Raw genomic sequence first — 72,089 nt, 5'->3', positions numbered from 1 at the left:
ATCATCAGCAAAGAGTAAATGGGTAACAGGGGGGCAATGTCTGTTGATGGAAACAGGGTGGAGAGTCCCTTTGCTCACCGCCTCTTGGATCAGGTGAGACAATCTTTCCATGGCAATAACAAAAAGGAAGGGGCTCATAGGATCCCCTTGACGAATACCCCTGGATGGAGAGAACTCATCCGACATATCCCCATTGATCATAACCTGGAAAACAGGAGAGGAGATACACTTTCCAATCAAATTCCTCCAGTTCTCCGGGATACCAGCTTTGGCTAAACTATCCAGAAGAAAGCTCCAGTTCAACCTATCATAGGCTTTCTCCAGATCCAGCTTGAGAGCCACGATCCCTTTCTTGCCTTTCTTAATCTTCGTAGAATGGACAACCTCCTGGGCAATAACAACGTTATCCATCAATTGTCTTCCAGGAACAAAGCTCCCTTGATTTTGGCTGATAATATCCGGAAGGATCTTCCGGATTCTATTAGCCACAATCTTAGTAATAGCTTTATACAAGACATTACAAAGACTGATGGGTCTCATCTGGAGAAAGGAAGAAGGCTTGGCAACCTTAGGAATCAAGACAAGGAGGGTTTTATTAACCAAACTGATATCGTTCGAACCACCAAAGACACCTAACACAAAGCTGTATATACCCTCTTTAACAGTGTCCCAGTGTTTATGATAGAAACTAGCGGGGATACCATCAATACCAGGAGCCTTAGTGGAACTGATGCTGGAGAAGGCCAGATCAATCTCTTTAAGCTCAATGGGATGGAAAGCATTATTAATAGCATCCTCCCCCAAACGAGGAAAGGAAATGCCAGAGTGGGCACTCTCTAGGTCCACAGCTTCCTCTCTGAACAAGTCCTTGTAGAAATCAAGGGCAAGGCGCCGAATGTCCTCCTCCTCAAAAATCCACTCACCACTGGCGTCTTTAATAGCCTCGATCCTATTTCGCTGTCTCCTAATGATCGTTGAGAGGTGGAAAAACCTGGTATTCCGATCCCCATCTTGAATCCAAGCCTTCCTAGATTTCTGGAACCACAGAAGCTCTTCCTGTCTAAGCACAGCTTCCAACTCGTTCTGAAGAGCTCTTAGGTGACCATTCAGGCTATGATCAAAACGAACCTCCAAGCAACGCTGAACACCTTCCATTCTCCTCAAGAGTTTGTTCTTCCTCCTGATAATATGACCAAAAGTATTTTTATTCCAAACAGCCACATTCCTCCTGAATTCCTCAATAGCGAGGAGAACATCAGAGTGGGGATGCCAATTGCTTTTAACGAAATCCTTAAACTCGGGGTGAGACTCCCAAGCCACCAGATACCTAAAAGGTCTATTACCTTTCAGCCGATTTCCTTTGACCAAATTAATGAGGATAGGGCAATGGTCTGAGTGACGGAAAGGGAGATTAAGTACCTTGACCTCAAAAAACCTATAAATCGCTGCAACATTAGCGTACACCTTATCCAACCTAACAAACACACTATTCCTTTTCCAGGTAAATTTGTGGCCAGCAGCACCCAGGTCCGAAAGCCCGCACATATCCATACTTTGCTTATGATTAAGACACTGGTTCACATAATGATTACCCCCTCCTCTCTGATTACTCAAGAGGGCAATGTCATTAAAATCCCCGGAAACCAACCACGCCTCCACCATGTTAGAGCTAAAAGAATGAAGGATCTCCCACAGCCTTCTTCGGTTAGTCGAAACAGGATCAGCATAGACGAAGGTAATAAAGAAGGGTTTATTACCCGGGTAACACACCTTACTATGGATGAATTGACTGTCCATAGTAACAATATCAATATTGACTTGACCTGGCTTCCAAAAGAGCCAAATCCCCCCTGCCCGGCCAGTAGCCTCCGACCTGACGCAATTCCAATTCTTAAACTTTCTAACCACCTCATCTGCTTTGGCTCCACTAACCTTGGTCTCAAGAAGGACAAAGCAGGAAGGGTTAAACTGTTTAATGAGATCATTGACATGAATGCGGGTAGCCTTGCTCGCCGCACCTCTAACAATCCAAACGAAGAAGTCCATCAGAGGGGGAGACTACAGACGCAGGCCCAAACCCTAGATCAGGTATTTGTTTGGGGCTCCGGAGAGCCTAGAGGCGGTCCCAGAAGGACCCCTTTTATCCAAAGAATTCAAACCATGAAGGTTCTTTTTAGGTTTCCCTTTGGGATTCTTCATGTTTAACTTACTCACTCCTATAGTCTTACCAATAGGAGCATCAACAGGAGGATGTAGAGTACTCGCCTCCCTACTCAAACCCTTCCCAGCTGACAGGATAGACTGGGGAATCTCTTTGCCTTTAGCAGAAGCATTAGAGACAAAGAGAGGATTAATAGAATTACCCAGACTAGAGGCATGCTCTACCGACTCCAGACCAGGCATGCTTAAATCAATCTGCTTATCAGAAGGATCCGAGTCTTGATCTTCCTCCATAGACAAAACACCGAACCTTGACCCGGAACCCGAAGCTGAGTCCACTCTAGTCTCAATCCCCTTCTTAATATCCGGGGGTCTGACCTTGATCTCAGGAGCAATCTGGAGAGTAGTCATCTTCGTACTGATATCTGGTGAATGATTAGCATTAACATTAGCCCGTGGCTTCCTTCTCACTGGCCTCTTGGCAAGCATCCATGGGCCAAAGCTCCTTACTTCCCCTTGACTCTTCTCAGCTTCGCCTATGATAGGTTGCACCAACTCCTCGACGTCCTTCCTCCTCTTAGGACAACCCTCAAGGGTATGGCCAAACATACCACATTCATAGCAGATGTTGTATATACCTTCATACTCAATATGATAGACCTTGTTTTGAGTACAGAACTGAGAAAGAAGAGGCTTAGCGAGATCAATATCGATACAGACCCTGGCAAACTTGCCTCTCACTGCCCCAATGGTAGTCTTATCAACATGGTGGACTTTCCCAACAAGGCTACCAATCTTGTTCAGGAACCTATCACTATAGTATTCAAGAGGTAGGCCCGGGAACCTAACCCAAGTAAGGATCCTGTTAACAGAGCAATCATGGGGATCAAAATTTGGGACCCAAGGTCTCAGAGCCAACACATGATTGGAGATAATATACGGACCACCATTCACAACAGCATTGAAATCCTCAGCCCTTGTGAATTTAATGACATAATAGTCATTTTCAAGGTCTGTGATAGTAACCTTTCCTTTCTTTGCCCATTGAGCCTGGATCCTCTGGGCAAAATAATTGAAACTGATCATTTTCCCCAACACAGTGACGATTAACGCCAATTTCCACTTCGATCTCATGACCCGCTTGTCATCTGAGGACAGCCGGATCCTAGGACACAGCGGGTTATCAGGCTCTCCATCCTCAGAATCGGAATCAGAGAGAAAATCCCCGGAATCATTCTCAAAAGCATCCACCTCCATCATGGGATCCTCCTCTGACACCCCTAGCAACTTATCCCTCCAAGAGGGGCCTCCCAAATCCACGGAAACTTTCGCTTGAGCGGCTTGCGTAGTCTGTGCGGCTTGCGCGGCCAGCACGGCCTGCACGGCCCGCGCGGCCAACGAAAGTCGCACGGCATGCTCATCCTGCTAGGGAGAGACGGCCGATACTCCCTGTGGCCCAAGCACCGGAAGCGGCCCTCTAACTCCGGAATCATACGCGCGTCCCTCCGCGAAAAACGAGTCCAAGGCCGCGGCCGCGGCACCAACACCTTCCAGCCCCCGATCGGCCGCCGCATCCCTAGAAGCCCCCAACGGCACCGACGCACCCCTAGCACCCCCCGTCGAAACCGCCGAATCTGCCTCCCCACCATCCACCCACTCCGATCTACTCCTATCCCTCGACCGATCCCTCCGAATCCCACTGCTCCGCCTCCTCCCCCGAGGAGATCCCTCGGATCTCCCATCATCCGTCGCCGCCCACGCCTCATCGATCCCGGAGCCATTGCCCCGCCCGCGCCCCGCCACCACCAGATCCGACACAAGCCAGCCGCCTGCCTTCACCGACCCATCCCCCTTAACCTTCACGATCGCCTTGGTCATCGCCGAGAGAGAGAGAGAGAGAGATTTACTTTTCTTAAATTCTACTATTAGTTATAGTTAATTTAGTTATAACTAATTGAGAGAGAGAGATAGAGAGAGAAAATTGAGTTATAAAATTGATCCCGTGTTTTAGAGAGAGAAGAGAGATCTGAAAGAGAGGAGATAGATCTAAAAGAGAGAAATAGATCTGAGAGAGAGAAGATAGATCTCAAAATTCTCCATCTTCATAAAAATTCTTCACCATGACAACAGATCTGAGAGAGAGAAGCCAGATCTGAAAAAGAGAAGATAGATCTAAAAGAGAGAGAAAGATCTAAAAGAGAAGAGATAGATCTCAAAACTCTCAATCTTCATAAAAATTCTTCACCATGACAACAGATCTGAGAGAGAGAAGACAGATCTGAAAAAGAAAAGATAGATCTAAAAGAGAGGGAAAGATATAAAAGAGAAGAGATAGATCTCAAAACTCTCAATCTTCATAAAAATTCTTCACCATGACAACAGATCTGAGAGAGAGAAGACATATTTTATTGGTTTATGATGTGTACTATCCGTTCTGTCTGCTACTTTTTGTTAATACGTTCTTAATGAACTTGTAATTTTGTTATTCATTTTATATTGAATAAAAATTTTAACAAAAAATCAAATACGATAAAGGAGTTTTGTCGAAAATAGAATCAAATTTTTTTTCATATACTATAAAATTAAATAGGTCTGTGAATTTAATTGTAAAATATTAATATTAAACTCAACTATATATGCTAATATCAATTGTTAAATTGATGTTAGATTTACATTAAGTTTTAAGATCATATATTTGAATGTAAGATTATTTTAAAGGAATTTATGTTTTTTAGGTAATTAAAATTTATACTTCTATCATAAAGAACTAAAATTTCAAAAGGTTAATTAATAAATATTTTCAAAGTTAATAATATATTTATAGTATTTGATAAAATATTATATATCTCGCGCCAACTAGTGTATATATAAAAGTAGGGACAAAATGTATTTTTATATTTTGACACATCAAATTAACTGTGATGTGTAAATAATTAAAAAAAAATATCATAATTTTTTTATAATAATTTTTTACTCTCTATGCTGAAAATTGAAAAGTTTACACATAAATTCTATAGGTTGGAAACTGAAAAGGTTGCGCTGATTTGATGGTGTTTAGACATTTATATGTGTACAATATATATTATCAAAAGATATTTATGTTCCTTATATATTTTTATCTCTCTCACACCAGTTCGATGTTGATAAAATTCTCTAGATAGGAAAGATGCACACTATTCCCACTCATCAGTTCAAGTGTTGATAAGTTCTCTACTCAATGGACTAAAAATAATTGGAAGAAAATTTGAATCCAAAACCGCTACCATTTAAATTCTTTATTAATTAATAATATTTATTTGTAAATTTATTTACATTAATTAATGAATATTTATTAGTATTTAAGACATTTAAAATTATAATTACAATCTTACAAAATATATGATTTATTAGCCTTTTTATTATCATATTACAATAATATGAATTATTATTTATTATTATTAAATAATATTATGATTTGTTCAAAAAAAAGTAAATATTATCGTAAAAAAATTACAAAATTAATATAATATTCAAATTATCAATCATAAAATTTATTAAATAATATTATACATCACATACAACTGAAGATGGGGTGGGGTTAGCTTCCCTGAGCTAATCCCAGACTAGGTTTTTTGGGTTTTTGTTTTTGTTTTTTCTTTTTCTATTCCTACTAAAAAAATACAACACATACAACGCACGAGCCTTCGACTAGTGGAAATGAGAGGAAATTGATAAAAATGGCAATTAAAAATTAATCTTTAGGGGTTTTAAAATGTAAATGATAGTTAAAAGTTCAATTCATTTAGGATTAAACAATATTAATGTGATATTTTTACATTTCATTACTCTCATTTACCTCCATTAACTTTCTCTAAAATGAAGGTTTACTTATTTGATGTCATGGAGTATTTATATGAGTTGGAGGTAGGTGGAATGCCAATATTACCCCTTCTCTGGATGAGGGTATGAAGTCGGGGGTATGCTTGTTGGTCGTAGTGGAAGACCTATATGTTTGGGCTACGAGGCCAAAATGGATGGGATGTTCCAACCTGCTCTTGATGGGCATAGGTCTTTTTAGGGAAAGAGTTTAAGGGTTTACTAGGCCTAAGCCCAAATACTTCATCAAAAGTCTTCCCCATTAAGTCGGTGCGCGACACTTTGTATGACTTATTGGTTTGTGTGATAAGTAACTTTGTTAAAGATCATGATTTCGACGGTTATTAGGGGAATGCTCTCTAAAATGGTGTCATAAGGCTTATGGCACATGTATTTTGATGTAGTGGTTCATTAAATGCTCAAGTATGCTCGTTATTTTTTAGGCGTCAACCATTTTCGCCAAGTGGCAGGACTATACCATTAATAATGGACATTTATTATTAGCGTCGTTTGATCTTATGCAGCTTATTATGAATAGGATCTCGCTCTTTTTTATTTGAACATTTTGTATTTCGATTTCTTAGTGTGCTTTAAATTTATTTAAGTTCATAACTTTTTGTGAGGATTGTGTTGCCAAAAATTCTCTCGAAGGTTTTATGAATTTTTCGGCCATCATTTCTGACCACTACGACGATTGTGAGGTCAGTCTACTCCGCATTCTTCTATATTTCATATGCTACTTCTACGGGGGATTTAGGGTTTTCTTGGTGTTGTTGGGGTCTCATCTCCTTATTTTTGGGTTCTCATCTCCTTATTTAGACTTCTTCTAGAGTCTTTACTGATATTATGCCTATCGGGTGAAGGAAAATAGGCTAACGTATAGCAGCGGAAATATAAAAATTTAAACCTATTTCCATTAACCCCAAGATCCGTTAATCGTTATTTCATATAAAGAGAGATAAAAGAAATACCTTTCAGAAGTTCTATCTACTGTTGCAAACGAAGTGCCCACAACTCTTACTTCGAGTTCCCGAGCACAAAACAAAACAATGAAAGATCAAGTTAGAATCAACTGTTTAAAACAACCAAAGTAGATTGTCTCTAATTAATCAACACAAGATCAATGATAAAGAGAAAGAGATGAAAATCAATTGAACGGAAGGAAGCGGTGGAAAATCTCGTCCTCGAGCTAGGGGTCGAAATTCTCTCTCTTGATTGCTAGGGTTAGATTTCGAAAATCCATATATGGGATATTTATAATCTCTTGTATCTAATCCTAAGTTAGATAGAATTAGGTTATTGAAATAAGAATTTAATTCGGAATAGAATTCTTAATTATTATCCATTAATATATCTAAATATAAAGATAATAATAATAAGGGAAAAGTACAAAAATAAACCTTATGGTTTGACCCATTTTCGAAGTGCACCCCTGTGGTTTAAAAGTTTGCAAGTCGGTGCCTTGAACTTCATTCCGTTAGCAAAGAGGGGTAAAATTGACTAACGGTGTTAAAAGTCAAAGGGAAAATAGTTAATTTGGTCCTTATATTTAATAATTTTATAAATTAAGCATCCTTATTATCTAACTATCACAAACAAACCCCAAAATAAAAAATAAAAATTCAATTATACCATCTTCTCCATTACTCTTTAATTTTTTTCTTTCTCTCTCTAAAATCAAGTTTCTCTCTATAATCAAATTCACCTACATTAGTACCTGAATCCCACCTATAATCAGCATCAACAAACAATTAAAGAAGAACAAATTAACTTGATTGTCGACGATTAGTACGATTATTGTAGCTTCAAATCACAAATGGTTTTATTTGGCTCTCTTCTCTCCCACCTTCCGTTACTTGAAAGAAAGAAAGAGAACAGACGACACGTCGTTCACAAGAGAAATGACAATTTAACAACCGTGCCAACTCTGAAGGAAGTGTCGAGTCAACTCGGCAGGATCCTTTGTGTTATTTGGAAAGCAACAATCATCATCTAACCGATTTTCAATTAAAATCTCACCCTCTCATTCAATTCAACAATATTTCAATGCTAAAAGCAATACAGATTCTGAGTTCATCATCTGGCTTCGTAGCTTATCGATGGAAATCGCATCCCACTAACGGATTTATATTAGTCTCTTCCACTTCCAAACAACCCTCAGCACCTCCTCTGCTACTCTCTCTTTTTTCCACTTCCAAATCTACTCCTTCTAGACCAATTTCTACTCACTCTATTCGCTCTAACCCAAAGATGGATGGTGCTTCTTCTTCATCAGTTGGACTTCAGTCAGCCGTGAGTTTCTTCTCTCTTCAGGTTCTTTACATTTTTTTCTGGGTTTTTCATGCAATTCCATCCATTTATTTCTTCTTTCAAATTTTCGGACTTCGTCGATGTTACCAGGGACAACTTTTCCTTATTTGTTATGATCAGAGCTCTATGGCAACTCAATGATAATTTCAATTGTCAATTTTTAGAGGAAATTGAATTGGGGCTTATAATGGTTATCCATGTTCAATTATCTTCCGCTATATATCTACCTCTGTATGGCCTTTTATGTATTTCTATCTTGTTTAATGATTATATTGTTTTCACCTACATTAGTACGATGGTCGACGATTGTTTGTTGATGCTGATTATAGGTGGGATTCAGGTACGTAGGTGAATTTGATTATAGTGAGAAACTTGATTTTAGAGAGAGAAAAATTAAAAAGATGAGAGAGAAAGAAAAAAATTAAAGAGTAATGGAGAAGATGGTATAATTGAATTTTTATTTTTTATTTTGGGGTTTGTTTGTGATAGTTAGATAATAAGGATGATTAATTTATAAAATTATTAAATATAAGGACCAAATTAACTATTTTTCCTTTGACTTTTAACACCGTTAGTCAATTTTACCCCTCTTTGCTAACGGAATGAAGTTCAAGGCACCGACTTGCAAACTTTTAAACCACAGGGGTGCACTTCGAAAATGGGCCAAACCACAAAGTTTATTTTTGTACTTTTCCCTAATAATAACCTTATTGGATAATAGTAGGAGTAATATAATCTAATTAAAACTCTTAATTTATTTATCCTTTAATTAATTTAATTCATAATCCTAATCTAATTAGGATTGATAAAATCAAACTAATTATTTATGTATTAATATACATAAATCGCCCCCCCTTAGTAATTGGGCCTTATTGGGCCCAATTGGGCTTCCGTCATTTAATTAACATTTGTCTCTCTTTTGGGTTTCAAGTCTTATGTGCGACCCATTAGGTTCTTATCGCTCTAGCCGTATGCAACTATTAAATTAATTTTCAAAGAATTATATTTAATCTTTTGCATAACGGAATGATGTACAAAGTATGTGATTAGCAAGTATGTAATCATTCCCCCAGAGCTATAAGAAGACATGTTGATTCTGTCGTTGACCTTTCCGTATTAGTTACGGTATAATTCGATCCTTTATCAACTACGTCCTTGAACTGAATCTTATGACTATGGATAATGTCAAGTCACATATAGTGAGACGTTCGTTTTACTTGTTCTGACTGAGCCAACTCCAATTAGATAGGTTAAGAGAAATCTCATTTCATTCTTAAGCTATCACCTTGCAAGGATTTAGAGTCAAGTCTTCCACAAGCGATCCATGGACATATCTCACATTTATCGGGAGTGATAAATGCTCAATCCAATGTATAAGGATCCTGCAATTACTTCCTGTGATACCCAACATCTACTGTTCACACCCCAGAGTCATCTCTGTTAAGGATCATGTTACAACAGGATCAAAGCGCCACATTTCGTAATCCATAATTACCAATTAACATTCCTTTGAGTATGAGGATAATTTATACCTATTAATACCAATGAGATGAACAGGTGACAAGGATGATCTACCCATCCTGTTATCTCAAGTCGGGTCCCCAATCCTAATGAACTTCTTTTCATCGGATCCATGTAACTGTCCAGATATCTGTATATATGAAGCTTGTGAGATCAGCTTTCTGTCGGGACAGAAGACATTGTTACATTGCAAGTCTCAATAGTGATATGTCAATCTTGAACATATTACTTGACTTGGGGTGGTTTTAAGTTTATTAGTTTATTATAAAGTTTCGTCTCACTTCATGCTTGTATGAACACTTTATAATCACTTTAAACAAACTTACAGATTTCCTTTTATTAGACTTTATTTAGTTCTTAAAAGGGATTGTCTTTATATAGTTATAAAACATATATCTCATTAAAGCAAATGATATAAAGAACAATTCATTTACATTAAGTTTGTATCCTAGAACAATTGTCTTATAGGACACTAAACCCCAACATACTCCCACTTGGACTAAAGCCAATTGTTTTACAACTTATCCCAGTAGAAGTTAGATGACGATCATGTACTCTCTGGGTTAAGGGCTTTGTCAATGGATCTCCAACGTTGTCCTCTGTAGGTACTCTTTCTATTCTCACATCTCCTCTTGCCACAATTTCTCTTACAATGTGGTATCGTTTTAGGCAATGCTTGGATGCATTATGAGACTGTGGTTCCTTTGCTTGCGCAATGGCTCCATTGTTATCACAGTATAGTGTAATGGGATTTACAATGTCAGGAACCACACCAAGTTTAGTAATGAACTTCCTAATCCAAACCGCTTCCTTTGCTGCTTCCGCAGCAGCGATATACTCTGACTCGGTCGTAAAGAAAGCTACGCTTCCTTGCTTGGAACTCTTCCAGCTGACCGCGCCCCCATTCAAGATAAACAGGTAGCCTGATTGGGACTTAAAATCATTCTCATATGTGAGATGACTCACATCTGAAAATCCTTCTATTTTCAGATCCCCTTCTCCGTACACTAAGAACATATCTTTAGTTCTTCTCAAGTACTTAAGAATGCTTTTGACGGTAATCCAGTGCTCGTCTCCCGGATTTCCTTGGTAACGACTCGTTATACTTAACGGGAACGCTACGTCAGGTCTAGTGCATAGCATAGCATACATAATCGAATCGATTGCACTGGCATACATGACTACAACCATGCGCTTCTTATCATCATCGGTTTTAGGACATTGATGATTGTTTAACTTTACTCCATGTATCATGGGTAAGTTACCTCATTTTGATTCAAGCATGCTAAACCGCTTTAGCACCTTTTCGATGTATGTAGCCTGTGAAAGACCAAGCAGTCTTCTTGATCTATCTATGTAGATCTTTATACCAAGTATATAAGCTGCTTCACCAAGGTCTTTCATTGAGAAGTTACCAGATAACCATACTTTTACCGACTGTAGTAGAGCTACGTCATTTCCCATTAATAATATATCGTCCACATATAATATCAGAAATGCTACAGCTCCCACTTGCTTTCTTGTAAATGCAAGCTTCTTCGCAATTTTGTTCGAAACCAAATTGTTTTATGGTTTCGTCAAAACGCTTGTTCCATCTTCTTGATGCTTGCTGGAGTCCATAAATGGATCTCTGAAGTTTGCAAACCTTGTTTGCATCCTTTGATATGAAACCTTCAGGTTGCATCATATATACATCCTCAAGCAGGTTTCCATTTAGGAAATATGTTTTCACATCCATTTGCCAAATCTCATAATCGTAGTGAGCGACAATAGCAAGAATTATTCTGATTGATTTGGACATAGCCACAGGAGAGAAAGTTTCATCATAATCAATTCCTTGCTTCTGACGATATCCTTTCGCTACTAACCTAGCTCTGTAGGTGCTAACCTTTCCATCCATATCAGTCTTCCTTTTGAAGATCCACCTGCACCCAATGGGTTTTATCCCTTCGGGTGGATCAACCAAAGTCCACACTTGGTTGGTGTACATGGAATCCATCTCAGAATCCATGGACTTAAGCCATGCTTTAGAATCTGGACTGTTAAGAGCCTCTTCGTAGTTTTTGGGTTCGTCGTCTAACACGGGAACCTCATCATCATCTCCCACTAGAAAACCATATCTAATAGGGAGTTCACGAACTCTTTGTGATCTACGAAGGTGTGGCACTTGAGTCTCATCTAATGGGACTACATCGGGTTCCTCAACCGCTTCTGTTGTTTCAGTCGGTGTTTCTTGTTCTTGAACTTCATCAAGTTCAATCATGCTTCCCTTTTCATTTTCTTCGAGAAACTCTTTCTCTAAGAAGGTTGTGTGCTTGGATACTATTACTTTCTGATCATCTGGATGATAGAAGTAATATCCCATAGTTTCCTTAGGGTATCCAATGAAGAAACATTTATCAGATTTAGAATCTAGTTTGTCGGACGCAATGCGTTTGACAAATGCTGAACAACCCCATACTCTCATGAATGAGAACACGAGTTTCCTACCAACGAACAATTCATATAGTGTGGAATTAGGGGATTTAGTTGGTACTCGATTTAGGGTGAAGATGGCGGTTTCTAAGGCATAGCCCCAGAATGTCTTTGGAAGTAATACTATGCTCATCATGGATCGTACCATATCTAGTAAGGTATGGTTCCTCCTTTCCGATACACCATTGTGTTGTGGTGTATAGGGAGGTGTCCATTGTGAGCATATCCCACATTCAGTTAGATAATTCAGAAAATCATCTGAAAGATATTCACCACTCGATCGGATCGAAGTGTCTTTATTTTCTTTCCTAATTGATTTTCTACTTTATTCTTGAAGCATTTGAATTTCTCAAAAGCTTCGGACTTGTGTTTCATCAAGTAGATATAACCATATCAGATATGGTCGTCTATGAAGCTTATGAAGTATCTGAATCCTCCTCTTGCTTGGACTGACATATGACCGCATACATCTGAATGAATGAGTCCTAGAGTGTCTAATACACGCTCACCTTTATTGTTAAAGGGTGTCTTTGTCATTTTACCTTTTAAACATGCTTCACATATTTCCAATGATTCAAGATCAATTGAATTTATAAGCCCATCTTGATGTAGCTTAAGCATGTGTCTTTTGTTTATATGGCCTAAACGACAATGCCACAAGTAAGTTGAATTATCTAGCTTATGTCTTTTGGTATCAATTGCGAAAACAGAAATTTTGTCATCTAACACATAAATCCCATTTTGTGATATTCCTGGAAAATAGAAAATCGAATCTCTATAAAAGTCGCAATGTTTATCTTTTATTGAAATATGAAAACCATCGTCAACAAGACGGCTAATAGAAATAATGTTACGAGACATTCGAGGAACGTACAAACAATTCCTTAATTCTATTACAAGCCCAGAGGGCAAATTTAAAACATAATCTCCAATTGCGAAGGCGGCAACTCTTGCTCCATTTCCTACTCGCAAGTTTATGCTTCCTTTCTTCAGTTCCCTAGTCCGATTTAGTTCCTGCATATTTGTACAAATATGAGATCCGCATCTGGTATCAAGTACCCAAGATTCAGACTGTGAAACTGTATTTATTTCAATATTCAACATACCAGATGTTGAAGCACTGCCTTTTCCCTTATTGAGGGAGGCTAGGTACTCCTTGCAGTTCCTTCTCCAATGCCCGTCTTTACCACAGAAGTGGCACTCTCCTTTGGGCTTCTTCACTTCCTTTCCCTTAGCTTTATTGGGCATGGCTCCCTTGCCTTTCTTGGGATATTTAGGATTGGGAAAATTCCCCTTCCTCTTTTTTGATCCCTCTATGACAAGAGCCGGTATTTCCCTGTCTTTCTTCATATTGGGCTCAACTGACTTGAGCATATTTGCAAGCTCTTCAAGAGAGGTTTGCAAGTCATTCATCTGGCAGTTCACGATGAACTGTGAATAACTCTCTAGGAGGGATTGAAGAATTAAGTCTATGCTTAGTTCGTTATCCATCGCGAATCTAATACTTGAAAGTTTGGTAATATAGCCAATCATCTTGACACAATGTGTCATCACAGATGTGCCCTCTTGCATCCTGCAATGATATAGCAACTTGGATATCTTGTAGCGTTCGCACCTGGTCTGTTTCCCAAACAGCTCCTGAAGGTGCATGATGATGGAATAAGCATCCATTTCCTCATGTTGCCTTTGTAATTCCAGAATCATCGATGCAAGTATGATGCATCCCGCATGATCATCATTAGCTTTGTGCTTCTGGTAAGCATCAATTTCTTCGATGGGAGCATCATTAGCAGGGATAGGGAGTATCGATGTATCAAGTACATACCCTATCTTATCGAACTTCAAAACAATTTTGAGGTTACGAAACCAGTCGGTGAAGTTTGAACCGTTCAACTTGTTATTAGTAAGAATGTTTTGCAGATTGGTTTTAGTCATGATTTTAAGAGTGTTTAATTAAACCTAAGAGTGAGAACGAGTAAATGTATGTTATTCATTTGCTTTAAAGTATATCAATCTAAAATTATAGGCCTTTTAGTTTATTTTAAACTGCTCCCACTATTTTGCCAAATTAATAGCCCTCCATATTAATTCGAAGAATTTCACAAATCCTTTAGTGAGCTAGGATCCTAACTCCTGAGATTTCGCCTTGAGTTTACTCAACAAGCTAGTCTCATTCGTTAGGTAGATTCATGTAATCAATCACATCTTTAATGTGATTCCTAGGTTATTGGGTTACTAACCACATTAGTAATTAATATGCTATTCATATTAATCCTAACCGTATTGCCCATTAGTTTATGAAAACATGAGTTTACTCATCCAATTATCATAATCTAATTTAAGTATTACCCCATATTCATGAAAAATGATTTTCGGTAATTTAGGTGTTACCATAAGACCCCGAGCTTGAGTTTACTCAACAACCCAAAGGCCCTCAGTACTGCCAGCTGAATTATAATATTAGGGAAGGACAACCGATTTTAATAACTTACTTATTTACTTAACTTTTAACGAGGGATTTTATTTTAGGTCTCATAATCTAACTTAGTCTTGATTGCTTTAGCATACATCAGGCACATACATTGGCGTTATGGACATATCATCTAAATTATTCCGTCGAGCCAGAGACGGAATAAAAGGCCAAACCTAAGGAAATACTAACTATTACATATTTCTCTTTAGGTCCTCCGTCTTCTCCATGGCGTCTTGAAATTACATATTAATTTCTATACTACTAAAGAAAACTTCAATTAAATTAAAGGGATTTAGATAAGAGGAGAAATTACAATAGATAGTAGAAAGACAGGACTCGCAGACCCTATTTCAAAAATACCAAAAGACTAAAAGATGGTCCAAATATGTCCATAACTCCAAACATGCATAGACTCAATTAAATAAATTTAATTGGTTGATTACATAAGTATTTTATGTAATATTTAGGTTAATCACATTAACTTATCAAATTAACTTTCATCCAATTTTACTTCTAACAGTTTCATATCTTCTATACAAAACTTTTTTTTTTTGGTAGAATCTTCTATACAAAACTTTAATTATGCACGTCTCAATTATTTTGATTTCAATTCATTTAATATTTTGATTTACAAATAGGTAAAACAAACTTTTAAATAAATTTTCATTCGATAATCAAAACAGAAAACTATTAATTTCTGAAACATATATATATATTTAAAACTGATTTTAAACGATTTAAAATCAAGTGGGTCTCGGGCCGGGCCCGAGGTTGGGCTGCTGCCGTTTGGCAGCAGCCCTAGGCGTCTGATCCGCCGCTACCTTGCGGCATCGGTGGCCAGGCGCCGCGTGCGGTTGCTGCTGCGCAGTAGCAACCGCGCGACCCGAGCTGCTATAATTTTTTTTAATTATGAATATATATATATATATATATATATATATCAGTTTTAAAACGATTTTCAGAAACTAGAAAAAACTATTATAGATTTTCCGTTTTATCTTTCAGAATAAATAAAACTGATTTTATCAATCTAACCATAAAACTAACAGATTTTGTTATAATGATTATCAACCAAAATTATTAGGAACATGTGTATAATTTATTTTAATTAACAATTAGTTAAAACTTATTTATCTTTTAGAACTAATTAATCAAAACAGTTTTGTTTAATTAACCTAACTATAAATATTTATTCAACCTGATTGAAAAACTTCTAAATTTTCATATATGAAATAACGGATTTAACGCAGGCTCTGATACCACTGAAGGAAAATAGGCTAACATATAGCAGCGGAAATATAAAATTTTTAACCTATTTCCATTAACCCCAAGATCCGTTAATCGTTATTTCATATAAAAATGGATAAAAGAAATACCTTTCAGAAGTTCTATCTACCATTGCAAACGAAGTGCCCACAACTCTTACTTCGAGTTCCCGAGCACAAAACAAAACAATGAAAGATCAAATTAGAATCAACCATTTAAAACAACCAAAGTAGATTGTCTCTAATTAATCAACACAAGATCAAGGATAAAGAGAAAGAAATGAAAATCAATTGAACGGAAGGAAGCGGTGGAAAATCTCGTCCTCGAGCTAGAGGTCGAAATTCTCTCTCTTGATTGCTAGGGTTAGATTTCGAAAATCCCTATATGGGGTATTTATAATCTCTTGTATCTAATCCTAAGTTAGATAGAATTAGGTTATTGAAATAAGAATTTAATTCGGAATAGAATTCTTAATTATTATCCATTAATATATATAAATATAAATATAATAATAACCTTGGATAATAATAGGAGTAATATAATCTAATTAAAACTCCTAATTTATTTATCCTTTAATTAATTTAATTCATAATCCTAATCTAATTAGGATTGATAAAATCAAACTAATTATTTATGTATTAATATACATAAATCGCCCCTAGTAATTGGGCCTTATTGGGCCCAATTGGGCTTCCGTCAATTAATTAACATTTGTCTCTCTTTTGGATTCCAAGTCTTATGTGTGACCCATTAGGTTCTTATCGCTTCTAGCCGTATACAACCATTAAATTAATTTTCAAAGAATTATATTTAATCTTTTGCATAACAGAATGATGTACAAAGTATGTGATTAGCAAGTATGTAATCATTCCCCCAGAGCTATAAGAAGACATGTTGATTCAGTCGTTGACCTTTCCGTATTAGTTACGGTATAATTCGATCCTTTATCAACCACGTCATTGAACTGAATCTCATGACTATGGATAATGTCAAGTCACATATAGCGAGACGTTCGTTTTACTTGTTCTGGCCAAGTCAACTCCAATTAGATAGGTTAAGAGAAATCTCATTTCAATCTTAAGCTACCACCTTGCAAGGATTTAGAGTCAAGTCTTCCACAAGCGATCCATGGACATATCTCCCATTTATCGGGAGTGATTAATGCTCAATCCAATGTATAAGGATCCCGCAATTACTTCCTGTGATACCCAACGTCTGCTGTTCACACCCCAGAGTCATCTCTGTTAAGGATCGTGTTACAACAGGATCAAAGCGTCACATTCTGTAATCCAGAATTACCAATTAACATTCCTTTGAGTCTGAGGATTATTTATACCTATTAATACTAATGAGATGAACAGGTGACAAGGATGAATCTACCCATCCTGTTATCTCAAGTCGGGTCCCCAATCCTAATGAACTTCTTTTCATCGGATCCATGTAACTGTCCAGATATCTGTATATATGAAGCTTGTGAGATCAGCTTTCTGTCGGGACAGAAGACATTGTTACATGCAAGTCTCAACAATGATATGTCAATCCTGAACATATTACCTGACTTGGGGTGGTTTTAAGTTTATTAGTTTATTATAAAGTTTCGTCTCACTTTATGCTTGTATGAACACTTTATAATCACTTTAAACAAACTTACAGATTTCCTTTTATTAGACTTTATTTAGTTCTTAAAAGGGATTGCCTTTATATAGTTATAAAACATACATATCATTAAAACAAATGATATAAAGAACACTTCATTTACATTAAGTTTGTATCCTAGAACAATTGTCTTATAGGACACTAAACCCCAACATCGAGGAATTATCAACCTCGTCATGTCTTCAGACTGGGGGAAAAGTGGGTGTACATACACCACAAATTGTGAGACGGACTAGAAATGAGAATAAATAAGACCCTAACACCCCCACCAATTTTAATCCATCTAGTGCAAAAAGATGAAAAATGCTAGGAAGAAGGCTTTACTAAAGGAACTAAAACTGTTACTGATGATTCCTAAGCCGGGTGATGGTATCATGCGTGGAAATCATTGTGTGGTGGCAGTGACCATTCTAGAAGTTTATAGGACCACCAATTATGATCCCTATGTGGTCTATAAATATTTGTTTGAGAGGACGTGTCTTGGTGGCCTGGCCAGAATAGCAAATTCCATGGTAGGAGATATTTGACCCTTTTAAAAGACCAATTACTTTTAAGTTGAATAGGGTAGATGGTGTTTATAACATCACCATTGATAGATAATTGGGTGCGATCATGGTATATCAAATTGGGAGACCATTAGATCTTGTTGCGATGTCGATGGATGAGAGGAGGAATGATCAATGCCTTTAAAATTAGATGGTGATCTATGAGGACCAGTTGGATGTGGGGATGCAATTACCCCTCATTCCTTTCTTTGTGGAAGTGTTTAAGGAGTTCAACTTAGCCATTCGGTAGAAAAGTGTAAATGGTTGGAGAATAATGGTGGGGATGTACAAATAAGTCCCTAGTTATAAGCTTCAAAATAGGCCATTATACAGAGTCGACTTTTAACCATTCAAAATGTCTATTTGACTAATACTCAAATCAGAATTACCACTTATTCTAGAATAGGGACAACGTAAACCCCGTTATACCTATTCCTTCGCGTCGGGAGGCTAAAAGAGGAATAGCCTATGGAAGTACACGGTGGGGTGAGGTTTGATCACAGGAGTTCTAACTAACTTGGAGGCTATCAAATTAATAATGACCAAGTCTCCTCCTATCGAAAGTATAAATACATCGTGTATTTGGAGGGGTATTATATCGGAACCTTCGTTGCATTGGATTGCTACTAATATGGGATTTCCTTTGGATTATAATTTTATGGGTTGAGTTTTTTTTTTATGTTACAGGTGTGATGGCATCACAATCTTATTTTAAGTGGTCGATTGACCTTGATCATTTAGAGTTTAACTTTGACTTCGAGCTATTGGCAAATGCATATCAATAGGTGGAGTTTCCCTCATTGGATATGTTTTTTTACCATTTCTCACTGTCTAACCAAGTGGAGTATGGTTTTGACACTAAATTATGCTAAGGGCATTATACAAGTCTCCCTGAGTAATGCATGTCCTACCTTTAAATCTGTTGGGGAGAATGCCCAATATAGGTCAAAATTCCATCCATACACTATGAAGGCCGGTACTCTGGAGAAAATGTCAACATATAAACTAGTTAGTACATCTTCAAGTACGTAATAGGATGTTGTGGGGGGTGGAAAGGTGTGGAGGATAATGCCCTAACTAGAGGTGTTACCGAACTAATTGAGATCAAGGAGGGTGAAAGGGAGCTTGTTGACGGGGAGCCTGCCTCTAAAACATTGAAGAATGATTTCTAGTGGGGAAAGATATTGAAGTTGATCAATCGTCAACTCTATACATTATTGATGATGAACATGGGAAGTTCATGAAGGATATGGAGTGGAGGGCGAAAGAGTATATGCGCCATGCAAGGAAGATGGAGCCATATGAAGATATGCCGAATGACATATTGGGGAGGCAATGCTTCCCTAACAACTGTGAAGGGGGGAGAACGCGTATATAGATGTTGCGCCTGCATAATATCTTGAGTCATTCCATCACAGTCAGTAGGGCGGTAAGTGCTCTATATGTTTTGTCATTTACTGTTTGTTAAGTAGGTTACTAAATTGCACTAATGCTCTTATGTTTTACATAAGCCCTTATAGAATTGAGTGTGGCCTTACAACAGTAAAGGGGGGACAAGAAATACCTTAAGAATGCTTTGACAACTGCAGAGTCTCGAAAGAGGGAAACTCTCATACTAAAGAGGTATGTCGAGGGGTTGCCAATAGAGAAAGTAGATTTTCCTTCACAAACTAAAGTTGAACAATGATAAAGAGGATGCAGATGCAATGAAAAATGTAGTTAATGATGGGAAGACTAAAATGGAGGTTAATATTGCACAAAGAATAAATGACTTGGTGAAAGCCATAGAGGCGGGTCACGACTTTAAGTGACAGGTTAACAAACTGATTAAGCAGAGTTGTCTCTATAAGCTTGAGATAGACACATCCGTGGCAAAGTAGTCATAAATATTCCTTGAAGCCGGAAATAAGGAAGATGTTGTCGATTCTAAGTTACAATGCCTTGAAGGTGAGGTGGGAAGGTTGAACCAAGATTGGAGTGGGTTCAATGATGTTTTTGCAAAGTGAGAGTTATTTGTTGGCTTATTAGCAATGCATACTTTTACAACACCTGGATGAGACATCTCGCCCAACTTGAAGGCTCATTGGAACTATCTCGCCCAATTCGCGACATCTGGTGACCCAGATGGGCGAGCCTGCCTGTAACACCAACAAATCGACCAAAATACTAACGAGTGCTGCAACTTGAGGGATATGTATTAAATGATGATAGATCCGGTTGCAAATCCATATTCTAACTCGGGGGGTGGGGGGATAAGAGTTGAACTGGTTGTGTTTAATTGTTTTTGTAATGGTTTTCGCAATCGTGTCGTGGGCACAAATTATCCCTCTTGTAATAGTCTTCCTTTGTTTTTTAAGGAACGTTTGTTCGTTATGTCTTTATTCATACGACAATTATTTTTGTTGGGGTGTGCACCTTTATGGCGGCGCACCTATGCTGGTACCATTTGGTGTGCAAAATTTGGTTTTTGGGCCAATAATGTTTATGAAGTGGCCTTCACGTGTTGATACCTTAAATTATGCAAATTTTTGAGATGAATTACCTATGTTTGAGGAATTTTTACCAGGTGTTTTCACTAGTTGGTGTGCATACATTGGTTTTTCGAGTCAACTACGTTTGCGAAGTGTCCACTAGGTGTTGATACCTTAAGGTATGTGGGTTTTTTAGATGAATTACCAACGTTTAAAGTATTTGCACTGGATGTTGTCACCAATCGTTGTGTAGGATTTTAAGAATGAAAATTTGTAGGGCGCATATGTCGGTTCTCGTTACCTAATCACCCTTATTTCCAATAACGGGCTGACTTAGCTATTTTTGCCAATAGTCATATTTCTTAATGATTACTTGTAGTTATAAGGTTTCCACGTATCTAATAGCAGTTTCTAGTGCTTATAGAAAATCCGTTGTGCATCAATGCTATATATAAGTAAATGTAAGAAATGTACAATTGTGAAGAATAAGAATCATTTTTATTGATAATATTGCCTAACGGTTTGTACATTACAAGTATTATCTAGTGGTGCTCATTCTAGGGTGGACAACTTATAGGCTCCGTGTAATAGAGTTTTCGAGATAATGTTGGTGCCTTCCCAGTTATGCCCTAACTTTCCTTTATTGAGTGGTGACTGAAAAGCCATTGTGTTTCTCAACTCCAACTGTTTGACTTGAAACTGTCAGACACATACGTGTTGGTTATAGTATCGGGCAACCTTTTATTTAAAAAAAGTGACCACAAAAAATAGCAAGGCCTGAATTCCTCGATGCTTTTGGTGGCGTCTCTAAGTGATAATTTATTAATGGAGTCTTCATACTTCTCTACCCATAAAGAATAAAGAGTGACTTCATCTAGGGGCTTTGACTTTGCGCCATAAATAAGGAAGAAATGTGTCTTCCTCGTGTCTGTGTGGGATCCGATATGACTAGAGGATCAATAAGAGGTGATCGACACAACTATTTCCTTTATATAAAGCGTGCTTTGATGTCGCACAATTGTGCGTGATCTTTGTTAACTCATTGCTCCATTGGCGTGATACCATAGTGGATCGTAATTGGGTTCCCTATTGCTCGTAAAAATTATGAATAAAGGCACATTCAAATTGTTTGTAATTGTTAGTGAGGAAGGAATGTGGGACGCCAAATCGATTCAGGATGCAACCCTATAAGAAGGATATGAGCTGGCCGTAAAGATGATACTCAAGGCTTCTACCTTTACCCATTTAATGAAGTAGTCGATGGCTACCGCCATGTATTTTCGTTGTTCGAATGTTGGAGGGAAGGGACCTAGATCCACACCCTATAGTGTGTCATTTGCCCAGTAGATCCTCTCAATATGACTGATCATTAGTTTCAAATCATTATAGACGGTAACCTTTCCGGAGGCTAGTAAGTGTAGCAGATACTTCTAGAGATTTGCTTGTTTCTTTTCTAGTCATAATGTGAGCATAACGTGGGTAAATCATTTTAAGAATTTTGGACCTTCCTGTTCTAATACCATAATAATTTATTTGAATACTAAAGAGAGCAAACCATATGTTTTCTTATATATGATTATATAGCAGTTTGCACAGATTAGTTATAGTCCGAATTTGTTGACAATTTAGTTGAAAGTTTGACTATTTATTTCTCTTTTAATTGTTGTTAATATATTTTTTTTTAATGACTAATATAATAATAACATGTACAAACTCAAAAACTAATAAACTATTTACTTTAAATATAATTAATAGTTTTCTTAATAAAATTAATATTTATAAAAATATATTTTTAAATAACACTGATATAAGATACCATTAATTATATATATATATTCATTTTTATGAGAAAGAAGAAAAATTTCACTTCCCTTTTTGTTTAAAATGAAATAAATCAAGCGACACGCAAGCGGTTGAGGAGGAGGGAGGAATTTGGTAGGAATTTCAATTCAATGTGTTTTCCATGCAAATAAAAATCGAATAAAAAAAAAGCAAAATCAAAACCAAAACGCCGCCGCTTTGACTATTGTAACAAATAAGCTTCCAAAAACCCCCCATAAAAAATGCTACTAATATACTAGTAAGATTTCGATACAAACTAAGCTCTCCCTCCTTCCCTCCTTCAGAGCTTCCGCCCAATAAAACGGCGATTTCTCCAACTTCTCTTCTTTGTGCTTCTCTTCAATCACCATTAATAAACAGATTCTCCTTTGTTCTAATCTAACATAGCTCTTTGAAATTCTCTCTATCTCCATTTTCAATTTTGTTCTTCAATGGCTCAAGTTGTGGCTACTCGATCTATTCACAATTCGCCGCTATGTCCTACCTCTGGATCTTTACTAGACCGAGTCGATAAACTTAAGCCTTCGAGTTTTTCTTCCAGGATTCTCACACTTGAGGAGAGCAAGAGGAAGAAGAATAGTCTTACTATTGTTCGTAGAAGCACTCAAATTGCGGCTGCTCAGAGATCTACAAGTGCCGGGCCTCAAGTTATTCCTGTTTCTCCTGAGGATGTGCCACTGGTCTGTACTTCTCTGCTCTGGCAATACTTTGTTTTTTATTTTTTATTTTTGAAAATGCCTGATTACTAGACCAGCTTAGATCTCGATTTCTTTTGATTTTAGCCAGTTGGTAACCGAGGAAGTAATGTGCTTAGCTTGCTTTCGTCTAATGGTTCTTGTCGATGCGATAATTTAGTTTGTAGTGTTATTTAATTAGTCAATTGGCAATGGAAAAGATTGAAAGAGTGATTAGGCCAAGCTTGAAGTTATTTCCGTTACTGCTTAGTATTTGTGTGTATTTGACAATTTGCTTGATGCTTGTAATTTATCCCTCACTGCTTTACTCGTTCAATTTATGACATTTTTTGAGTTACTTGTGAAATGATTGTGTCAATGTCACACTCAGACCAGCCATGACCACAAAGTGTCCCCCCTCCCATATTATGCTAGTTTGGCAATTAAGAAAAATGCGCATTTCTTTTTTCAGAGAGACGAGCAAGTTCTGCATTTACAACAATCAGGCGACACATCAGTGGGTATGTGGTCCAAGCCTGTAGTTAGACGCAAAACAAAGATTGTTTGCACCATTGGTCCTTCAACCAACACAAAAGAAATGATATGGAAATTAGCAGAGGCTGGAATGAATGTTGCTCGAATGAATATGTCCCATGGAGATCATGCATCTCATCAGAAAGTTATTGACTTAGTTAAAGAATATAATGCACAGTCAAAAGACAATGTTATAGCAATCATGCTTGATACCAAGGTAAGGTCACCTCTTGTTGATTTTTTGCTTCGTAAATCATACTTAAAGTGCTATATTGTCTGATCTACTAGGCATTTTCACTTTTATTGGGACTGTTTCTGACATTTGAAATCTCATTTCTTTTTAATGGAGTTACCATGTGCACTTCTCCTATATACTTGCCACATGCTTTTGTCTGGGCAGCTGTTTATGGTTTCCATATTATCCTTTTATAACAATGGAGTCCCATAAGCAAATGAATTAATGAAGAACTCTCTATTTTCTAATGCCATAATGGTAGTAAACTGTCTAGTAAATAAAGGTGGCACACAGAATGAATTCTCTGTGATGCATTTTTTAGTGGAAATCTCCGAATTATCCTACAATTGCAAACACGCATGTATTATTAGATACATAAGCACATAAGTGTAATGTGCCTTTTATATGTGATTGCCTTATACTTCTGTTTTTTGACTTTTTTCTGTTACCAGGGCCCTGAAGTTAGGAGTGGTGACTTGCCTCAACCAATCATGTTAGCACCTGGACAGGAATTTACTTTCACAATACGCAGGGGGGTTGGTACCAGTGATTGCGTTAGCGTTAACTATGATGATTTTGTTAACGATGTGGAGGCTGGTGACATGCTTCTTGTTGATGGTATGCAACACAGTGTTTTCTATTATAGTAATTTTTCTACATTTGCATAATGGGCAATGGTTGAAGGATGGACTAGCTGGATTTTCACAATTCCCTGTGGCCTATGTATTTCTGAGCAAATGAAGAGTCTCTGGGCTGTGTGTATCTATATATGTATGTATGTATTTGGCATTAATCTACTTGCAAGAGAAAGCTACTTTTCTCTCTATCCCATCTTGAGTTTGTGAGTTTTTGCTAGTCTTAGTGTCTTAAATGTATAGAAGAGGAAGGTTTTCTTTTTCTTTTTCTGAAAAAAGGTTGATTTCCTTTTTCTTTCCTTTTTTCCCTCTTTTCTTTTGCAATTTTTTTTGAACAAGGACGAAGGTTTCTTGTAGTGTGTGTGTATATATTTTAATTCTCGATCTATGGTGTAGGTGGTATGATGTCACTACAGGTGAAATCTAAGACAGAAGAATCAGTATTATGCGAAGTTATTGATGGAGGAGAACTCAAGTCTAGGCGTCATCTAAATGTTAGAGGAAAAAGTGCAACTTTGCCTTCTATCACTGGTTGGGCCTTAAATTCCTTTTTACACCATTCAGTTATACTCTAAAGCTTACCCATATATAATATATTTCCTTTGTTTGGCTCTAAGATGGTTGGTTTCTTTGTTGACAATGTTTTCCTGCAGAAAAGGATTGGGATGACATAAAATTTGGAGTAGACAACGGAGTTGACTTCTATGCAGTTTCCTTTGTTAAAGATGCACAAGTTGTTCATGAATTGAAGAATTATCTCCAAAGTAACATTTGTTCAGCACCTTCACATACAAAATTAAAATATCTCTTATTTGCAATAAACTTGCTAAGTTTAAAGTTCTTGATGTTTTTCCTTCTGTTCATGGATTATTGCAGGCTGTGGTGCAGATATACATGTAATTGTAAAAATTGAAAGTGCAGATTCTATCCCAAATTTGCATTCCATCATCACAGCATCAGATGGGGTAATAAACCAAAACTTTGCATAACATTTTTGGGGTGTTGATAAATTGGATGGAGCTCTTGGAATTTGGATGTAGTTATGATTTACCCGCTAATCTAGAATTTAACGAAGCAATTTAAAAAGAAAATGTTGAGCTTGATGATGAATGCAATATAATGATATTACCATTTCCAATCTCTTGATTTGGAGAATAATTCATGTTATTGGTAACTGGCAGCCCTTTTATCTTCTATTTGCGTGCTTCCATCAGCCCTTTTAATATGGTTTTGTTTGTCAAATTTGATGTGGTTTAATGTGTTAATGCATCTGACTGCAAGGATATATGAGTTATTGGTTGTGCATTTTACATCTATAACTTGTTTGGTTTGGAAAATCAATTTAGTGTTGGTTGATATAACAGGAATTCTGAGATCAGAGTTGGTATAATAATAGTCTAATCATCCATAATTTATCTGCTGACGGTAAAATGTTATTCTCTTATTTAGGCAATGGTTGCAAGAGGAGACCTTGGTGCAGAGCTCCCTATTGAGGAAGTTCCTCTTTTGCAGGTAAATTTGTTTGTTAGAGTGATGACAGGATGGCACCATTGTTTGTGGCAATTGTACTATTATGAACTTATGAAGCCCCATAATTTCTATTTCAAATTGTAGGAAGAGATTATCAGACTATGCCGAAGCATGGGGAAAGCTGTTATTGTGGCAACAAACATGCTAGAAAGCATGATTGTTCATCCAACTCCAACCAGAGCAGAGGTATCTGACATCGCCATTGCAGTTCGTGAGGGGTCTGATGGAATCATGCTTTCTGGAGAGACAGCTCATGGAAAGTACGTTATTTTTTCTTCAGGTGTCCATTTTGGGTGTAAATTCCATATGAAACTATGCTTTATGCTTTAAAAATAATCAAAATTGAAATTCATATCCTTCCAGATTCCCTCTGAAAGCTGTGAAAGTTATGCATACTGTTGCGTTACGAACTGAAGCAACTATACCTGGTGGTTCAATGCCACCAAATCTTAGTCAAGCTTTCAAGGTATTTAGCATCACATACATTTTCCTTTATCATTTATTGGTTCGATTTCATTGTCTCTGAAGATTCACTACCAATTTCTTTGCTTCCTGTAGAACCACATGAGTGAGATGTTTGCATATCATGCAACCATGATGTCAAACACTCTTGGAACCTCAATTGTTGTATTTACCAGGACAGGATTTATGGGTATATTGCTGAGCCATTATCGACCTACTGGCACTATATTTGCATTCACCAATGAGTGAGTTTCTAGATTCTCTGAAGTTTGATCTTGGCCAGTTATTCTTCTATTTGCATTCACAAATTAGTGAGTTTCTAGTGTCTCTAAATTTTAAAGTTGTCCAGTTACTCGGGTTCATGTCTGAGGTATAAGATACGCTGAATATCAGACCTTATCAGGGCGTAAGCATTATAATTTATAGTCAGTACTGCGTATAGACTTTTATTCTCATTTATCCTTGTCTAGTGGCATGAAAATAATCTTGTTCTTTGACATCCCATGATTTAATTCCTTTAAATAACTTCAATTGTTGACTGCCGGACTTAACGACGTTAGCCATATATAATGTAGATTAGCCATTAGCCATTTATAAGAATACTAGCTGCTGCTTCTAGAAAAAGGGAAGTGAAAAAGAACGAACACAATCCAGGACAGGCAATTGTTAAGAGTTCATGTGGAAGAAGTACTTCATTTTTCAGCTTGAGAGTAAGACTAAGTGATTTTGATGGCCTTGCAGGAAGAGAGTACAGCAGAGACTGGCTTTGTACCAAGGAGTATGTCCTATATACATGCAGTTTTCAGACGATGCTGAAGAAACCTTTGCGAACGCCTTATCAGTGTTAAAGGTTAGTTTTTATATGCAAGTCCCATTATACATCGATAATCAGCTGGAAGTTTAGGCATGCCAATCAGCTTGTAATTTAATAACTACCATGAAACAAGTTTGCGCTAGTTGCCTGGAAGTTTTTGGTTGCGGCGTACTGCTACATTGTTAACAATATCATACAAATGTGTTGTGTCAATCGGGTTGTTTTTATAAATCGTATTAGAAAGTGCCACCCCAACCGACAAATTCCATGAAAATTTGTGTCGTCCCCTTCCATTGAGCTAATGATATTTTTATGTGTTGTGATTGCAGCATCAAGGGATGGTGATTGAAGGGGAAGAAGTTGCCCTTCTTCAGAGTGGCAGACAGCCAATCTGGCGGTTCCAATCTACTCATAATATTCAGGTTCGAAAAGTGTAGACAAGAAGAAAGATGATAAATTTATGAAGACCTTAACATGAGGATAAGTTAGGTAATACTTCCACAGTGGGATTGCCATCTTCTATCTTTCTCCTAGGATTTTGTAACTGCATAAATTATTAAATTGGTTTCCTTTACCTCTTTTTATTTTTTCTTATTGTTTTCCATGTTTGTGTTGTATTAAATTATTAATTATGCTTTAGAACAAATCAAGTGTGTTTAATGAAAATTTTCTACCACAGTATTACTACATAAATTGTTTCTGCACTGGAAGGATTATCCAAGTATAAATGCTGCCCCCGACTGCCCGCTCACTGTTCGGTTCTCTTTTTTTGTAGTTTCTAACAATAGTTATAAATTGTTTGGTTAGGATTGAAAAACAACAGTTTATAGTTATTTTAAAATCAGTCAATATGAGGGTGTCAAAACGACTTATTGTGCCATAATTGTGTCATGTGATTTATATATTCTACATGATATAAAATGTCAGAAAAATGATAATTCTATCAGTTGAATTGTTTTTGTAAAACATGTTATCGTGTCAGAAACTGCCAGTTTGGATCATGTTGTCGTAATTTTGTAATTTGAGAAACCTCAGTTCATCTATTGATTAATTAGCTTCCATTACAGATCTTTAACAAAGACAGAAAGTCAACATAAAAAGATACAGATATCCACTTTATTGAAATCAAAGCAAATATTTAATAACATTTATTAATTCATCAACTTTGCTTTATGGAATTAACATCAATTTTCTAGAACAAGAACAATTCAAACTCTTGTAGCTTTCAGAATGGCCGAACTATAGCCATTCTGGTCATCCCAGTACTTTGACCAAAGCATAATACCTCCATACTTAGCTGATTTCTTTATCACCGGAAGTATTTGAGAACTCAGCACATCCGGTGGAATATACCCACTTCCGGCAGCCCGAGGAGCAGCCGGCAACCCTAGGAATATTTTACCCGCCTTGATCGATGTCGTCCATTGATTCCACGAATCAATAATATTAACAGTATTACCTGAACTATACTGACAAGGAGGGTTATTATAGAATTGAACCCAAACATAGTCAAAAAGACCAGTATCAAGAGCAGCCCCTAAGTTACTATCTGGAAATGGACATTGAGGAGCTGCACCTAAATACACCTTCCTGCCTCTTTTGCTATATTCAGACAAATAACGAGCAAGATCGTTCCAGTATTCAGTTGAACCCTGCTCAATATCAAAGTCAATCCCATCCAGAACAGCGTCGCCTAGGGGACGTGACACGGAGTTTGACTTTCCGCCTAAGAAACCGTTCCATAAATAATCTGCAACGTTTTTGGCATCAGTTTGAGAGGCGAGGTTGTAGCTACCAATGCCACCGCCGAGAGAAAGCAACACCTTGATTCCTCTGTTTTGGCAACTCTTGATTCCGGTGCTGGTACCGGTGCAACCGTTGTTAGCGGGGTTACAATGGCCAGCGAGGTTGAGTTCCGGAGTTTGACCGTTGCCGAATTTGTTGAGGAAAGCTATGTTGACATATGCATATTTGCCTGTGGCACATGTTGCTTCTAGTGTTCCTTCGTTGCCGTTTTGACCCCAGTAAATGGAGATTCCACCGGCATGGGATGGTTTTGTTAGTGAAAGTTGAAAGATAGAGAGGAGAAGGATTGCTTGGATTTGGAGTTTAATGCCCATTTTTATCATTTATGTATGTGTTATATTTAGCAGCATGAATTGGTCCTTTATATAGAGAAAAACGTTAATGGAAAAACTGTCAACTCCAATAATTAATAATCCTACATTACTCCTTACCTAAACTTTTTGCAATAAAATAAACCAAACTTGACTTATGATTTTTTATTTATTTGGAGTTTCAAAAAATAAATGAAGTAGAAAAAACAAAAAGTAAGTACACATTTTAAACATGAAAAGTTATATTTTAAACCTTCCATTGAAAATAAAATAGAAAGAAAAAAAAAAGTTAAAATTAGGTTTAATACATTATTTATTTTTGAATTTATTCAAAAAGTTTAACTAGCCTTTAAATTTTTAAAATGTTCCGATTTAATTAAAATGTTTTAATAGTTTTTTATTAAAATGTAATTAATTAATTATGCGGTTGAAAAAAAAAAAACTATATAGGAGAGATTTTTTTTTTATCATTAAATAGTGGAGTTGGCCGACTGGATTTTTGGTTCGAGGGAAGTGCTTGAAGATCTTGTGTTTGAAATATTCTAAGCTGAAATATTAAAGAGATAAAGCAGCTACTAATAATATATAAATATTTGTTTCAAAAAAAAAAATAATATATAAATATAAATATGTGAATGCATCGATTGGTCAACTAATAAATAGGGTTAAGATAGGTATGAAAATCGCAAATACAAGAAATTTGATTTGGCAGAAGTGGACCAATAATACTATTTTAATTTAATTAAGGGATAAAGTATGAAAATAGATTTAAAGTTTCTTGAAAAAATATCCATTTAAACTCTATATATAAAATAGTATTAATGTAAATTTAATGTTTAAAAAGGAGTACCAATTTAGGTTTTGATAACAAAATGTGACACGTCATTTTCCGATACGTTCTGATTTCTCTCTCCATGTACAATTGGCAGAAATTAACCGAGTAATATGAATAATGTCTCACGTTCCATTATCGAAAACTAAATTGATACTCCCTCTGTTCCATTATATAAATCGTTTTAGAAAGTGATTTTTTTTCCAAAATATAAATCGTTTTGGTTTTTCAAGAACTTTTAGTTTAGTTTTTTGGTCCAAACATTAAATATTTTGTCTTGATTTATGTGTTTTTTAACATTCCAATGTTTATTGCCCAATAGTTACGTGAGAGAGAATTTTTTTTTTTAAGTTAACCAATGAAAATTTATTAATTTGACTTAACATTAATTGTATTTCTTAATTTGTGTGAAAATCTCTAAAACGACTTATATTATGGGACAAAGGTAGTACTATTTTTTAAACGTTAAGCCCACATTGATATTGATACTTCTCCGTAAACCATAGAACTCTATTTTGTTATCTTATCCTTTTAATTGAGGGAGAATTACTAAACTAGCACATTTTAAGGGGTTAGTTTACATTTATAGCTCATTTTAAATAAATGACCAAAACTAGCATATTTCAACATATAACCCATAAGTAAAATCAAGTTATTTACCCTCTTTTTCTTCCTTCCTTCTGAATCTGATTCGTTGTCTGATCTTCGCGTTCTCGTCATGTCTAATCTTTGCGTTGTCTGAGCTTCGCGTTCGCCGGAGGAAATCGTCGAATGAATCGTCAGATTCGCGCAATGAAATATGTTAAAGAGCGGAGTGTTAAAGTGGAGTGTTAGAGAGCGTAGGTGTTAGAGCGGAGTGTAAATGACGAGGGCAAATGTGGAAGAATATGTTGAAATATGCTAGTTTTGGTCATTTAGTTAAAATGAGCTAGAAATATAAACTAACACTTAAAATGTGCTTAGTAATTCTCCCTTTAATTAATTAACATACCCTGTATTCTTCCAAAAAAAAAAACATACCCTGTAATTTTCTTTCACTTTTTTTTTTTTTTTTTTGGAGATGTGGCTAGGCTAGCTAGTGGGTGCCTTGTCACCATGGGTTACAGTAACTTCAATTACGACTAACATAATTGGTTTAGACACATAAATTAGGCTCAATATCACTAACCAATTCTAAAGATCAAAATTACTATTTTTTTTAAAGTAGAGAGGTGCATTAATTTTTTTAGACAAGTATAAGAAATAAGTATAAGAAATTTACATAGAAATTCTAAATTCATTTTTTAAAACTTAATTGTAAAACTAAAAATTATTATTTTAAATATATTTTAAAAATTAAGGTTTATAAATTAGCAATTTAGGATTTATTTTACAGGGATTAGAATTTATGAATAAGGTCTAATTTTTTTCTTTCTAAATTAGAATATAAATCATACTTTATTTGAGATATATTGAAAATAGTGACATATTGAGAAATAATTTTGATGCTGTCATTTAGTTATAATTTTATAGTTAAATATGATCTTCATATATAAAATAAAGTCTTCCTACATACATGAATATCATAACTAACTATAAAATTACAAGTAAGGGCCGTTTGTTTTACATACTATTTGCTGTTACAGTTTGTTGTTGGAAAAACTATTTTTCCAAAAAAAAAAAAAAGATTTTCTGCTTTTGTAAAAGGTTACTTTTCATATGTAAAAGACAAACAGGAGGTGACTAACCGAACACCTAAAACTCTACAGTTTGAAGTGAAACGACAAACAAGAGCATGAAAATGAGCAACCAAACAGTTCTAAATTAGATTATCAAAGTTAATTCTAAATATGTCATTATTTTCTTTATCTAATATATAAAGTATCTCTTACACTCTAATTTAAAAATTCTAAACGCCAATTTATAAATCCTAAACCCTATGATAATATATTATAGAACTCAAATTTTTAAAATAGATTAAAAATATGATTTTATTAATTTGATATAATTTAAAATTATAATTGATATGTTTATATATAGTTTTTTAAAAGTGAATTTATAAGTTTCTTAAAAAAAAAAAGTGAATTTGTATGAAATTCCCTATAAAAAAGAAAAAAATAAAGATATATTAAGCCCAATTTCAATGTTTGCGGACAGCCCGCTCTATGTATATTATATTGGATTAGTTACATATTACTCATTATTTGGTTAACTATTTACAACCCTCTAACATTCTAAAAAAAATTCTTAAAATATCAAATATTTCACAAATAAAACTGATTTTATCATCAAACCATGAAATTCCATGATTTTTCAGTATTTCATCGATAGAGATCCATCTTAAGCTTTTTCTTGAATCTCCATTTTCTGAACTTCCCCTCCCAACATCACATTTAAATTTAATACCACCTGCCTTTGCTCATTTAAACTATTCTTCAACACCATTAATTCTCCTACCATTGTCTCATTATCAATTCTTCTATCTGGTGAACTCTAATCTGACTAATTTTCATTTTCATGTCAAATCGTCTTAACTCAATTGTAAATCGGGTCAAGTTTAAAGCCTTCCTCATTAAAATTCCACCAACTAATTCTTCTAATCTTCACAACCTCATCGCCTGCTTCTCCTTCCATGTCCTCTTCTTCTGCATTCAAAGTTTTGCCTTGTCCGAATCTGTCTTCAAAGGCAAATCCTGCAACACAATCTTCACCAACAAATTAACGCTTTTGTGATTCTAAAAATATTGATGTTTTAGTAATTTCTCAAGAAAAAAGTCTCTTTGATGGATCTTGATCTAGACAAGAAGCAATTATGTCTTTAAAAGCTTTTGCAAAACTTTTTCCCCTTCTTTTTCTTATGCTTTTCATAACCAAAGAATAAAAATCGAAAAAGGAAGATGAGAAAGAGGAGGACAACCAAATATGAGAAGTGGGACAGTTGAAATCTTAAAAAATAACTGATAACATAGAAATAAAAGATGAAAATTTGATAAAAACTTCAAATAAAAATAGAAAATGATAAAAATCAGAAAAAAGAGATATCTAACTGTAAAATAAAATTAAAACTTGATTTTACATGTTATTTCCTCTATTATATTTGAACATAAATATTTCACAAAATAACTCAACAAGAAGGTCTGAACCTGTTGCAGCCCCAATACATAAAAATTCAGGGGAAATTTACTTAGCAATTCATTTTTTAAAAACTATTTTCAATTATGTCAAATTATAACTTCTTGTTATAATACAAATTATATCAAACTAATAAAATCATTATCTTTAAAGATTAAAGTTTATAAATTATGGATTTAGAATATATTGTCAGGATTTTAGGATTTATGAATTGAGGTTTAAACTTTTTAAATTAGGTGTAAAAGCATATTTTATTTGATATATCTAGAAAAAAATGACATATTGAAAATGAAGTTTAATGATATGATTTAGTTGTAATTTTACAGTGAAATACGATATTAATGTAAAAAGCCCATTATTCAATTGAGAACCTAAGCCCTCACTCAAATAATTTACCTACACCATTTATTTTTATATATTACTTTTTAGTTTATATATACATAATTGATTACAAAAACTTTGTAAAAAAATCAAGGTGTTAGAAAGCGCTAGGTGCTAGGCATACAAGACCCTCGAAGATTAATCGGAAATTAGTCGATAATTAATCAGATTTTTAATTTTTAATTTTTATTTGTTAATCAATAAATTGCTATATAAATTCAATTAAAATTTGTATTATATTATCTAAAAATAATAATATGAAATGATTTAATATAGAAAAACATGTATATTTATAACATATATCTTTTTTTTTGAATAAAAAAGACTATGAATTAATGAGACAAATCATGGCAAAATTGTAACAATGAATCAGAAACATAACTCAGTAATAAATTAAAAAAAGAAGGGCAAGTGGATAAACGAGAAGACTGTGATAACACATGTGCCATCCCATTCGCTTGCCGCCGTATCCATTTGACTGAGTAAGAGTCATTTGATGTTAGAATCGATCGTATTTGAATAATTCTATCCCCAAATTCAGAATCATCAACAGAACTAGAATTTATCGCGTCAATCACTTGTTTAGCATCAGATTCGAAAACCACATTCCCTATTCCATCAGCTTCTAGCCATTGCATAATATGTAATAAAGCTTCGGCCTCACATTCTCGTGTTGTCGGACAACATAATAAACCCGCACATCTCCCAATTACAAACTGCCCATTTGCATCTCGTACTGCTGCTCTCATCCCTGCACGACCATCAGCGTTAAAGCATGCGGCATCAACACAACACGAGAGAAATCCTTCCGATGGCGGGTGCCAAGCCGTGCAACCAGCAGATGAAATATTTCCTGCTACTGTATTCCGATCCGCTGTTCTCCCGTACCAGTCCGATTCTTCAAGGCATTTGCTTCTGACCAATCATTAAGTACTGTGCAAGTTTGAGCCACGATTTGATCTTTTGTGCGAATCTCATACTGTCAAAGACGGGTATTTCTAGCCTGCCATAAACTCCAGAGGTGCATCAAAAATATTTTTACAATTTGTTCCGATACTGGTCTAATCATATTATGAAACCATGCTGTCAGATTCTCAGCCACCGTCGCCTCCGCATTAATTCACTCCAGAAGTCCCGCCTTCTGCCACACTCTTATAGCTCCTGCACATTCAATAAAAAGATGCCATCCATCCTCCCAAGGTTCGTTACATATCACACAAGTACTACATACCTGTAACCCACGAAATTGAAGATTCACACGCGTTGGGAGACAATTGCGTGCTAATTGCCATCCAAAATGCCAGACCTTTTGTGGAATTTCAGCATACCATAAATTTTTCCAGGCTCCCTGAACATGAAATATGTCACCTGCTTCCAACGTTGTAGCCAATCGATAAGCACTTTTCACTGTGTAACGTCCTGAAGAATGGAATTTCCATATTAACCGATCCTCAGTACTCAAAGTACCAACGGCCAGTTTATGAATTTCTATAATATCTCTATGCTCGAAAATTTCCTCCAACAGCTCTTCATCCTAATCCCTGGAATTATGGATAAACAAATCATTAACTTTCAAATACTCCAACCCTTCCACCATAGGGGTTCATATATAGCCATCATCCTCATTATGCAACCATCTCTCACTCCACACATTTATTGATTGACCGTTTCCAATTTTCCATCTGATTCCTTCTCTAATGATTAGTTGAGAACTCCAGATACTTCGCCATATAAAATTTGGTGAATGCTCCAATGAGCCCCCCCATAAAATCCCCTCTTGGATAATATTTAGCTTTGAAAACTTTACTAACAGGCGATGATGTTGGTAAATAACCGCCATCCTTGTTTTCCCAACATAGCAAGATTAAAGGCTGTGAAATTTCAGAAACTCAGTCCTCCCATCAATTTTGGAGCACATAATCTGTCCCATGCCATCCAATTCAGTCGTCTCTCACCTGACTTTTTATTACCCCACCAAAACGAATTCAACATTCGTTGTAATTCCTCAGCCGTCGATATAGGGAGCAAGAATACACTCATGAAATAGATTGAGATGGCTTGCCCTACTGCTCGAATAAGTGTAGCCTTACCAGCTTTTGATATTCCTTTCCCTCTCCAGCACTGTAACCGCTGCCATAATCTGTCTCTGAAGTGTGCAAAGATTGCTAGTTTCGTTCTGCCCACCAACGATGGAAGACCCAGATACCTTTCCGTATTCAATGGACTAGTAATACCCAAAATATGCTAGAAATTCCCATAGCAAGGTCATTTGCCACATTTCTATTAAACATGATTCCAGATTTTTGGCAATTTATAGCTTGCCCCGAAGCTAATTCATATGATCTGAGTAATTTTTTAACATTCTAGCTTCAGATATGGTAGCCTGGCAAAATAAGAATGCATCATCAGCAAAAAGCAAATGTGAAATCGCCGGCGCCCCTCGCTTAACTCGGCACCCATGCAATCCTATTCTCAGCTGCCACCAATAATGACGCCAACCCTTCAACACAAAGCGGAAATAAATACGACGATAGTGGATCACCTTGGCGGAGCCCTCTTTTTGGACAAACAGGACCAACCAACTGATCATTTATTCTAACCATATATTACACAGAAGATACACAATGCATTATCAAATTCACTTATTTATTAGCAAAACCCAACTTTAGCATCAATTCTCTTAAATAATTCCAATCCGCCCTGTCATATGCTTTACTCATATCAACCTTTAGTGCCACATTACCTACTTTATTAGCAACGTTATTGTTAATGCTATGAATAAGTTCAAATGTAATCAAAACGTTGTCATGAATATACCTCCTTTTAATAAACGCAGATTGATTTTCAGAGATACTCCCAGGCAAAAGCAATTTCAATCTATTTGCTAAGACTTTGGAGAAAATTCTGATTATAACATTACACAGTGCTATTGGACGAAGTTCAGTCATAATAACATGATTCTCACACTTTGGAATGAGAGTAATGATAATATTATTAAGCTCAGAGGGGAACATACCTTGATCAAACCATGTTGACCCAGCAGTGAAGATATCATCTCCAATTATGTCCCAGAATTTTTGATAAAATCCTGGATTAAATCCATCAGGTCCTGAAGCTTTATCAGGATGCATATCAAATAAAGCTCTCTTGAATTCCTATTTTGTAAGTGGTTGTAGTAATTGCTCATTGTCCCGATCAGTGATGCGTGGCTGCATCAAATTTACCACTTCACTCCATTCACTGTTACTATTAGAGAAAACTGATTCAAAATACTGTATTGCAATCTGCCCCATCCCATCCTTATCATCAATCCATTCTCCTGCATTATTCCTGAGCCCTGTTAAACTGTTCTGCTTCCGCCTTCCATTAGCAAAAGAGTGATAAAAACGAGTATTCAGATCTCCCTCCTGAAGCCATAAGATTTTTGCTCTCTGTTTCCAGTGGTCTTCCAAATAACATATATCTTTTAAAAATGTATAAATATCAACATTTCAACAACAATATCATTAAAACAACAATATCATTTCAAAAGTGAATTATAATAAAGCAAAAAAAAAAAAAAAATTTTTGTTCATCGTCACTTAGGCGGTCTAGACGGCATCGAGGCAGTCTAGATGAAGCACAAACAACTAAAATTGCCTAGGGGTAAAAAAACACTTAGGGTCTGTTTGGTATGCCGTAATGCAATGTAATGTAATCAAACTTGTAATGTAATGGAATGGAATGGTGATTCCATTACCATGTTTGATTGTTAAATAAAAAGAAAATGAAGAAATGTAATTACCATTACAATATTTATGTTTGCCTAAATAAATATAATCATAAATTTTATTTGTACAATTAAAATTAACGAAAAACATGATAACGTGAAAAATGAGATGAAGCGAAAAACAAAAAACAAAAATGCAAAAAAAAAAAAAAAATCAAAATGAAATATAAAATTAGATTAGCTGAAATCAATTTAATTAGTGCATGTACAACAACAACAACAAAGCCTTAGTCCCGAAATGATTCGGGGTCGGCTAACATGAACCATCATATAAAACCGTGAAATCAAGTCGTGTCAGCGACACAAATTCGCTCCCTCCACTTCGTCCTATCCACTACCATATTTTCCTCAATTCCCAGTAAACTCATATCACTCTCGATCACCCTCCTCCAAGTTTGCTTAGGTCTTCCCCTACCCCTCACCACTACATCCCTTTGCCACTCTTCGGTCCTCCTAACCGCCGCATCAAGTGCTCTACGTCTCATATGGCCAAACCACCTTAGTCGGTTTTCTCTCATTTTATTCTCAATAGATGCAACCCCTACTTTTGTCCTAATTATTTCATTACTCATCCGATCCTTTCTTGTATGACCACACATCCATCTCAACATACGCATCTCCGCCACCGACATCTTATGGATGTGACAGTGTTTCACTGCCCAACACTCCGTACCATATAACAATGCTGGTCTGATTGCCGTGCGATATAATTTTACCTTCAATCTATTATGCATGCCGGGGTCACAAAGGAAACCCGTAGCACTCTTCCACTTTGACCAACCAGATTTAATCCTATGAGCAACATCTCCATCTACTTCTCCATTCGTTTGGATGATAGATCCTAAATACCGGAAGCAATCCGATGCCTGAACAACTCTCCCATCTAGGGTGATTGTCCCTGCCTCCCTACTCCTATGGCCGCTAAACTTACACTCCAAATATTCTGTCTTACTTCGGCTCAACTTAAAGCCTCTAGATTCTAGAGTTTGTCTCCATAGTTCCAACTTCCTCTCCACTCCTTCTTTCGTCTCATCAACCAACACAATATCATCTGGAAACAACATGCACCATGATATAACATCTTGAAGTGAACTTGTTAGTCCATCCATAATGATGGCAAAAATAAATGGGCTTAGTGCGGAACCTTGATGCACTCCAATCGTAATAGGGAACTCTTCAGTCTTCCCAACACTAGTACGTACACTCGTGCATGCTCCCTCATACATGTCCTTTATGATGTCAATATATTTCCGTGAAATTCCTTTCCTTATCAAGGCCCACCAAAGTACTTCCCTTGGTACCTTATCATATGCTTTCTCCAAGTCAATGAAAACCATATGCAAGTCTTTCTTCTTATTTCGATAGTGCTCCATTAATTGTCTCATTAGATGAATGGCTTCCATAGTTGATCTTCCCGGCATAAAGCCAAACTGGTTTTCCGAGATCTTCACCGTCCTCCTTAGCCTTTGTTCGATCACTTGCTCCCAAAGTTTCATAGTGTGACTCATTAATTTGATTCCTCGATAGTTGGCACAATCTTGGACATCGCCTTTGTTCTTATACAAAGGGATCTCCATTCTGATGGCATCTTATTGTTTCTCCAAATTTTGTTGAAGAACGTCGTCAACCATTCGATTCCTCTCTCTCCCAAACATCTCCAAATCTCAATAGGGATGCCATCAGGTCCTACTGCTTTCTTTGACCTCATCTTATTTAATGCCATTTTGACTTCACCATTTTGAATTCTCCGCATGCATTCATGATTTATCATATCGTGAGGGATACTTATGTTTCCAACATCTTGTCTGCGATCTCCATTGAATAAGTCATCAAAATAGGACCTCCATCGCTCCTTGATATCCTTATCTCCAACTAGGACTTTCTGGTCCACATCCTTCACACATTTAACTTTTCCTAGATCTCACGTCTTCCTATCTCTCATCCGAGCAATTTAATTAGTGCATATATATATATATAAAAAATTTACTTTTTTCTCGTTTTAAATTTTTGTGTTTTTCTACTTTTTGCGTTTTTTAGAATGATAAGAGGTTAGATTGAGGTGTGAGATTTTATAGATGAGAGGTTAGAGAAGCTTTGAGAGTAACAGTTAGGATTAAATGTTTAGGATTAAATGTTTTGGATGTAATGAGAATTCAACTTTTTCTTCTATGTAATGGGGATTACAAGCTTTATTGAATAAAATGTAATCTATGGTTTTCTCATTACATTCCAATAAAATTAAAAATTGCATCCAAATATAGTAATGAGCTTTTGATTTAATGGGCATTCCATTACATCTTACCAAAAGTACCCTTAAAGGGACTAATCGGAGAAAATCAGAGCGGATTCTCGATTTCAAACGCCTAGAAGGTCCAGACTAAGGGTGCACTCGAGCCAAACCGAGACCGAACAAAAACAGGCTCAGCTCGGCTCAAGAAGTGTTGAGATCGAATTCGAGCCTGAAATTTTGAAGCTCGGCTCGAAGCTTGTCGAACAGCTCATTTTGATTTTTATTTTAAAAAAAATAATTTTAAATATACTTAATTACAATATTATACAACTCAAACCGAACCGAACCGGCCAATTCAATAAAAAACCAAACATACGGTTTAATAAAAAATAATCCAACGGATAGCCAAACAGTAATCACCGCTAGACTTGTTCCCTTTATTAGTTAGTTCGAAGATAATTTTTCAAGAGCTTGAAAAACTTTATTTATAGCCTACCTTTGGATCCCATTGCCTCCTTCTTTCCGATGTGGGACAAGTTTTTACACGTGAATAGCAAATGTGGGGTAAGTTTTTATATGTAAAACCAAACCAATTCGAATTATACTCTTCTCTCTGTTAATATTATTATTATACTTTATCACACAAAATCTTATATTATTATATTTGTACGCAAATTGAAGTTATACTATTATTATATAGTTGGAGTATAATTTATAATAATACTTATATACTTCTTATAGTTGGAGTATAATTTATATTATTATACTTTATATACTTTATTATAGTCCAAATCACATATGATTTATACCATTTCATGCCATGTATAAGATTATATAAAATTTATAAAAATAATTTCAAAATTATATATATACAGTAATTAAAAAATCAATCGAGCCCGCTCACGAGCTTTCGAGCCGAACCTAAGAAAGCTCGGCTTGGCTCATGAATATCTCGAGCCGATCCCGAACTCGAACCGAACTCTATCGAGTCGAGCTTTGACCGAGCTTTGACCGAACCGAACTCGGACAGTTTGCGAACCACCTTGACTCGTTTGCACTCCTAGTCCAGACGACCTTGGTAATGAAAGAGATGCGATAGAAAGGAAATAGTTGTGGATCATATTTTGCAGATAATGTGGCAATGAACATTATAGATAAAAATATGGATCATGAACCATAATCTGTTTAAGAATGTCAAAAGATGATTGAAAAAAATGGAAAGATGCAATCCAAGCAGAATTGAATTCTCTCAACAAACGCGAGGTTTTTGGACCAGTAGTCAAAACACCAGAAGGTGTTAAATCCGTAAGATACAAATGGGTGTTTGTTAGAAAGAGAAATGAGAAAAATGAAGTTATGACATATAAAGCAAGACTTGTTGCACAAAGGTTTTTTTTCCAAAGACCTGGGATCGATTATGAGGAGACATATTCTCATGTTGTGGAGGCAATAACTTTTCGATATCTCATTAATTTGACAGTACAAGAAATATCAAGCATGCGCTTAATGGATGTAGTTACAACTTATCTATATGGCTCACTTGATAATGAAATCTATATGAAAACCCTGAAGGATTTGAACTGCAAGAAAAAGTGTGAAAAACGAGAACTTTATTCGATAAAGTTACATAGGTCTTTTAATGGACTGAAACAATCTAGGCACATGTGGTATAATCGTCTTAGTGAATATTTGCTGAAAAAGGGTTACAAGAATGATCAAATTTGTCCATGTATTTTCAAAAGAGATCAGAAACTGGATTTTCCATCATTTCTATTTATATAGATGATTTAAATATTATTGGAACTAGGAAGAGATTCCAAAAGTAAGGGTTCATTTGTGAAGGGAATTTGAGATGGAAGATCTTGGAAAGATAAAATTTTATCTTGACTTACAAATTGATCACCTAGAAAAGGGAATTTTTATTCACCAATCGACTTACGCAGAGAAGATCCTTAAAAGATTTTACATGAATAAAGCACATCCATTGAGTAGCCCAATGGTTGTTCGATCACTTGATGTAATTAAAGATCTTTTTCGACCTCGGGAAGATAAGGAAGAGATTCTTGGTCTTGAAGTACTATATCTTAGTGCAATATGTGCATTAATGTATCTTGCTAACAATACGGGGCCTGATATTGCTTTTTATGTCAATTTGTTATCTAGATATAGCTCCATACCTACACGAAGGCATTGGAATGGAATTAAGCATATATTCTGATATTTTCAAGGAACTATTGATTTTGGTTTATTTTATGTATATGAATCTAAACCTAAATTAGTTGGCCATGCAGATGCGGTTATTTATCTGATCCACATAAAGCTCGATCACAAACATGCTATTTATTCACATATGGAAGTACAACTATATCTTGACGCTCTATGAAGCAAACTATTATAGCTACTTCTTCAAATCATGCTGAGTTAATAGCTATTCATGAAGTAAGCTGAGAATGTGTTTGGCTAAGATCGTTAACCAAGCATATACAAGAATCATGCGATAGATCTTTAGATGAAAGAATACCAACTATAATATATGAAGATAATGCAGCTTGCATTGCTCAACTGAAGGAAAGCTACATTAAAGGAGACAGAATAAAGCACGGTTCACCAAATTTTTTCTTTACTCACGATCTTCAAAAGAACGGTGAAATCAATATTCAACAAATTCGATCAAGTGACAATCTAGCAGATTTGTTCACAAAAGTATTATCTTCTACAACTTTTAAGAAGTTGGTTTAATGAGCCAGTGTGTCACACCCGACCCTAATCGGCATCGGATATGAACGGAAGACATGATAACCAATTTCTAACAGTCCAAAAACCAAACTTATTTTCTCATAGATAAAAATTTATTTTGACTACCTAAAGTTTTATTAATTATTTGGCTTGAACTTGATAATTCTATCAAGCTTCCTACGTATCCCGAACGTCTTTAATTTTTAAATCGGGAATCAAAGCCACGTAGTTCTACCTATTTTAGGTAGTTCTCTTAAATTAGGTAGTTCTCTTTAATTATTCACATCTTGTTTGACTCATTAATCATTTAATTGTATATTTCACTTTATTACTATACAAATTCTATTTTTCACAATACAATCATTGAGCATAAACTAATACTTAGTATCTTGAATTTATTTGATAATTCTTATAATATAATCTTCTTAAAATGTAAATATATTTTATAAAAGATATACATAAATATTTTATCAAACCGATAAACTTTTAAGTTCCCAAATCACTTTATCAAATCAACTCGTATCACATATGTGATCAATTCACAAATAAATTTCGATATTTTTGAATTAACAAAATAAAGAGGTTAATCAAATAAACTCTTTAACGAGTTCGTAACCAAATAAACGGGTTATCAAACCAATTTGTAACCAAATAAACATTTTAGCAAACCAATTTCATAATCAAACAAACGGTTTAGCAAACCAAATTCGTAATCAACAAACTAAACATTATATCTATCCTAGAGTTTCTCCCCTTACGTATCAATCCCCACAATATAATCGAGATATCTCATAATTTGCCTATCCCGCATGGTCTTACTCAACACTTCTTTGCCATACCCGATAGGTCTTTCAACTGTGTACACAATCCATGTCCCTCACTGAACTGGACTTCAAATATAAAACCACCGATCCGGATTACTCTAGATGGATATATATAAAAAAACCATTATCATAATATTCTCAATTGAACTTTCTCAATCCAAAAAGGGTGTTACCGTACACCGCCCCTTTTTTACAACCCCCGCCCCCTACATACCCATTATGTCCCTTCCATTATTTTTTAAAAAAATTTGAAATCACCCTCCTCTCTCTCTCTCTCTCCCGAACAAAACACAAAACCAAAAATTATGGATCCGAGAACGTCGGAACACGAAAACTCCGAAGACGAGGTAATAATCTAATATATTTTTAAATTTTTTAAATTTAATGTATTTAATTTCTGGTTTTTATAAATTTTGTCAGGGGCGGGTCACGGACCCGCCCCGCTTCAGACGATGGCGGGTCCAGGACCCGCCATGTAACATGTGAAGACGGGTCCAGGACCCGCCCTCGTGTGAAGCGGGGTGGGTCCTGAACCCGCCCCTGTCTAAATGGAGGCGGGTTCTGGACCCGCCTCCCTTTACATGTTGGCGGGTCCTGGACCCGCCTGCCTATGTGCAGGAGGTCCAAGGACCCGTTTTGCGACTAATCTAAATGTAGTCCTTTTTGCATATATTTTCAGGAGGCAGCTAGAGTTTGGGTTGGAGACGGAATCGATTATAGTCCTTATTTCATAACGAGCACGGTATTTCAAACAAGTATGGAAGCAATTCAATGGGCGAAAAACATTGCAATAAAAAATGGTTTCGAGATCGTTATTTCTTCGCATAAACACGGAGGTAAACAAAGTCTTCTGAGATGTTCACGTGGCGAACGGTATAGAGGATTGCCTATTCCCTTAGAAGATGGTTTAAGTAGGAAAACAAAAACTAAAGCGTGTGGATGTCCATTTCGGCTAAAAGTCAGGCAGTTGCAAGATTTTTCGGGTTGGCAAATCGTTGCTAATGTTGGGGAGCAGAGTACGCATAATCATGAAATGATAGTTTATGCGGAGGGACACCGACAGATTAGCGGGCTTAGTCCAGCAGCGAAGCTAATTGTGCGTGACATGAGTTCGTATCAAGCAAAGCCGTGTGCTATTATGACGGCACTTCGTACGAAACATCAAGAAGATAACCCAACAATAAAGCATGTATACAATTATAGAGACCGGTTGAGGAAGGATGGGTTTGAGGGTAGAGATATGATTAGTCATTTTTTCCACCTTGCCGTCACGAACAAGTATTATCATGCTTCGCTTGCTGATTCAGAAACTAATGTGTTAACACATGTATTTATGGCACATCCAGCTTCTGTTGAATTACTACGGACGTACCACTGGTATATTGGCATGGATTCAACATACAAGACCAACAAGTACAGAATGCCATTCTTTGAAATTGTTGGGATGACTCCATGCAACAACAATTTCAAAATCGCGTATGCGATTATGCAGGATGAGACCGAATCTAGCTATCGTTGGGTTATGGAGTGTTTGAGGAATTTGATTGGGTTTGACATGAACCCGACAGTTATTTTGACTGATAGAGAGTTGGGATTGATGAGGCCTATTAGAGAGGTTTTTCCAGATTCTGCACACATGTTGTGTACTTGGCATATTAACAAGGATGTAGAAAACAGAGTCTACAAACTCATGGGTGAAGACATGAAATTTGCTTCAAAATTCAAGAATGGCAGATGGAAGAAAATAATAAATTCTCAAACAGTAGATGAATATGAGTTGGAAGTGCCCAAGATGAAGGATACAATGGGAAGGATAGGTAGTGTGGTAGCTTATGTTGAGAATACATGGTTAGTCCACAAAGAGAAGTTTGTTGTTGTGTGGACTAAAGATTTCTTACATTTTGGCAACACAACAACCTGTAGAGTGGAGAGTGAACATTCTTCTTTAAAGAGATGGCTGAATTCCTCTACTGGATCCCTCGATACAGTTTGGGCCAAGGTTCACCATGAAATTGATTTGCAAGTCGTCAAAATCAAGTATAAAGTTATTCCATTTCCTTACTGTTATTATTATATTTGAATTTAGTAATATGTATTTTGATTCATACTATATGTTTCTTCGTATCAGGGGCACTCTTGAAGCTTCAAGACAGAAAAAACTTGTATCGCATTCTGGACCTCCGTTCGAATTGTTGTCGTGCAAAGTGTCCCACCACTGTTTGGTGTTGCTTGGTACTGAATATTTGTGAATGAAAAAGTTGAGTTATGAAGTGGATGAACGTTGCGATCATAGGTTGAGGACCTCTTACCAGATTCCGTGTGCATGCGAGATTAGCCGAGCGTGTCGTTCAGGTAAATCGGTAAGTATTTCAAAGATACATCCATTTTGGAAAACACTTGTCATTGGTCAACCTGATACCAGTGGCAATTTGGAGTATGTTCATGGGACCGAAGAGCGGGAATACTTTCACTCTCTTGTTGACGAGGTCGATAAAAGCGATCCAACCTTTATACGCAATGTTTCTCAATTTATTCACCGACAACTTCATCCAGACGAAGCTAGGTATTGTGAACCGGAAGTCAAAGCCGATGTTCGAGGACGACCGAAAGGATCGTCAACCAAACGTATGCCCAGTGCGTGGGAGTATCGTGACAGTCGTCGTGGACGGGCTCGGAATTCCAGTTTGGGTCGGAGTCGTGGGCGCTCTTCTAACCGATCAGCAGGTATTTTTAATTTACGTAATAATTGTGTATAAAATCAACTGTGTTCCTTTTACTATTAAATGTTTATTAAGTCTAGAGCTATATTATTATAGGTACTGCTGCCACTGAATGTGATATTACTGATTACCATAATTATGACAAAATCGTTGAAATCATAAAGCCTTATATTGAATCCTATCTCGATGTCAAGGGTGATGGTAATTGTGGGTTTCGTGTTGTGGTAGACCGAGTATTCGGTGATGAAGAGAGTTGGTATTTTGTTAGAACGGCTATAGTGAATAAAATAATTGCTAAACGTTCTTTATACGAGCCAATTTACTATGATGGGATTGCAGCGGCAGTTAAGCGGATTGCTTGGGATGGTGGGAATTGTACAGACGACCATTGGATGATAACTTTTGATGACCTGTATCCGATTGCGTCATTATACAATGCTGCTGTATTCTTTTTCGGATATGGGAATGGAGGGAGCTTATTTTCATATGGTACTGTGCTGCCACTGTATGCACCCGCAACTGCTACACGACCACAATGAGAAATTGTTATTGCTCATTTAGGTCGTCGGTGTGAACATTATATTCGGCTGGACTTATCCAGCGATTTTCCAGTGCCGCCGATATTACTTAACTGGAACATATGTCGTGATAATAGCGTCGAAGGATGGGACCTTTTGTATGCAGATCGGTGAGCACAGTGGGATAGATTATCAAGAGCTGCAGGATATGGCATTTAGTGTCATTACTTTTTAGTGAACTTACTGTTTAGTGTCAAACATTGGAATTACTGTTTAATTGGAATTACTATTTATTCAACTTACTGAACTGCAGATTACTGTTTAATTGGAATTACTATTTATTTAACTTACTGAACTGCAGATTACTGTTTAATTGGCATTACTATTTCTAGTAAGACTAAAATAAACATACTATTTCTAGTAAGACTAAAATAAACATACTAAAAATACTGTCTAGTACATACTGATATTACTGTTTAGTACAAATGAAACAACTAAAATAAACATACTAGTAATACTGTTTAAACATCAATAATCATTTGGCCAAATGCCAATCATGCATAAGCTTATCCACTTCCTCCGCCCACATCTCTGCCGTATCTTCATCTACGCGTCGAAGAGCTGCTAACATGCCAGTGCCCATAGTGGTCCACCGATTAACCCACTGCAAAAACAAAAAACACAACAAAAATGTTCTTAATTAATATTACTGTTAGAAACTCGTATTAACTTGATAAAATCAAAATTACTTACCATCTCACTGTTCGAACGAGTGAGAACTGTCTGTGGGTGTGCATCCATATCGGGCATGATGTGTGGATGCGAATATCTAGTGTACCACTCCATGTATGTCTCATCACATGCTGATGGAATCTGAGCAAGAGTGTATATCATCAACATGAACGTCGATGCTGCTGGGAAAAATGACCAACAATCGTCAGCAACCACAACTGGATGCTCTAACCGATACCGACTGCTATTCCAAGGACGTACAACCTTCGTGCCCCTGAAAGCATGCATGGGTACAATCTGGATATACCCCAACTGACGGAGACATCTATCAGGCATATACGACTCCATGACATCCCGGTATCATATCCATCCTCTATAGATAGTCCTAGGAGTGCGGGTCACTATGTCAGGACCGTATGGCATCCACATCACCTACAAATGTAACAAGTTAATTATTATCTTCCTAAAAAGTTTATTACTGTACAAGTAGAAATCGTACCTCCGCCGCTGCGACGCAAATCTCTCAAACGAGTCTCTGTCTTGGGCTGCTGTGTCGTGATCCAGATACGAGCTCGGGGAGCATCCGGATGGGGTGTGAGTCCCTCTCGCTGAGGTCTGAAACATGGGAAATACTCGTATATCCACGCTTGCAAAAGAGTCAGACAACCCGCTATCTGTCCACAATCTCCTCTACTAGCAACACCTAGCTGCCGGTATAGGTATGCTAGTGTAGTTGTGCCCCAGGAGTAGCCAGCCACATCCTCTACCCCATCCTGCACCTCTAGTACGCACGCGGGTCGGATTTGGTCGCCACTCTTGTCTATAAATAAGGTGGAACCGAACATCAAAAACATCCACCCGATAGCCTCAAACTCAGACATCCGACCTACAGAGCATAAAGAGACAACTGAATTGCAGAATACCCCGCCACCTTTCCAATGGGTAGCCAGCAGCTCATTTCTAGTCACCCCAAACACCTCCATCACTACCGACTGAAGCTGTTCCCCACCAATGCTATCAGACACTAACCGCCCCTCCACTGGGATACGTAGAATCTCCCATACGTCATGCAGCATAATCGTCATCTCCCCAAATGGCATGTGAAATGATGACGTATCTGGCTGCCACCGCTCCACAAAAGCACATATAAGAGGCATATCAATGTGTGTGTACATGGTAGATGGGAGGTGTGATAGTTGCGATCCCCGTATAAGCGGCCTGACCTCTAGACGAGCACTCTTATACCAGTCATTCAATTTCTTGCAGAATGTCCCTCTAGTGTGGCCCTTGAGCTCCGACCTCAGCTGTCCGATCCATATGGTAGAAGCGACATGTCCCAAGAAGCTGGGAATCACAGTACCATCAATTGGTCCACCGGGGACCGGATCCGTCACAACCCAGTCATCCTCTATAACATTCCTCGAGCACTTACTACTTCCTACAATAGTATTAAACGTATAACATTTATACCATTTTTCTATAGTAAAGTAAATTAATAAATAAAAAATTATGAGAAAAATGTAAATTATTTACCAGATGACTCGGCACGACCACCCTTTCCCTTCGACGCCCGACGAACTGGGCTAGGGTCGCTCTCGGGAAGGTCCTCACCATCATCCATGGTAGCATAATCCTCATCGTCACTCATGGGCCGCTGCACTGTCATGTGCACCCTTTGAGCATCCGCCATGAGCTTCTCGGCTCCTCGTTCCCTCCGAACAGAGACTGTAACACCACGTCTAGAAGGATGGCGAGGTCCGGAACCCTCTTCAATGTCACGCTGGAAAATAAACATTCAACAGTTACTAAAAGCAATACGCTAAATTTCAAAAAACAGCAAGCTAAATGTGCTAAATACAACACGTTAATATTTCTAAAAAAAAAAAAAACGCTAAATATGTTCTAAAAACAACATGTTAATATTTCTAAAAAAATGCGCTAAATATTTCAAAACAAATACGCTAAATATAGTTAATTATTTTTTTTTATTTTTTTAGTTGTTAGTTTTCTGTCCCGAAAATCGGGACAGAAAACGACTTGAGATTTGCAGCGACGGGTCCAGGACCCGTTGCTATCTCTTGACGGGCGGGTCCAGGATCCGCCGATATCTATTGACGGGTGGGTCCAGGACTCCTTTTTATTCTTAAATCCAATAAAGTTAATACCACAAATATGAAATTATACTTCAAATTCATCATTTTACAATTAAAATAAAAAATAAATAATTTAAATAATATATTCCCATAAAAATCATAAGTTCACAGTTCCAAGAATTTAAATCATTCAAATATATATAAACTTAAATAGATTTTAAATTAATTACTTTCATAACTTATTTTTATCCGGAATAGCTACGTGTAATACTAAACCGGTATAAATATTTTAAACCGAATATATCGTTAGACTCGTTACGGTGTCATAAGTCTACTCGTACTAATTTTATATTCAAATCCTTGTACCAAATTATATTCTATTTTTTTTTTTCTTTATACCGACTCTAATTGGTAAATATCGGTATTAGTCCTTCTAATCCATAACTTATTTTAATATCACTTAATTATTATATAAATAACTTAAAACTAAATTTTAAACCAAACACTTTTATCAGACTATGTTTATTTGTCACCGTATAACACTAAACTGACATCATTAATTCCGACCGATGGTTCAGTGACAATTTACTAGTGTCATTCCTTACGTTACCGAAACTTCTAAATGTTCGTCTATTTAAAATATAATTGCTAATTAGAACTAAAATAAAGATAAACTAATATTACCTCTCGTGACTCTCGTAAAGCTTCCCATGAACCCATCATTGCACTTCTAACTGTCCGCACTAATAAGAAAAACACTCCACCATTTACTTATTTTTTTCATCTATGTGTACATATTAAAAGAAATCCTCTCTCTCATTTTTTTTTTCTTTTTATTCTCATCATCTCCTTATGAATTAAAAGGAGTCCCTTCTTTCTTCCCCTTCATAATGGTAATGAATTTATCTTTTCATATTATTCAATAATGGCCCTCTCCATGCGATTCTTATTACACATGTCAACTTAAATATATTTTTATTACATATGTCAAGATAAATAGATATTTTCTTTTTTATAAAAATTATATGAATGACACCTCATCAAAATACTTAACATATATATCTATACCTATACTAAATCTGTAGTCATAATAATGACGTGTCATGTTTTTAAGACTCCTTTTGCTGATGTGTCATCCTTCTAAAGCTTTACATTCTCATGAGATCAGATTCTTTAATACGGTTCAGTTTTCACAATTTATGTAGCTTTTTAGCACTCATCTCCGATTCTCTATGCACGTTCTAAAAAACGGTTAACACTCATCCTCTATTCAGAATTTTGTCTCAATTTCACAATTTCCGCAGATTTTGCTTTTTTTTTTTTAATGTTTCACATATTGGTTATTGCTTCAAATCTGAGTTTAGCAGCATAAATTTTTGGGTTTCTGCAGGCGAAATATTGCGATCAGTACCCCTTATATTTCTTCGAGAAGCACCGATTGTTAAGCAGATTGTTGGAGAGTGGAGGTGAGAAATGAGTTTTTCTATGGGTAATTCTTTACTTATGAAATTATTTATTGATAATTTTAATCAATTTGAAAGTTTTTTTTTTCCAGCAATCAACTTCAACTCTCAAGATTTCCAGCAATGCAGGTAATCATCTTCCCCTTTGAAATTTTGTATCCTTGGTTTACGGTTTCAACTCTCATGATAGCTTTATTTTTGGGATTGCATAAATTATCTTGACTACACTCTCCACATTGTGGTTTGTTTTATGGTACGGTTTTCGTTTTCGTTTGCATTTTCAAATTCAATTTCCACTCAGTTTGATTTCATTCTAGCATCTTATTTTCTCTTTTCTTCGAGTATTTAATTGGGTATGTCAAAATGGTTTCATCCTATCAATTTATGTAGATTTTTTTCTCTATTTATAGTTTTGTTTGTAGATTTGATTTATTCATCCTATGAATTTATCTATTTTTCAGACAGACAACTATGTTAAGTCTGACTATGTAATGACAGGACATCTAAGTATACTTGCTTATATCTTTAATTATCCATTTGAATTGGGTTTGTACTACATGTAATTGATTTTTTCTTTGTTTTTACTTTTAAGGCATCTAAGTATACTGTTAGGGAAGTGGACAAGGAGGAGGGGCCCATAGTATTAAGGGTTTACACAAGGAGGAAGCTTGCTAAGGTGTAAGCTGGGGTAAGTGTCAGTTGTTTGTAAGTAGGGACAAGGGTTGTCTGCTAGTAAGACAAGGGTATTAAATAAAGGGGTGGGTATCTGTTAGAAGTGTGTGAGTATTAGTTATTTTGGGGATTCCAACTTTTATAGGAGGAATGGGGGCTGCTTCCCTGTGAAGGTATTCCTTTTGTAGAAGGAGACCTTATCACTGTTTCATTCAATCAAAGAGGAGCCTTTGCTCTATATTTTCATTTATCTCTGGTTATTATTGATCTATATAGTTGGTTTGGTTATTTCTTAACAATTTGGTCCGACCTGCCGGATGTCTAAGACCGGTGAATCAATGGATCCTCGGATCCAAGGCAAGTTTGAATCTACAGAGGCAAAAATTGTGGGGATAGAGAAGCAACTTACAGCAATGGGAAGGAAATCTACGATGTTATCTCAAAGTGTGTCCTCACTACAAGTTTCTGCCGAGGAAACACGCCAGCAGCTAGCCGCCATTCTGAAGAAACTCGAAAAGTTGTCGGACGGTGATGATGCTTCCGTTTCGCGAAGCAAGAATGTTAGGGGAGAGCACACAGAAGGGAGCACCGATGAGGCTCTCATGATTGGCCATATTGAAACTCCAGGAGCAAGGAGGTTCCTTGAGATGGTGGGAAATACTCACGCCAGTAATGTGGATACAGCCCTGTCCTTGGCCGGTAGGAGGGTGAAACTGCCCATGTTCGATGGAATAGACCCTCGGGGGTGGTTAACTAGGGCAGAGACCTACTTCAGAATCAACCGAACACCAGAAAGGTTGAGACTGGACAATGCTGAAATTTGTATGGAGGGGCCAGCGATTAACTAGTTCACGATTCTTTACGAGTCAAATCCGAACTTATTATAGGAGATCTTTAAGGAGGAATTTTTACAGCGCTTTGGTCATCTGGACCTCCCTAATCCATATGAGGAGCTCGCCGCTTTACAACAGGGGGGCACGGTGGCAGAGTTTATCGAGGAATTTGAGCTGGTGGCGTCGTTAGTTCCACGGCAACCAGAAATGCAATATGTGGGGTATTTTGTCAAAGGGTTGAAGGAAGACATCCGTGACAAGGTTCGGATGCATCACCCGCCGACCAGATTGGAAGTGATGCGTCTTGCTCGGACGGCTGAAACGACGGCGATGAAAAACAGAGGCGGCAGCACAACTTCTGGTTCTAGTTGGGGAATGAAGGAAAGAGGCAATAATGGTCATGTGACTAACAGCACATGAAGGGGCTTTAATGTTACAAGAAATAACTCAGTGGGCCAAGATGGATCTAAATGGGCTGGGTCATCTAATAAACCAACATCCAATTTTAGGGGGGAGAATTCACGCTCTGCATCTGTGTCTTCAGTAGGGCAAAATTCAGCAATACTGCGCAATAGGGGAACACGACACCTAACCCAGAGAGAATGGGACGAGAGGAAGAAAAAGAATTTGTGCTTCCGATGCGCCCAGTCGTATACCCCTCAACATCGTTGTGCTCAAGGGAGTTTGAGGGTATTATTGCTAGCGGATGATGAAGAGGTAAACGCTGATGGAGAAATTGTGCTCGCTGAAGCAGTTAAATTAGGAGAAGGGGAGGAAATTGAAGACGGAGGAGGTGAGTGCCAAGTATTAGAGTGGAACGGGATGGTTGGAAGCGATGAGGCAGAATTGAAAACGTTCAGATTTATGGGTACAATTGCAGGTATTCCAATTTCAATTTTGGTAGACAGTGGTGCTACACATAATTTTGTATCGGGGCGGTTAGTGAAGGCCTTAGGGCTATATAGTGAAAAAGGAAGGGAGTTGATGATTCGATTGGGAGACGGGTTTCGTGTGAAGGTAAATATATATTGCCCTAAGATTTGCATTAAAATGGGAGATTGTGAATGCAACATTAAGGCATTGGTGTTAGACATTGGAAATTTAGACCTAATCGTGGGAATTGACTGGTTGCAAACGCTAGGAGAGGTGAGGCACGATTGGAAATTACAGAAAATGAAGTTTTGGAAGGATGGGAGGCTGGTCGAAATTGTGGGGGCTGTTAAGGGCAGAAGGGAAACATCTTCGCTTCAGGTGTGGCTAGACGACAAAGAGGAGTCTGTGATCATTCAATAGGCCCAGTTTGGAAAATTGGAAAAGGTAGAGGAGAATCAACAGCAGCTACTTGAGAGTCCGTTAAACAGATTTGCTCCCGTTTTCTCGGAACCACGGGGACTACCACCACCGAGGCACATCGCTCACTCCATCAATCTCATTCCGGGTTGTGGACCTGTCAGTGTTCGCCTCTACCGATATCCTCATCACCACAAAGATGAGATTCAGAGGCAAGTGCAGGATATGCTCGAGCAAGGAATTATTCGAAACAGCGGGAGCTCTTATTCTAGTCCGGTATTGTTGGTAAAAAAGAAAGATTTGACGTGGAGGATGTGTGTCGATTATCGGGCTTTGAACAAGGTTACAATTCCAGACAAGTATCCGATACCGGTGGTAGATGAATTATTGGAAGAGTTGCACGAAGCTCGTTACTTCTCCAAAATTGATTTACTCTCGGGTTACCACCAAATTCAGATGAAGGAGAGTGATGTGGAGAAGACGGCTTTTCGCACCCATAACGGGCATTATGAGTACCTCGTCATGCCGTTTGGATTGACAAACGCACCGGCGACGTTTCAAGCTACTATGAACGATATTTTCCGACCGTTTCTACGAAAGTCCATCTTGGTATTCTTCGATGACATACTAGTTTTCAGTAACAGTTGGGAAGCTCATTTAGAACACGTGGAGGAAGCACTAAGGGTGTTAACAGAACACCAATTCGTAGCAAACAAGAAGAAGTGTCAATTTGGAGGTATCACAGTGGAGTATTTAGGGCACATCATCATGGGAGAGGGAGTTGCTATGGATCTAGCAAAGGTTGAAGCAGTTGTGGCATGGCCGGTGCCGAAAACAGTAAAGGGGGTGAGGGGATTCCTCGGCCTAACCAGCTACTACAGAAAATTCATAGCCAACTACGGAAAAATTGCGAAACCTTTAACGGACCTAACAAAGAAGGAGGGATTTGTGTGGAACAACAGCTCTCAGGAAGCGTTTGCAGCTTTAAAGCGTGCCCTCACAACCGCCCCATTGTTAGCCCTGCCCAACTTTGAAGAGACGTTTGATATTGAGTGTGATGCATCGGGCAAAGGCATGGGAGCGGTACTGATGCAGAACGCAAAACCAATAGCGTTTTTCAGCAAGGCGTTGGCCGATCGGAATCTGTCCAAATCTGCCTACGATAAGGAAATCATGGGCTTGGCCTTGGCAATCCACCATTGGAGAACCTATTTATTGGGAAGAAAATTTAGGGTATTTACAGACCAAAAGAGCCTCAAACACCTCCTCAATCAACAGATAACAACATGTGATCAGCAAAATTGGGTCGCCAAGTTATTGGGTTACCAATTTGACATTTTTTACAAGCCCGGGAAGTTAAACGCTGCTGCTGATGCGCTTTCCAGGAGGGAGGAAGAGGGGGAATTATCACTGATCACGTCTTACCCGCAATGGGAGGATGGGGCACAACTTCTTAAAGAAGCGGAAACCGATCCACAATTAGCAAAGATCAGAGCAGACTTGCAATAGAATCCTCAGGCGAGACGAGGGTATCAAGTGAAACAAGGGGTGTTGCTTTATCGGAACAGGTTAGTTATTTCAGCACAATCCTCTTTGATTCCATCATTGTTAAAAGAGTTTCACTCAACTCCTACGGGTGGACATTCGGGGTTCTATCGAACATATAGACGCCTAGCTGCTAACGTCTATTGGTTGGGAATGAGCAAAATGGTGCAGGAGTATGTGAGAAAGTGTGACATTTGTCAACGCTTCAAAGCCTCTACTTTAGCTCCGGCGGGGCTGTTACAACCGGTGAATATTCCGGAGGTGGTATGGACGGAGATATCGATGGATTTTGTCACGGGGCTGCCTAAGTCGAAGGGTTTCGATGCGATCCTGGTTGTAGTGGACAGGCTGAGTAAATACACGCATTTTGTGGCACTAAAGCATCCTTATTCAGCGAGATCAATAGCAGACATTTTCGTCAAGGAAATTATCCGTCTCTATGGCATTCCACAAGCAATCATCAGTGACAGGGACCCTATATTCATGAGCAGTTTTTGGTCAGAGTTGTTTAAATTGCAGGGAACACAGCTGAAATTTTCTTCGGCTTATCACCCGGAGACGGACGGACAGACCGAGGTCACAAATAGGTGTTTGGAGGCATACTTAAGATGTTTTTCAGTTGAGCAGCCTCGAACTTGGGTTCATTGGCTTCCATGGGAAGAGTACTGGTTTAACACATCATTTCGCACATCTTCGGGTACAACTCCTTTCGAGGTTGTTTATGGCAGGAAACCACCGACTCCATTACAGTTTGTTCCGGGTGAGATAAGGGTGGAATGGGTGGCAAGAGAGCTTGCGGATCGCACCCAAGCCTTGGCTCAACTCAGGTTTAATTTGAGCAAGGCTCAACAAGCAATGAAAGTACGGGCTGATCAAGGGAGGCGGGATGTGCATTTCGAACAAGGAGACTGGGTCTACTTGAAATTACGCCCTCACCGACAACAGTCTGTGGCTCGACGAATTAACCAGAAACTAGCGGCTCGCTTTTATGGACCATTCCAAATATTACGTTGTATAGGGGAGGTGGCATATGAACTTCAGTTACCACAACAGTCCAAAATTCATCCCGTGTTCCACGTGTCGATGTTGAAGAAGGCAAATCAGCCCCGTTCCGTGGAACCATCTCTTCCTGAAGGCTTTGAGGTGTCACTTGATGATTCGGATCAACCAGCCCAGGTCTTGTCTACACGAACAGTAAGCAAACGGGGAGAGCAAGTGCACCAGTGGTTGATTCAGTGGCAGGGGAAGAATGTTGATGAGGCTACTTGGGAAGATGAAATCAACATCAGAGCTCAATTTCCCAACTTCAGTCTTGAGGACAAGACTGATCTTCAAGGGGGCGGCAGTGTTAGAGAAGTGGACAAGGAGGAGGGGCCCGAAGTATTAAGGGTTTACACAAGGAGGAAGCTTGCTAAGGTGTAAGCTGGGGTAAGTGTCAGTTGTCTGTAAGCAGGGACAAGGGTTGTCTGCTAGTAAGACAAGGGTATTAAATAAAGGGGTGGGTATCTGTTAGAAGTGTGTGAGTATTAGTTATTTTGGGAATTCCAACTTTTACAGGAGGAATGGGGGCTGCTTCCCTGTGAAGGTATTCCTTTTGTAGAAGGAGACCTTATCACTATTTCATTCAATCAAAGAGGAGCCTTTGCTCTGTATTTTCATTTATCTCTGGTTATTATTGATCTATATAGTTGGTTTGGTTATTTCTTAACAAATACTTGCTTATATCTTTAATTATCCCTTTGGATTGGATTTGTACTACAGGTAATTGATTTTTTCTTTGTTTTTACTTTTAATTGTAGATTTTAAAAACTTTATTTTAGGTTTGTGTAACAACATATAGCCTGAACTCTCATTTATTATCACTGTTTTTCTTTTACTGTGGTGGAATGGCTTTCAATATTAAAATCTAGAGACTAGAGTCATGGCTAGAGTTATGGATTGAATCAATTTCAGAAGCTCTGGTATATGCCTATTGTTGATGGGATACATATGTAGTAATATATAGTTACATTTCTAATTGTAATGAATTTGTGTGTTGGATTTAGCAATAAACAATATGACTGATAAGAAGGGGCGGACTGCATTTCATATGGCTGTTAAAGGGCAGAGCTGTGATGTGGTTAAATTTCTTCTTGAGACAGATCCAGCCATCGTTATGCCTCCGGACTATTTTGGTAACACAACAATACATGCGGCAACTAGGAAGACGCGAGTTGAGGTATTACTATCTCGATTTCCTTATGTTAGACTGACAAAAGGGTTATTTGCGTTATTTCTCTTTTCTTGCGGATAGTGAATGTGCTGTTATCCCTTTGGATTGGATTGTGTTATTCCCTTTGTTGATTGTATCTGTGTTTTTTTAAAACACTTGCATCTGGGTCTAGGTAAATTTCCCTACAACATTCGGTTTTGCCTGTTGAAAAATCTCCAATTTTATCAATTTCAGCAAGTTCACTCATTAAGTACCTGATTTGTTCTTTTTACCTTTTTTTTTTTGCGAAAGAAAGGCTTCAATCTCCCCTATCTGATTCATGTTGCTTCCGACGGTTTTTCTATATGCTATTAAGCTATCTCTTCTTTCCTCATTTTTTTTTGTTTATTGAAATGATGCACAACCTTGATAATTCAAAATTTATCTTCGTTTTCTTCAATTTCTTTAGAAAAAATATCTATATTATTACCAATTCCAACACCTTTGAATGAGTCTCTTTCAGTACCATGGGAAAATCTGCACTACTGCATCAGTTTATATCATTCTTTTCTCTCCACTGATCTTTGACACTTTTAGGGTAGGTTTTGAAGGAGTTCTTTCAAATATTGAGGCTATAATGTATGTTGGAAAATTTATTGAAAATAGGAAATTATATCTTTGTTTTTCCTTTTGTATAATTTCTTTCATTGTTTGTGAACAATTCAATGGGTTTTGGAATTACATAATTTTTCAATTTAAACTCTCTCCCTCACTACCTATCTTAATGCAAACTTCATTATGCAGCCTTTTACTGGTTATAATGCGCAACTCTTGAAGAGATAAAGTTTCTAATGCCAATTCTGTAATGAACTTTTTACTGATTCACTTTCATTTCCTTTTCAGTTTCCCTCATGTCTTTTGGTTATTCTCATGTTGTCAAATTGCGATGCAGGTGAGAAATACTTGCAATAATTTTTCCAGTGAAAATTCTGCTTACCTTTTATTGTCATGGATTTTTGCTTTTAATTGATTCTGATTTTTCTAATTTCCACCTTTTTATTGTCTTCTTCAGCCAGTATGCATACGTGATTGCAGGTCTTATTCTTTTTTATTGTATACTTAGTTCTCATTGATGGTGTATCCTTCAAGAGTTGTCCAATATTACGGGTTATTAGTTGTCCAATATTGGTTTCAATTTGCATTCAGTTACTAAAATCTTAATTTTTTTTGGAATCATACTAAAATGTTATTTAGTCTTGCTAACATCATTTTTAGGATCAATTATTTGGCTTCAGCCTATAGATATGTTTAAAGCTTCTTTTTATCGGTTTTTACTGCTCAATTCTTCAATTTCAAAATTGCTTGATACAAACTTACTGCTGCAATTCTGATATGCTTTGCTGCAATTATGATATATAAAAGAGAGTTCCAGTCGTAGCCTTTTAACTTCAAAAATTGCTGATTCGTATTTATTCACTTAACTGATTAAGGATGAAAAGTTCTTTATCTGGAGCATGTAATAAGTTGGTAAATTATCTGTATAGATCATCAACATAAAAGCATATATTAGCACTTCATGATAACAACCAAAATGTTTTAGCTAAAAACATTTTGCAGCAGGCGGAGAACAAGGTCAGTGGGTAAAGAAATGCAAAGGAAAATAACTCAAGCTTCTCAAGATTAGAAATGATTCTTAATCAATAAGAGAGTTAGGAGGTGTACCAGCTTGAGCATCAGAATCCATGTCCAGATATATGTAAAACTAGCCTTGATATTTGATTCGTGAGAAGCAAAAGAAATTTGTTGGAGAAACATGAAAAGAAGAATGAGGGAGGAGACACAAAAATGTAGCAGAAATCCCATGTTAGATTGGAATGAAAAAAAATGAGTATTACTAATTATTATGTGTTTCAATGACTTATTTGTTTGAATGACTTAATTATAGCTTTGTAATCCATGAAATATGGAAGGAATCAAATTCCTTTCTTGCAAATGCCAATATGGATCACAGTTCTGTATACTTTTCATTTCTTGCTCTGCCGAAAACAAAAAACAAAAATATATAAATACATAAATTTAGCTACATTAACCATTCACAAACCTTTGGCTTGCTTTAGCATATTATATTTTTTAAGATTAAAAAAAGAAAGATTCAAGCAAACAATTTTAAACCATATGAAATTTTGAAAACCAAGAACACAAAAATTGCAAAAAAAAAAAAAAAAAAAAAATTCAATAAATTGATATTAAAGATATAACATCAAAATGTTGTTATGATATAAGATATCCAATTTAAAATGTATAACTTTTTGTTTATAAATGAGATAATAATAATAATAATAATAAGTAGAGATGTGTAGGATTAATTATATATTTTAAATTAAAAAAATTTATTTCATAAATTGATATTAAAGAAAGGAATACATGTCGAGTTAGTCTGTAATATAGATAAAATTTCTGGAATATGCAACCATACTTGATTAAGAGAACATCTGATTATCTAATTGAAGAAGTGAAAGTTATGGATTGTAACATTGGATAGAAAGTTTACATTCCTCAGATTGTTTTGACTCTGTTAGATATTAAATTACCTTTTAGATTTTAAAGAACACAATATCGTTTAGATGTATGATTATAATGACAATAAATAATAGTTACAGAATTACTAGCCGATGTTAGATTATATTTTCCTCAGTTATGCTCAAATGTCTGTAAAAATTAAAAAGTTACAAAAAAAAATAACAGTTGAAAATTCTCATTCAATGATGAAATGATGAAAAAACATGTAATTTATACTCAAATAGTCTTCAAAAAAGTATGAAATAAAAATAACTGAATTATTCATTATTTTTTAATACTTTTAATGCGTCATAAATTTAAAAATTATTATACAAAAAATATTTATTTTTTTAAGCAAATACTTTATATATTCATTAAGGTGTTAATAGGTAAATTTGTAGATACCCACACAATCGTCACGAAACCAAATAAAAAACCGTGCAAAGCACGGGTCCAAAACTAGTTTCTTTCTAACGTCAACATGTGTCTAACACATGCCACTTCCTCATCCTTTATAATAATAAAAACTCTAAGGCCATTAAAATGGTGTATAATGTTTTTTTTTTCTAAATATATAATAATATAGTGTAAGTTACCTTAATTACTTTATATATATATACATTTAAATTCGTAGGTCATATAATTAGTTTTGGCAAAAATTCAATTACGGTCCATTTATTTTGTAATTTCTTTAAAAACTTACTTTAAATTTTAAATTTTCATATAAATACATAAATTAGAGTTTTAAACTATATCATAATACCCAATCAATTCTACCATTTATTGACCGCCTAAAAGATATAACCAAATCAAATATTAGGATCTAACGACTAGAAATTTTAGGCACGGACGTGACACAGTGCCCTATTCGCATGGATGAATATCCAAGGGGGAGTGTTATGAATAATTATAATTAAATGTTAATAATTATTTAATGGATGTCCACCATATTAAATGAATGTCAATCAAATTAAATGGATGTCCTCCAAGAACTAAATATGTATTGAATATACATATGTTATGGTTAAAGATAAGTGTAATTAGAACCATTCATTTTGTTTGTTTGTTTTTTCTTTTATTTTCCTACCAAAAAAAAAAAAAAGAACCATTCATTTTGTAAGTCTACTACTATAAATAAGTTTATATCCTATTTGTAACACACCAATATTAAAACTCTTTTTAAAAGACCAATATATTTTTATGCACTTATTATTTTGTTCCTTAATCTAAATTCTTCATTATAATATTCATATATATATTAATCTACCTATAATTATGATTATAATTCGATAATTTTATATCAAATTGGAGATTTTAGTGAATAGTCAACTCAATTATAGTATTCATTTGTACCTCCATAATTTCATGAATCTGAGTCGTGGTGTATATATGTTCACGAGATAATATTTTTTTTATTTTTATTTAAAAGTATAAATACCAATAAAGAGGATAAGGGTTTTGCTATTTGTCGCCTCTATTTTACTTACCGCCGCCTCCTGTTTGACATTTTTGCCCTTTTCATTTTTCATTCAAAAAAGTGAAATTCTCTCAACCGTGAAGAACAAAACAAAAAAAATCATGCCTCCAAAACAAGGAAAAATACTTGAACATCTAAGTTTCGTATTTACCAATAATCTGAAATTTAACGAATTTAACTTGAAACGATTTTTTTTCCGTTGAATTTGCTCTAAACGGGTAGCCCATACGGTCCAGTCCATGGACCGGTAGTATGAACTACCCGTTTCTACCTAGGCAAAACGGGTCCTGAACCCGTTTTCCTTTAGGGAAAACGGGTTTTTCTATCCAATCAATACATAATTTATCAATAATTAAATTTACGTTCTAAAAGATAAATAAATATAAATTAAGAAATAAAAATTAATTGCACTCGTTAATACATATTTTTCATTTCCAATCAATAATTTATATATACCTTGTTCTATCTAGTCAATACATAATTTACTTATAATTAAATTTACGTTCTAAAAGGTAAATAAATATAATTTACCAAATAAAAATTAATTGGACACTTCAATACGTATTTTTTATTTCCAATCAATAATTTATTTATACGTTTTTTCTATCCAATCAATACATAATTTATCTATAATTAATATTTATTATAAAGGAAAACGGGTTCAGGACCCGTTTTACCTAGGTAAAAACGGGTAGGCAACCCGTTTCTACCTAGGTGAAACGGGTAGTTCATACTACTGGCCCATGGACCGGACCGTATGGGCTACCCGTTTAGAGCAAATTCAATGAAAAAAAAAATTCGCTTCAAGTTAAATTCGTTAAATTTCAGATTATTGGTAAATACGAAACTTAGATGTTCAAGTATTTTTCCTTGTTTTGGAGGCATGATTTTTCTTCGTTTTGTTTTTCGCGGTTGAGAGAATTTCACTTTTTTGAATGAAAAATGAAAAGAGTAAAAATGTCAAACAGAAGGCGACGTTAAGTAAAATATGAACGACGTATAGCAATCCACAAAAAGAGAACTTAAAGAGAATGCAACTTGCTGTGTTATATAATAATCACATTTATTATCCTCAAAGTAATAACCTTTAATATTTTATTTAAACATTCCGATTAATTAATTAATCAAAATGTATTGATACTTAAGTAATTAATTAAACACTGCCCTTAATAGCTGCACTATATCCCTTATCAAAGAACTTATTCCACAGCATTACTCCTCCATATTTCGGAGACCTCTTAATAGAAGGAAGAACCTGAGAAGTAAGCACATTCGCAGGAATAAATCCACTCCCGGCAGCTCCACGAGCCGCTGGCAACCCCAAGAAAACCTGACCTGCTGGAACAGTAACCCATTGGTTCCAAGACCTCAGTAAACTATCAGCATTTCCAGCATACTGACATTGTCCATTATTATAAAATTGAACCCAAACATAATTAAACAGTCCAGTTCGAATAGCACTTCCCAAATTTGCATCGGGAAATGGACATTGCGGAGCTGCAGATAAAATCATCTGCCCGTTGAATCTTTTAAGAGCCCTGTTAATAAAAGGGTCAAAATAAGTTATCATATTATTATAATCGTGTTACGTTATGTGACCTATATATCGCAGAGAACGTTAGAATCATAAGCAAATACTATGATTGTGTTAACACAAGTTATCTCTTTGAATATTCAACATCAATTTCTCTCGATAAAATTATTTATATTGAATTTTTTTTAATAAAATAACTCTGACGACTTTGACAACAAGTAAACAACAGAAAAGTGACATGTCATATTAACAGTAATCAACCTTCGGTCATTTATTGAACCACATGTGATTGCCACTTAGATAATACATGACAACTACGCCACCGCTTTCCTATTGTATTTTTTTTTTTAATTTTGAAGTGTTTCAGTGTGTTTTTATTTAGATAAAGGGTAAATAATTTATTAGTACTCTATTTTTTACTTAACACACTGTTAAGTCCCTTTATTTTGAAAAACACATTATAAGATCCCTATCTTTTATCAATATTAAGTTTCTGGTCCTTTTGTCTATTCTTTTTTAGATTTTAAAAAATTAAATTTAACATAAACAGACAAACAGAAAAAAAACAAAATAACGTGACCGTTTTGTATCTATTATAGTTGTCCTGAAAGCTAAGATATGTTCTGTTAAAAATCTGAAAAAACTAGACAGAAAGATCAAATGGTTAATATTGATAAAAAAAAATATAAAGACTTTATAATGTATTTTTTAAAATAAAACGTGCTAGATAAAAAAGATAGGGATTAATAAATTATTTACCCAATTGAAAATCCGTACCTGGCAAGAGTATCCCAAAATCGGCCGGAACCATGTTCAATATCGAAATCAATTCCGTCCAAAACGGCATCGCCTAGTGGACGGGAAGATGATCTGCCGCCAAGGAAGTTGTTCCAGAGATAGGTGGCAAGTTGATTGGCTTCGTCGGCGGAGGAAAGGGAGTAAGTACTGGAATCGCCGCCGAGAGAGAGGAGGACTTTGATACCTCGGGTTTGACAAGATTTGATTTGGGAGGAGAAAACGGTACAAGTACCGAAATCGGGGTTACAATGGCCGGCTAAGTTGAGGGTTGGAGATCGGCGGTTGCCAAAAGTAGAGAGGAAAGCAATGTTTACAAATTTGTAGTTTCCAGTTGCACAAGTTTCAGCTAGGGTTCCTTCGTTGCCGTTTTGGCCCCAATAGATTGCAATTCCTGCTCCATTAATGGAGGAGATAATGTTGCAGAAGCAGAGGATTAACAGGGAAACAAGAGATTTTGAGTTATGGTAAGCCATTTTTAATTATGGTTCTGCTCTGCTCTGTCTAAAACCTTCGAATTTATAGTTGTTTTGGCTTTGCGTATCCTATGGGAGAAATTATAAGGGTTGAAAATTCTAACTTAGCTCTTCTACTCTCTCTCTTCCCTCTATTTTCTTTCATTCATTCAGGCTCAGTTCTTTTTTTCTCAAAATAAAGCAATCCTTTTTTTTTTGGGAATTACAAAACTAGCACCTTTTTGGGGGTTAGTTTTCATTTCTAACACACTTTCAAAATCTCACCAAAACTAACACATTTCATTAACTAATTTCCAACCTTACCCTCATCTCTAACCTTTTAATAACGTTGTCTTCCCCCCATTTTTCTCTTTTCGTCCCGCGCGCGCTCTCTCTCTCTCTCTCTCTCTAAAGAACGGGATCAATTTACAGCTAACGATCAACAATCAATCCAACCCATAGTGTGTGCTTCAAGATTTTATACACAATCATGTAAGTTTTTCATGAATTTACAATATTTAAAGCTTCGTCCTATTCATTGTTGATGTATCGGTTTGTTTCTTTGAAACCCAATGTATATCGTTGTTGTCGTCTATTCATGCTATTACTGTTCGTGCGAAACCCTAAAATCAGTGACATCAATGTAAGAAGATGCATTTGATTTGGAACTTCAATCTGCGATTTTCGCGACAGTGTCGATTATTGTCGATATGAATGTCGACAATGTCGATATGAATGTCGATACAAGATTCATATCGACATACAGGACTGTGTGATTTTCCATTCTAAATCATAAAATTCAAACACAAAGCACATAAAACATAAAGATAATTTTTATATTATATATATATTAAAAAGAAAGAAAGAAATACATAAAACATTAAAAAACGAAAAAACAAAACAAAAACAAAAAAAAAACACAATTATTGATACTCAGGACCCATTAACACCTCAGCGTAGTCCTTTTTGGCCTTCGCCAAGTCCCGCTTGAGGCGCCTTACTGTCCTCCTGAGCCGCCTGTTTTGGGCCATGACTGACTCCAGAAGGTCAGAGGTCTCTTCTGCAGCCCAAGACATGGTTTGTGCCATGCCCCTCATGAACCTGACGATTTCGTCCGTGTCTCCATCACGGAAGGAGAGGACGAAAGAAGCCATGAGTTCTTCGAACTCAGGCATAGGATGAGGTGGTGGTGGTGGTGGCGACTGTGGTGATCCCGGTGGTGACGCTGCCATTATTTACAGATAAACTTGAGAACTGAAGAGTTTACTAGAATGAATAATAAAGTATGAACATGTAATGAGTCTATTTATAGATGAAGGAATTGTAATATGCATGGGGAATCTCAACAGACTATAAAGTGATATTCGAATAAGAGTGACATTCGAAGAAGAGTGAAAGTCAAATTAATCATTACCTGCATTTAATGCTCACTAATAGAGTATTCCAGAAAAACGTCTATTCATATTCCGTCGATATATGTCGATATATAAGCTGTATCGACATTCATACCGACAATACTTTGCAGATACGTGCCGATAGGTGTCGAAATCTCTTTTGTATCGGCATATATCGACGTATTTAATGCTTAGCCTGATAGTCAAAGTCATCATTACATGCATTTAAGGCACCGCTTAACAGATCATTCTAGAAAAACGGCTATTCATATTCCGTCGATATACGTCGATATATGAGCCATATCGACGTATATGCGCCGATATGTGTCTTTATGCAAGTTGCATCGACATATATCGGCATATCTCATAGTTTGAAGTGTGAATACCAATACTTATTTCGTTAACTTTCTTCGTTTAGTTACAATAATATACTAATATTATTTACTTATGTATTTATGGTAATGCAGAAATATGTCCACCCCGAATATTTGTCTGTGTATGGTTTCGTGGGATGGAGAATGGAAAAAAGAGGGGCCAATGGACACTATGATATACGTTGGTGGTCAATCTAAGGTGCTCCATTTTTCAACCCCAACTGATTACCAAACTTTGAGAGATAGAATTCACGCTTCCCTGAATGTTGATGCAACCTGTTTTGACATACAAATGGCAATGCACACAACATACGGTCCAAATAAACTTTTTGGACGATTAGCACAAATTGTGGATGACAGTGATATAGCTGGTTTCGTTGAGTTTTGTAGATGGAATAAACCCGATGTGATGCCATTATATGTGACTATGACTTCTCGAATCCGTGTTGCGGAAGTAAGGCGACCAATGGTTGCTGAAGTGAGGCGTCAAAACGTTGCGGAAGTAAAACGACCAATTGGTGCAGAAGTAAGACGACCAACTGTTGGTGAATTCACTCCACAAAATGTTGCTGAAGCAGAGGCAACCAGAATAAGTTATTGTGTGCCTAACCTAGAAATTGAGACTCGTGGTCCGGCAAAACATGTCATGAATCCATATACCCAATCTCCTCTTGGGCTAGACGATATTACATTGGATCAAGGATATGGTAATGGATGTGATAACGATGACCATGGATACGATAACGACTACAATGGATTTGACAATGATGATCACGTATATGATAACGATCATCGCCAAAGATCCGTTTCAGAACCATCGATTGATAATGTTCAACCAAGTTTGCATGAGATTGCTGATGATGCAAGAATGAGAAGTAGAACGGATCCATTTCGTTTTGTTCCACAAGTACCAGAGGATGTAGACATTCCGATCAAATGTACAGGATCTTCCGGGGGTGATGGGTTGAAGGCGCATGATATGTTCAAAAGCAAACGAGAACTGCAAGATGCACTTGGGAGATATTCAATTGATAATATGTTCGAATGGAAGGTGCACAGATCAACTAAGTCCTTGTTTGAGGTTCGATGTAAGCATGTTGACACATGCAAGTGGCGGGCTAGAGGTGGAGTCATACTCAGTTCAGATATGTTCATACTTCGGAGAATTGACAGTATGGACAGTCACACTTGTGATAGGGGTGGACAACTATTGCCACATCACAGGCAAGCGGGGAAACGAGTAGCAGGTATCATACTTAGTGAGAAGTTAGACATGGAGAATCGGGTGTACCGTCCAAGTCACATCATTTGGGAGATTGAAAAATTATTTTCAATCAATCTATCTTACATGCAAGCTTGGAGAGCAAGATGTTGGGCGGTAGATAGCACGAGTGGTACACCTGAAGAATCGTACATGTTGTTACCTGATTATTGTGAGACACTGAAATTTGTTAATCCAGGTACGGTGACACATATTGAAACGGACGATGAAGATAATTTCAAATTCTTCTTCATGGCCATTGGTGCTTCAATCCGGGGTTTTAAGGCACATATTCGCCCCGTTATATGTGTAGATGGAACACACTTAAAGGTTAAGTATGGCGGGGTACTATATGTTGCGGTTGGAAAGGATGGTAATAATCAAATTTACCCTCTTGCATTCGGAATTGGGCCAAATGAATGTAATGAATCATGGGCTTATTTCTTCACCAGGTTGAAAGAATGTATTGGTGAAGTTGAAGACCTCGTCATAATATCAGATAGGAACAAGAGCATTGATTATGCAGTCAATATGGTGTATCCAAATGCGGTACATGGAAGTTGTGCTCAGCATTTGAAACAGAATGTGAAGGCTAAGTTTGGGGGCGGGAAAAAGTTAGACATAGCGTATTGGCAAGTTGTAAAAGCATGGCGGACCTCTGATTTCCAGGAAAGATTCGCCAGACTTCGTAGTATAAGTCGGGGGGCAGCGGACTATCTAGAGGAAGCTCGTCGAGAGAAATGGACACGTGCGTACTTCTGCGCACGTCGGTATAACATTATGACGACAAACATATCAGAATCATTCAACGCAAGAATGGGAGATGGTAGACGTCTACTGATCACATTGTTGGTTGAGTATATAAGGACAATCCTCCAAGCATGGTTTCATGAGAGGCGCACAAAAGCAGGTATGATATTTGGACCTCGTCCATGATATAATAGTAATAGTTCTTATGTACTCACATATTCAAAATGTTTTTGCAGGGGAACGGGAGACATATTTGTCCACATTTTATAACGAGAAGATGCATAAACATGTCAATAAGTCCGTTCAGTGTTCATATAAGCCCATTGATGCACACAATTTTGAAATCGGCGATCGAGGTAAGGGTGGGATAGTGAATCTGCGCGCGGGAACATGCACGTGTAGGAAATGGCAATTGTCACAATTTCCATGCAGACATGTATGTAAGATTGCATCCATGCATCGATTAGAGAATGCATATGCGTGGGTGCATCGATACTACAAAAATGAGACTGTACGATTATCGTACCATGAACCCATACATCCACTAGGCCACCAGTCTGAATGGAAAGTTTGTGATCCTCCTAGGCGGGTGCTTCCTCCTAAAAAGGCTGCGCCTAGAGTTGGACGTCCGAGAAATCAAAGCCGAATACCGTTAAGGGGCGAGGAGGTAACTCCGACAAGGCGCACCAGATGCGAGCAAACTGGTCATAATCGAGCGACTTGTACTAGTATGTTACGAGTTCCATCTCGACTTCCACCAACAATATCGAGTGAAGAAAGCTGTTCTAAAAACTCTGCTGGCAAATAGTATACTATATCTTATGTATTGTTACTTTGTATTCATCATTTGTGTATTGATAATAAGTATTGATAAATTGTGTACTTTTTTCCATATCGGCTATGTCCACGCCTTCAATGATCCCATATGTCCCTACGTAATCGCCGATATGTTTCCATATCGACATTGTACACGCCGATATGTTTCCATATCGGCTAAGGCCACGCCTTCAATGATCCCATATGTCCCTACGTAATCGCCGATATGTTTCCATATCGACATTGTACACGCCGATATATTTCCATATCGGCTAAGGCCACGCCTTCAATGATCCCATATGTCCCTACGTAATCGCCGATATGTTTCCATATCGACCTTGTACAACAAGAAGATGTCACGCATAATATACATTTATAAGTTACCAACAAACGTTTACATGTTAAAATAGATTACAAGCCAAGCAAATTAGGCATTGGAATAAGATCATTATGGTTCAACAATCTTTGGTTGAAGAGTTCCAAGCACACCCGCAGCCTATAGAAACGTCCATCAAACCCAGAGAATCCATAATCCGTACATAATGGCCCTTTTTCAACATAATGCTGAGCAAATAAACATAGGAAGACACCACAATCATTGGATTTGCGCAGCTGTTGTGGGCACCCTCGAGCCCTCTGCCACTTTATCAATCGATTGCCGTTGTCAGGCCGCCCACTTTTCTTCCAAAACTCGGCCTCTTCCATTGCTCTTGTCATGATACGAAACTGGGGTTCAAGCCATTTGTCTATTGATTCGTTGGATGCATTTGACTCCAAACTATCATAGAACTCCATCCTCATTTCTTCCACATAGAACACACCGAGTAACCAGTGTTCTCCTTTATAGTTGATGGGTATTAGCACATGTTTAACATCATACCAGGGCCGACTTTGAAACTCTTTCATCCCAGTGATTCGTTGCACAAACATCTTGGATTGTCCCCATTTGCCGGGTTTGTCATAATTCTGGGTCATATTTGCAAACTCCATAAAGCCAAAGAAATTTGAGTCGATGGCAGTCCAATCCTGACTTTGATTGACGTATTTACCGTTTAATAACCACAAAAATGCATTTACAAGCTGCAACACACATGCACAAACAAGTTCAAACACAACACATACAAAGTGAAGAATATAAACCAATAACTTGGAAAGTGACCAATATCTTACTTGACTGTCTATATACTTTCCAGTTATCTCTGCCTCTTCAAACCATGATACAGTCTGACCCCAATCGGTTCCACCTAACGTCCTCAGCTGATCGCGGGGGGTACTCCTCTTCCAGTCGTTATATGATTCTAGAAGGTGTCCTTTTATACGATCGCGACCATCGTGTTGTTCCACGGGGTACTTTGCATCATCATCATCATCAAAGTGATGTCCCATCCGAGGATCAGTGAATGGTGTCTGAACGTCTTTCCCACGTTTCTTTTGTCGCTGGGGTCTTGGTTTCACCTCTTCCACCTTGATGTTTACATCCCTTCCTCTACCTCTCCCTTTTCCTCCTCTTGTCCCTCTTCCTCCCACTCCATCCCTTCCTCCTGCATCCCTTACCCCCCCTCCTCTCCCTCTTCCTCCTCCTCTTCCTCCTCTATTACCCTGCCCTTCCTCCTCATGTTTAACCTCGATAGTCAAATCTTCTATTGGACCTTTGTCTTCACGTATAGGTAAAGACGATTGGACAACTTGGTTAACCAGAAGAGTAAGCTGTCCATGATCGATCTCAGCATCATGGCCGTCATGGCTCTCATCCTGTTAAAACACCAAATACAGACACAGATTATGTCATTGTGAATTCAGTTAAAAGCATCACCTTAAACGTTAAAAACAAACTTACATCAATCATTATAACAATTTCCCTTTCCTCCTGCTGCTTCTTCTCCCTTTCCTCCTGTTCTTTAGCCCTCTCCTCCTGCTTTTTCTTCTCCATCTCCTCCTGCTGCTTCTTCTCCCTTTCCTCCTGTTCTTTTTTAGCCCTCTCCTCCTGATCTTTATTCTCTTTCTCCTCCTGCTTTTTCTTCTCCATCTCCTCCTGCTGCTTCTTCTCCCTTTCCTCCTGTTCTTTTTTAGCCCTCTCCTCCTGATCTTTATTCTCTTTCTCCTCCTGCTTTTTCTTCTCCATCTCCTCCTGCTGCTTCTTCTCCCTTTCCTCCTGTTCTTTTTTAGCCCTCTCCTCCTGATCTTTATTCTCCTTCTCCTCCTGCTTTTTATTCTCCATCTCCTCCTGCTGATTCTTCTCCTTTTCCATCTGTTCTTTCTTAGCCCTCTCCTCCTGCTCTTTCTTCTCCTTCTCCTCCTGATCTTTCTTCTCCTTCTCCTCCTGGTCTAACTTCTCATCATTTTCTCTATTCCCCCTCTCCTCCTGAACAGTTTGGTCATCCAGACCTTGTCCTCCAATCCCCATATCATACATATCAACATCGCGTTGTGACTTCAGTTCCTGCACATCACGTTCTACAACGGACAATCTATTTACAAGGGCATTCAGTTTCCTATCTTGCTGACCAAAGTGTTCAGTTATCATCTTCTCCTGCTCAGCAAACTTGGCATTCATCTTCTTCTCGTGCTCATCAAACATCCTCCTCAGTACTCGTTCAATACCAGAGTGTTTCTTCTTTTGGACAGGTACTCTAGGTGAGACAATGAAGGCATTTTCATCATTATCAGTATCAGATTCACTGCCATCCTCTACATCAACATATCCGCCTTCATATGTACCCAATCCCTCATGTTCCTCCTTTTCCATACCTTCATCCTCTTATTCCTCTTTTCCCTCTTCTTCCACCTCCTTCCCCTCTTCTTCCACCTCCTTCCCCTTTGCAACCTCTTGCCCTTTTTCCTCCTCTTGCACCTTTTCCAAATCGGCAAAGACATGGTCATAATTACAATGCAGACCATCCACATGGTTTACTAGATGATCATACCATGAGCTTTCTTTCTCGGTGTCTTCAGCTGTAAGTTTTGTGGCATTTGGTTTTACACCCGACTAAAAATACAATACAAATGTACAAATAAACAAACCAGTCAAATGTATAACACAATAGTGACACATGTAGGCACAATGCTTGGTCAACTTACTTCAAAAATGGTTAGGACTTTGGGCAATTGAGCGATAGCGGTCTTTTTCCATCGTAGCCATTGTGGGATGCGATTGCCTTT

The 72,089-nt window shown here is 36.9% G+C and overlaps 5 protein-coding genes across 14 annotated transcripts; 2 read left to right on the top strand and 3 right to left on the bottom strand.

Moving 5' to 3' along the window:
- Positions 1-22,811: 22,811 nt before the first annotated feature.
- On the top strand, positions 22,812-28,162 carry LOC136224458 (plastidial pyruvate kinase 2). The gene is made up of 12 exons (XM_066012804.1): positions 22,812-23,254; positions 23,721-23,999; positions 24,470-24,635; positions 25,049-25,183; positions 25,306-25,416; positions 25,529-25,617; positions 26,102-26,164; positions 26,267-26,442; positions 26,546-26,648; positions 26,741-26,889; positions 27,386-27,494; positions 27,788-28,162. The coding sequence occupies exons 1-12, from the start codon at positions 23,006-23,008 to the stop codon at positions 27,893-27,895; spliced, it is 1,737 nt and encodes a 578-aa protein (XP_065868876.1). The 5' UTR covers positions 22,812-23,005; the 3' UTR covers positions 27,896-28,162.
- A 384-nt stretch (positions 28,163-28,546) lies between these two features.
- On the bottom strand, positions 28,547-29,608 carry LOC136224465 (hevamine-A-like). Its single transcript, XM_066012814.1, has one exon. It carries the CDS (start codon positions 29,585-29,587, stop codon positions 28,667-28,669), a length of 921 nt encoding a protein of 306 aa, XP_065868886.1. The 5' UTR covers positions 29,588-29,608; the 3' UTR covers positions 28,547-28,666.
- A 17,623-nt stretch (positions 29,609-47,231) lies between these two features.
- On the bottom strand, positions 47,232-48,847 carry LOC136217226 (uncharacterized). The gene is made up of 3 exons (XM_066003825.1): positions 47,928-48,847; positions 47,450-47,860; positions 47,232-47,360 (listed from the first exon to the last, which is right to left on the bottom strand). Exons 2-3 carry the CDS (start codon positions 47,774-47,776, stop codon positions 47,232-47,234), a joined length of 456 nt encoding a protein of 151 aa, XP_065859897.1. The 5' UTR covers positions 47,777-47,860; positions 47,928-48,847.
- Positions 48,848-50,632: 1,785 nt separating this feature from the next.
- Positions 50,633-59,514, top strand: LOC136224407 (ankyrin repeat-containing protein ITN1-like). 10 transcript variants are annotated; one of them, XR_010686433.1, is made up of 6 exons: positions 50,633-50,772; positions 50,912-50,987; positions 51,077-51,113; positions 57,466-57,542; positions 58,320-58,467; positions 58,588-59,514. XR_010686433.1 is itself a non-coding variant. In XM_066012764.1 (6 exons), exons 1-6 carry the CDS (start codon positions 50,754-50,756, stop codon positions 59,157-59,159), a joined length of 282 nt encoding a protein of 93 aa, XP_065868836.1. In that variant the 5' UTR covers positions 50,633-50,753; the 3' UTR covers positions 59,160-59,514. The 10 variants fall into 10 exon arrangements, 8 of the variants coding, with proteins under 8 accessions (XP_065868836.1, XP_065868830.1, XP_065868809.1 ...); XM_066012764.1 differs by having other exon boundaries at positions 58,419-58,467; positions 59,136-59,514; XM_066012758.1 differs by having other exon boundaries at positions 58,419-58,467; positions 59,133-59,514.
- A 3,059-nt stretch (positions 59,515-62,573) lies between these two features.
- LOC136224389 (acidic endochitinase-like) lies at positions 62,574-64,418 on the bottom strand. Its single transcript, XM_066012721.1, has 2 exons — positions 63,863-64,418; positions 62,574-63,089 (listed from the first exon to the last, which is right to left on the bottom strand). The coding sequence occupies exons 1-2, from the start codon at positions 64,354-64,356 to the stop codon at positions 62,705-62,707; spliced, it is 879 nt and encodes a 292-aa protein (XP_065868793.1). The 5' UTR covers positions 64,357-64,418; the 3' UTR covers positions 62,574-62,704.
- Between the last annotated feature and the right edge of the window lie 7,671 nt (positions 64,419-72,089).

This window comes from Euphorbia lathyris, chromosome 1, assembly GCF_963576675.1.
Source record: "Euphorbia lathyris chromosome 1, ddEupLath1.1, whole genome shotgun sequence".
In the NCBI taxonomy this organism is placed as follows: Eukaryota; Viridiplantae; Streptophyta; class Magnoliopsida; order Malpighiales; family Euphorbiaceae; genus Euphorbia; species Euphorbia lathyris.
This window is presented reverse-complemented; position numbering and strand designations above follow the sequence as displayed.

Excerpts from the sequence above, each read along its gene's own strand:
- LOC136224465 (XM_066012814.1), bottom strand. The coding sequence starts at position 29,587 with ATGATAAAAATGGGCATTAAACTCCAAATCCAAGCAATCCTTCTCCTC.
- LOC136217226 (XM_066003825.1), bottom strand. The coding sequence starts at position 47,776 with ATGGAGTCGTATATGCCTGATAGATGTCTCCGTCAGTTGGGGTATATC. Across the intron at positions 47,361-47,449 it reads CTCGTTCGAACAGTGAGATG|TGGGTTAATCGGTGGACCAC; the intron begins GTAAGTAATTTT and ends TTGTTTTTGCAG.
- LOC136224407 (XM_066012737.1), top strand. Across the intron at positions 50,988-51,076 it reads CAGATTGTTGGAGAGTGGAG|CAATCAACTTCAACTCTCAA; the intron begins GTGAGAAATGAG and ends TTTTTTTTCCAG. Across the intron at positions 58,468-59,115 it reads GTTGTCAAATTGCGATGCAG|CTAAAAACATTTTGCAGCAG; the intron begins GTGAGAAATACT and ends AAAATGTTTTAG.
- LOC136224458 (XM_066012804.1), top strand. The coding sequence starts at position 23,006 with ATGGCTCAAGTTGTGGCTACTCGATCTATTCACAATTCGCCGCTATGT. Across the intron at positions 24,000-24,469 it reads CAATCATGCTTGATACCAAG|GGCCCTGAAGTTAGGAGTGG; the intron begins GTAAGGTCACCT and ends TTCTGTTACCAG. Across the intron at positions 25,618-26,101 it reads TCATCACAGCATCAGATGGG|GCAATGGTTGCAAGAGGAGA; the intron begins GTAATAAACCAA and ends TCTCTTATTTAG.
- LOC136224389 (XM_066012721.1), bottom strand. The coding sequence starts at position 64,356 with ATGGCTTACCATAACTCAAAATCTCTTGTTTCCCTGTTAATCCTCTGC. Across the intron at positions 63,090-63,862 it reads TTTTGGGATACTCTTGCCAG|GGCTCTTAAAAGATTCAACG; the intron begins GTACGGATTTTC and ends TTTTATTAACAG.